General features: G+C 38.8%; 2 protein-coding genes across 2 annotated transcripts; both read left to right on the top strand.

Annotated features, from left to right (window-relative positions):
* Positions 1 to 19,869: 19,869 nt before the first annotated feature.
* Positions 19,870 to 20,826, top strand: LOC105738864 (olfactory receptor 51B4; the record flags this gene model as incomplete). The annotated part of the gene is made up of 1 exon (XM_030828712.1): positions 19,870 to 20,826. A coding segment is annotated over one exon (957 nt), but the record flags the coding sequence as incomplete, so codon positions are not given.
* A 17,350-nt stretch (positions 20,827 to 38,176) lies between these two features.
* Positions 38,177 to 51,718, top strand: LOC100582195 (hemoglobin subunit epsilon). The gene is made up of 4 exons (XM_003254826.2): positions 38,177 to 38,219; positions 49,917 to 50,274; positions 50,397 to 50,619; positions 51,479 to 51,718. Exons 2-4 carry the CDS (start codon positions 50,048 to 50,050, stop codon positions 51,605 to 51,607), a joined length of 579 nt encoding a protein of 192 aa, XP_003254874.1. The 5' UTR covers positions 38,177 to 38,219; positions 49,917 to 50,047; the 3' UTR covers positions 51,608 to 51,718.
* Positions 51,719 to 60,971: the final 9,253 nt, after the last annotated feature.

Genomic DNA, 60,971 nt, shown 5'->3' with positions numbered 1-60,971 from the left:
TATAACACTATCTCCCAGGAAACACTGCACATAAGTTTGTATTCATAAGAAGAGTAGAATTCAGAGTGGCCCAGTGGACTAACAAACTTCTTACAGCAGGTGAAGCCTGTAATTCAGCTTTTGATCATTCAAGACTGAAAGAATATAACTTATATAGAGAAGGACCTCATGACGAACAAATTTCATGGTGCCTATTAAGATAAATAAGTAGCGTGTAGTTATAGGAAATCTAAGGTGTAAAAGAATATACATTTTAAAAAGCCATTGCCAAATACCATCCTTTCTTTTTCAAATAATATAATTGTATAGTATAGGCTTGAAGGGATAATATACCATAAGAATATTTAATTTGAGTCAGGAAATAAAAGGCTAAGTGTGCATTCCTGTAGACAAAATAAATAAGCCAATCTTAGAAATGATTAGGAAGACATGGAAGAATCTTAGAGACACACTGAAAAAATATGTATGGTCTAATGAGTTGACAGATCACTTTTCCTCCCATATAAAATGAATTTATACTAGATAAGGGGCCGATGAACTTTATTCATCGCATTTCACCAGAGATGCAGATTTTTATAGGATAAATGAAAGGTGATGTATTTAAAGATACTAGATTATATGAGTATTAAATTGGGCAGCAAGGATTATTACAAATGATTAAGGAACCAGAGGTCTCCATGTCCAATTAAAGAATGTAAATCTGTTTTGATTTTATAGCCTAAATCCTTAGACACAGTCATTGTTATTAATAAACTCATAGACAAAATTTATTTTGTGGGAAATTTAGGAGTTTATGTCCCTAGATTTCAAGTACATGCCACCAGACTGACAGATGACGGTGATTAGTCACAAAGTGCCTCAAAAATAAATGAGATGGCCCTATGTTAGTCATGGTTCTCCAGAAAAATAGAATCAACAGGATTTACCCAACTTCAAATTATACTACAAGGTGACAGTAACTGAAACAGCATGGTACTGATACAAAAACAGACACACGGATTAATGGAACAGAATGGAGAACTCAGAAGTAAGACCGCACATCTAAAACAATCTGATCTTCAACAAATCTGGTAAAAACAAGTAATGGGGAAGGGATTCCCTATTTAATAAATTGTGCTGGGAGAACTGGCTAGCCATATGCAGAAAATTGAAACTGGACCCCTTCCTTACACCTTATACATAAATTAACTCAAGATGGATTAAAGATTTAAGTGTAAAACCCAAAACTATAAAAACTTTAGAAGAAAACCTAGGCAGTACCATTCAGGACATAGGCACAGGTAAAGATTTCATGACGAAAATGTCAAAAACAATTGCAACAAAAGCAAACACTGACAAATGGGATCTAATTAAACTAAAGAGGTCAGGCGTGGTGGCTCACGCCTGTAATTCCAGCACTTTGGGAGGCCAAGGTGGCTGGATCACTTGAGGTAGGGAGTATAAGAGCAGCCTGGCCAACATGGTGAAACTCCATCTCTACTAAAAATACAAAAAATTTGCTGGGTGTGGTGGTGCACACCTGTAACCCCAGCTACTCAGGAGGCTGAGGCAGGAGAATTGCTTGAACCCAGGAGGCAGAGGTTGCAGTGAGCTGAGATTTCACCACTGCACTCTAGCATGGGTGACAGAGCGAGACTTCATCTCAAAATAAAGAAAAACAAAATTAAATAAAGAGCTTCTAACCAGCAAAATAAACTATCATCAGAGCGAACAGGCAACCTACAGAATGGGAGAAAATTTCTGCAATCTATCCATCTGACAAAGGTCTAATATCCAGAATCTATGAGAAACTTAAACATATTTACAAAAAAAACCACACAAACAACCCCATTAAAAAGTGGGCAAAGAACATGAACAACACTTCTCAAAAGAAGACATTTATGTGGCCAAGAAATATATGAAAAAGTCTCATTATCACTGATCATTAGAGAAATGCAAATCAAAATCACAATGAAATACCGTCTCACGCCAGTCAGAATGGTGGTTATTAAAAAGTCGTCAAGAAACAACAGATGCTAGCAAGGTTGCAGAGAAATAGGAACAGTTTTACACTGTTGGTGTAAACTAGTTGAACCATTGTGGAAGACAGTGTGGCAATTCCTCAAAGATTTAAAACCAGAAATACCATTTGACCCCACAATCCCATCACTGGGTATATACCTAAAGGAGCATAAATAATTCTATTACTAAGATACATGCACATGTATGTCATTGTAGCACTATTTACAATAGCAAAGACATGGAATCAACCCAAATGCCCATCAATGGTAGACTGGATTTAAAAATGTGGTACATATAAACCATGAAATATTATCCAGCCATAAAAAGGAATGAGATCATGCCCTTTGCAGGGACATGGATGGAGATGAAAGCCATTATCTTCAGCAAACTAATGCAGGAACAGAAAACCAAACACCACGTGTTCTCACTTAGAAGTGGGAGCTGAACAATGAGAATGAGAACACATGGAAACAGTGAGGGGAACAACACACACTGGAGAGGGGGTGGGGTGTGGTGAGGGAGAGCATTAGAAAAAGTAGCTAATGCATGCTGGGCTTAACACCTAGGTGATGGGTTGATAGGTACAGCAAATCACCATCGCACACATTTACCTATGTAATAAGCCTGCACATCCTGCACATGTACCTACCTCAGAACTTAAAAATAAAAATTAAAAAAATTAGAATGTACATAAAATATGGAAATTAATAAATGTGATTCACTGCATTAAAAAAAAGTAATGGCAAAAACTGCAATTACTGTTGCACCCACCTAATATAAGGAATTAACAGATGTGATCATGGAGGAAGGCAAGTCCCAAGATATGAAGAGTGAGTCATCAAGTTGAAAACTCAAGAGAGCCCCGTAGTTTAGTCCCAGTCCAAGTCTGAAGGCCTGAGAACCAGGAGGATTGATGGTGTACTTGCAACCCAAAAGCCATCAGGCTTCAGACCTAGGAAGTTTTGATGTTTCGGTTCAATCTAAAGGCAGTAAAAAGGGTCTACGTTCCAGTTTGAAGGCCATGAATGAGGAAGAATTCTCTCTGATTTGGGGAAGGGTCAGACTTTTTGTTCTATTCAGGTTTTCAACTGATTGGATGAAGCCACCTATAATAGGAAGGACCATCTGCTTTACTTGGTCTACCAATTTAAATGTTAATCTCATCTAAAAACACCCTCACAAAAACACCTAGAATAATGTTTGACGAATATTTGGGCATCCCATGGCCCAGTCAAACTGGCATATAAAATTAACCATCAGAGCCTGTAGAGGATGATTTAAAGGATGGAATCTTCAGAGATGATTGTGAAATCCAGAAGGCTGACAGATGATAGACTCAAACTACACAGAAAAAAAAGAAGCTAGTATTGTCAGCACAGACTTCAACAAACAGCAAAAATCCTAGGATAGAGAACTTCCTGAATCCTTAGTGATATAAGCTTATAATACCCAAATGTTGCCTTTCTATATGCCATATGTAATTAGGGCAGCAGTTAGATATAGACTGTGACACTAGAGCTCAGACCTAGAGCCAAGGAATGGGAAGACCAGAAAAATATTTTCATTTTAAAATTTAGGTAATTTCTAATAATGTGGCTGCCTGAGTATTTTCAGAACAGATATTCTAATAAATATTGAGTTATATGATTTAGAAGGAGACAAGCACTCAGTGGATGACCCTTGTCAGGAAACACTGCATCAAAGAAGGCTTTTATTACAGGAGATGGTGGTCCTTCTCAGTCTGAGATTATGCTGCTGTGATATGATACTTCACTTCACAGGCAATAACAGCAGGAAATATGAAAAGAATGAACAAGGTCTTGGAAAATACATGAATGAGAGACACATAAATGGCTATTTAAGGAAATAGAAGATACTTTGGGTGCCCTGCCTACCTCCTCCCAGTGCCCCTAAGCTTGGTGACTTTGAGTGTTGGCTGATAATAGTTGTTCCCATTCTCTGGAGGCTTATCCTTCACCAACAAACAATGTCACTTCACATGAGATTTTATCCCAACTCTGGGGCAGTCTGCAGGAAATTACTTTATATCTGTCCTAGGATAAATGATGTTTCCAGGAATAGAGTCATATGGGGCAGAAGATTCGTGTACTGCCAGTGAGAGGGTCAATATACCTACTAATGAAACGGGAGGGCAGCCTGAAATTAAATCAATTATCTCAGGGTCTTACTACCTCTACCTCATTTTAAGTTCAAAGCATGGCTCCCCTAAATCAATCCAGACCTAAATTTTCACTTAGTACAAAGAGGACACACAAACTTTCAGACTTAAGCCATTTCCAGAGACTGACTCTTAATCGTGATTTCCTACTACTATTCAGCTTATACTTAGAAAGGTCTATGAGCAGAATGCAGTTCAGGAGGAACTTAACTGATGTGAAATGTCAGGCGCCAAAATGTGACCCGCATGGTTCACCACATTGCACTCATACTCATTTTAAAATCTCATAGCTGGGCTAAGTTCTAGGATAAATTTAGGATACATGACTGATGAGACAACAGAAATTCTCAGATCCTTATTTCTGTGACACACTATGAGTATTATTGTATTCAAGTACAAATTATCAGAGAAAGCCAGGGATGTGAAGAATACGTCCACCATGTCCCCTTTTTAACATTACTACAGGACACTTAATGGAAATAAGATTTTTAAACTTGATTTATATTGCTCCGGAAGCAGTAATTCTGATTCTTGGGGAAGACTTACCCAAGAGACAGAAAACAAGCTTACTGCTTGAAAGAACTTATCAGCAGTACTCATTTGTGAGTATATATAACAAATCTTATTTGAAACCAAGAAAAGATTAAGTGTGAGGGATTTATCAAGCATCATCTAAGTTGAGTGAGCTTATTGGCTACAGGGTTAAGGAATAACAAAAGTAGGCTTCACAGTATCTTCTTTTTGAGGTGGGGAATCAGACAAGGCAAAGGTCATTTGATAGCATGACTTCCATGTGCTGGATGAAGCTACAATTCTGTTTTCTTTTTGCAAAGAAAATATGGGGCTTTAGAACACAGTTCTGGAGCCCACTTCCTTCTCCAAAGGAGGCTTGAAAAAAAAATATCCCAGTAGCCTAATTACCCAGCATCAAGAGAGATATTGGGGAACACTTTTGAATGCAAATAAACTTACAAATTAACCCTGTTAGCAGTCTTCAGAAATACCACTTAAACTAATTTCTACACCAGAACTCAGCAATTACCTCTCCCCTTAATTTCTGATACCTCAGGTCAGGCTCTAGTGACTATGGGAGAATGGAATGAAGGTAATTGAGAATAAAATAAAGACCAATCTTCTTGGATTTCTCTTCCACCACATAGTTGTTGCAAGAGGGTAAACTTTAAATAATAACTACCTGATTATAAGTACTCATCATACCTCTTATTTTATATTCATTCCCTTATGGTAATGTCAAAATATTTTACATTATTCGTAAGATATATTGTGATCAGAACCTGCTACTACAGATTTATTTTCTCTCAAGCTTTTTTCATGTATTGTTCAAGAGATATTATACTTCCTTAATGTAGATTTTGAATAAAATTATTTATTGAATTTATAGTATTTAATCTTGCCCGAATACCAATGTACATTTTTAACATTTTAATTTGTTAACTTGTTTCTTTTTGTGTTTGTTCTTTTTGTCTGTATGCAATGATTGCACTACCCCACCAAATACTACTATACTACTAATATAGTAGCATTTAATTCTCAGCTTAAGTAACATTTCTTCTGAAAAATGTTCCCTGATACCAGAAATTTGTTTGATGTGTTTCTCATAGCACACTAATATTCATGTAGTAATGACAATGTTGTATAAATTCATGGTAAATATTTTCTAAGTGCCTCCTTGGGCTTTAAATTTTAATAAAAAGAACAAGTCCTAGATATTTCATTTTTTTGTGGCTGTCGTAAATGGGATTATGTTCTTGATTTCTTGATTTGACTCTCAGCCTGGGCCTTATTGGTGTATAGAAATGCTACTGATTTTTGTATGTGATTTTGTATCCTGAAACCTTGCTACAATTGTTTATCAGTTCTAGTGGCCTTTTGGCAGAATCTTTAGGATTTTCTAAATATAGAGTCATATCATCAGCAAAGAGAGGTAGTTTGGCTTATTTTCCTATTTTGATCCCTTTTATTTCTTTCTTGGTACCTTGGGATACCACAGTATCCCAAACAGCATGATATTGTTACAAAAATAGACACATAGACTAAGGAAACACAACTGAAAACTCAAAAATAAGTTTTTTTTTTTTTGATCAGATGGTTGTAAGCTACATAGTTACACCCATCTGATCTTCAACAAGGCTGACAAAAACAAGCAGTGGTAAAAGGATTACCTATTCAATAAACTGTTCTGGAATATACCTGGCTAGCCATATGCAGAAGAATGAAACTGGACCCCTACCTTTCACCATTTAGAAAAAGCAACTGAAAATGAATTCAAAACTTAAATGTAAGATCTCAAACTATAAAAAACCTCAAAGAAAATCCAGGAAATACCCTTCTCAACATTGACCTTGGCAACAAGTTTTTGGCTAAGTCCCCAAAAGCAATGGCAACAAAAAAATTCGCAAGTGGGACCTAATTAAACTAAAGAGCTTCTGGGCAACAAAACAAACTATCAACAGAGTGAATGGACAATCTACAGGATAAGAGAAAATATTCACAAACTATCCATCTGGAAAAGGTCTAATATTCAGAATCTATAAGGAATTTGAACAAATCAGCAAGGAAAAAGCAAACAATTACATTTAAAAATGGGCAAAGTGCATGAACAGACACTTCTCAAAAGAAGATATACAGGCAGCCAACAAATATATACAAAAATGATCATCATCACTAATGAGAGAAATGCAAATCAAAACCACAAGAGATACCATCTCACACCAATCAGAATAGCTATTGTTAAAAAGTCAAAAAACAGGTGTGCTTCTTGGTGGAGCCAAGATGGCCGAATAGGAACAGCTCCAGTCTACAGCTCCCAGCCTGAGTGACACAGAAGATGGGTGATTTCTGCATTTCCGTTTGAGGTACCGGGTTCATCTCACTAGGGAGTGACAAACAGTGGGTGCAGGACAGTCGATGCAGCACACTGTGCATGAGCTGAAGCAGGGCGAGGCATTGCCTGACTCGGGAAGCGCAAGGGGTCAGGGAGTTCCCTTTCCTAGTCAAAGAAAGGGGTAACAGATGGCACCTGGAAAATTGGGTCAGTCCCACCCTAATACTGCGCTTTTCCAACAGGCCTGGAAAATGGAACACCAGGAGATTGTGTCCCGCACCTGGCTCAGAGGGTCCTATGCCCACGGAGTCTGGTTGATTGCTAGCACAGCAGTCTGAGATCAAACTGCAAGGCGGCAGTGAGGCTGGGGGAGGGGCGCCCGCCATTGCCCAGGCTTGCTTAGGTAAATAAAGCAGCCAGGAAGCTCGAACTGGGTGGAGCCCACCACAGCTCAAGGAGGCCTGCCTGCCTCTGTAGGCTCCACCTCTGGGGGCAGGGCACAGACAAACAAAATTTAGCAGGAACCTCTGCAGACTTAAACGTCCCTGTCTGACTGACAGCTTTGAAGAGAGTAGTGGTTCTCCCAGCACGCAGCTGGAGATCTGAGAATGGGCAGACTGCCTCCTCAAGTGGGTCCCTGACCCCCGAGCAGCCTAACTGGGAGGCACCCCCCAGTAAGGACAGACTGACACCTCACTCGGCCGGGTACTACTCTGAGACAAAACTTCCAGAGGAACTATCAGACAGCTGAATTTGTGGTCTCATGAAAATCCGCTGTTCTGCAGCCACCACTGCTGACACCCAGCCAAACAGGGTCTGGAGTGGACCTCTAGTAAACTCCAACAGACCTGCAGCTGAGGGTCCCGTCTGGTAGAAGGAAAACTAACAAACAGAAAGGACATCCACATCAAAAACCCATCTGTACATCACCATCATCAAAGACCAAACGTAGATAAAATCACAAAGATGGGGAAAAAACAGAGCAGAAAAACTGGAAACTCTAAAAAGCAGAGCACCTCTCCTCCTCCAAAGGGACGCAGTTCCTCACCAGCAATGGAACAAAGCTGGATGAGGAATGACTTTGACGAGTTGAGAGAAGAAGGCTTCAGACGATCAAACTACTCCAAGCTACAGGATGAAATCCAAAACAACAGCAAAGAAGTTAAAGACTTTGAAAAAAAATTAGACGAATGGATAACTAGAATAACCAATGGAGAGAAGGGCTTAAAGGAGCTGATGGAGCTGAAAGCCAAGTTTCGAGAACTATGCGAAGATTGCAGAAGCCTCGGTAGCTGATGCGATCAACAACTGGAAGAAAGGGTATCACTGATGGAAGATGAAATGAATGAAATGAAGCGAGAAGGGAAGTTTAGAGAAAAAAGAATAAAAAGAAATGAACAAAGCCTCCAAGAAATTTGGGACTATGTGAAAAGACCAAACCTATGTTTGATTGGTGTACCTGAAAATGACGGGGAGAATGGAACCAAGTTGGAAAACACTCTGCAAGATATTATCCAGGAGAACCTCCCCAATCTAGCAAGGCAGGCCAACATTCAGATTCAGGAAATACAGAGAATGCCACAAAGATACTCCTCGGGAGGAGCAACTCCAAGACACATAATTGTCAGATTCACCAAAGTTGAAATGAAGGAAAAAATGTTAAGGGCAGCCAGAGAGAAAGGTTGGGTTACCCACCAAGGGAAGCCCATCAGACTAACAGCTGATCTCTCAGCAGAAACTCTACAAGCCAGAAGAGAGTGGGGGCCGATATTCAACATTCTTAAAGAAAAGAATTTTCAACCCAGAATTTCATATCCAGCCAAACTAAGCTTCATAAGTGAAGGAGAAATAGAATACTTTACAGACAAGCAAATGCTAAGTGATTTTGTCACCACCAGGCCTGCCCTAAAAGTGCTCCTGAAGGAAGCACTAAACATGGAAAGGAACAAACGGTACCAGCCCCTGCAAAAACATGCCAAATTATAAAGACCATTGAGGCTAGGAAGAAACTGCATCAACTAACGAGCAAAATAACCAACTAACATCATAATGACAGGATCAGATTCACACATAACAATATTAACTTTAAATGTAAATGGGCTAAATGCTCCAATTAAAAGACACAAACTGGCAAACTGGATAAGGAGTCAAGACCCATCAGTGTGCTGTATTCAGGAAACCCATCTCACATGTAGAGACACACATAGACTCAAAATAAAGGGATGGAGGAAGATCTATCAAGCAAATGGAAAACAAAAAAAGGCAGGGGTTGCAATCCTAGTCTCTGATAAAATAGATTTTAAACCAACAAAGATCAAAAGAGACAAGGCCATTACATAATGGTAAAGGGATCAATTCAACAAGAAGAGCTAACTATCCTAAATATATATGCACCCAACACAGGAGCACCCAGATTCATAAAGCAAGTCCTGAGTGACCTACAAAGGGACTTAAACTCCCACACAATAATAATGGGAGATTTTAACACCCCACTGTCAACATTAGACAGATCAATGAGACAGAAAGTTAACAAGGATATCCAGGAATTGAACTCAGCTCTGCACAAAGTGGACCTAATAGACATCTACAGAACTCTCCACCCCAAATTAACAGAATATACATTTCTTTCAGCACCATACCACACCTATTCCAAAATTGACCACATAGTTGGAAGTAAAGCTCTCCTCAGCAAATGTAAACGAACAGAAACTATAACAAACTGTCTCTCAGACCACAGTGCAATCAAACTAGAACTCAGGATTAAGAAACTCACTCAAAACCGCTCAACTACATGGAAACTGAACAACCTGCTCCTGAATGACTATTGGGTACATAATGAAATGAAGGCAGAAATAAAGATGTTCTTTGAAACCAATGAGAACAAAGACACAACATACCAGAATCTCTGGGACACATTCAAAGCAGTGTGTAGAGGGAAATTTATAGCACTAAGTGCCCACAAGAGAAAGCAGGAAAGATCCAAAATTGACACCCTAACATCACAATTAAAAGAACGAGAAAAGCAAGAGCAAACACATTCAAAAGCTAGAAGATGGCAAGAAATAACTAAAATCAGAGCAGAACTGAAGGAAATAGAGACACAAAAAACCCTTCAAAAAATTAATGAATCCAGGAGCTGGTTTTTTGAAAAGATCAACAAAACTGATAGACCACTAGCAAGACTAATAAAGAAGAAAAGAGAGAAGAATCAAATAGATGCAATAAAAAATGAAAAAGGGGATATCACCACCGATCCCACAGAAATACAAACTACCATCAGAGAATACTACAAACACCTCTATGCAAATAAACTAGAAAATCTACAAGAAATGGATAAATTCCTCGACACATACACCCTCCCAAGACTAAATCAGGAAGAAGTTGAATCTCTGAATAGACCAATAACAGGTTCTGAAATTGTGGCAATAATCAATAGCTTACCAACCAAAAAGCATCCAGGACCTGATGGATTCACAGCCGAATTCTACCAGAGGTACAAGGAGGAACTGGTACCATTCCTTCTGAAACTATTCCAATCGATAGAAAAAGAGGGAATCCTCCCTAACACATTTTATGAAGCCAGCATCATCCTGATACCAAAGCCTGGCAGAGACATAACCAAAAAAGAGAATTTCAGACCAATATCCTTGATGAACATTGATGCAAAAATCCCCAATAAAATACTGGCAAACCAAATCCAGCAGCACATCAAAAAGCTTATGCAACATGATCAAGTGGGCTTCATCCCTGGCATGCAAGGCTGGTTCAACATACACAAATCAATAAATGTAATCCAGCATATAAACAGAACCAAAGACAAAAACCACATGATTATCTCAATAGATGCAGAAAAGGCCTGTGACAAAATTCAACAACACTTCATGCTAAAAACTCTCAATAAATTAGGTATTGATGGGACATATCTCAAAATAATAAGAGCTATCTATGACAAACCCACAGCCAATATCATACTGAATGGGCAAAAACTGGAGGCATTCCCTTTGAAAACTGGCACAAGACAGGGATGCCCTCTCTCACCACTCCTATTCAACATAATGCTGGAAGTTCTGGCCAGGGCAATCAGGCAGGAGAAGGAAATAAAGGGTTTTCAATTAGGAAAAGAAGAAATCAAATTGTCCCTGTTTGCAGATGACATGATTGTATATCTAGAAAACCCCATCATCTCAGCCCAAAATCTCCTTAAGCTGATTAGCAACTTCAGCAAAGTCTCAGGATACAAAACCAATGTACAAAAATCACAAGCATTCTTGTACACCAATCACAGACGAACAGAGAGCCAAATCATGAGTGAACTCCCATTCACAATTGCTTCAAAGAGAATAAAATACCTAGGAATCCAACTTACAAGGGATATGAAGGACCTCTTCAAGGAGAACTACAAATCACTGCCCAATGAAATAAAAGAGGATACAAACAAATGGAAGAACATTCCATGCTCATGGGTTGGAAGAATCAATATCGTGAAAATGGCCATACTCCCCAAGGTAATTTATAGATTCAATGCCATCCCCATCAAGCTACCAATGACTTTCTTCACAGAGTTGGAAAAACTACTTTAAAGTTCATATGGAACCAGAAAAGAGCCCGCATCACCAAGTCAATCCTAAGCCAAAAGAACAAAGCTGGAGGCATCACGCTATCTGACTTCAAACTATACTACAAGGCTATGGTAACCAAATCAGCATGGTACTGGTACCACAACAGAGACATAGATCAATGGAACAGAACAGAGTCCTCAGAAATGATGCCGCATATCTACAACTACCTGATCTTTGACAAACCTGACAAAAACAAGAAATGGGGAAAGGATCCCCTATTCAATAATTGGTGCTGGGAAAACTGGCTAGCCATATGTAGAAAGCTGAAACTGGATCCCTTCCTTACACCTTATACAAAAATTAATTCAAGATGGATTAAAGACTTAAATGTTAGACCTAAAACCATAAAAACCCTAGAAGAAAACCTAGGCAATACCATTCAGGACATAGGCATGGGCAAGGACTTCATGTCTAAAATGCCAAAAGCAATGGCAACAAAAGCCAAAATTGACAAATGGGATCTAATTAAATTAAAGAGCTTCTGCACAGTGAAAGAAACTACTATCAGAGTGAACAAGCAACCTACAGAATGGGAGAAAATTTTTGCAACCTACTCATCTGACAAAGGGCTAATATCCAGAATCTACAATGAACTCAAACAAATTTATAAGAAAAAAACAAACAACCCCATCAAAAAGTGGGCAAAGGACATGAACAGACACTTCTCAAAAGAAGACATTTATGCAGCCAAAAAACACATGAAAAAATGCTCATCATCACTGGCCATCAGAGAAATGCAAATCAGAACCACAGTGAGATACCAGCATACATATGTTTATTGCGGCACTATTCACAATAGCAAAGACTTGGAACCAACCCAAATGTCCAACAACGATAGACTGGATTAAGAAAATGTGGCACATATACACCAAGGAATACTATGCAGTCATAAAAAAGGATGAGTTCATGTCCTTTGTAGGGACATGCATGAAACTTGAAATCATAATTCTCAGTAAACTATCGCAAGGACAAAAAACCAAACACCGCATGTTCTCACTCATAGGTAGGAATTGAACAATGAGAACTCATGGACACAGGAAGGGGAACATCACACTCTGGGGACTGTTTTTGGGTGGGGGCAGGGGGGAGGGATAGCATTAGGAGATATATCTAATGCTAAATGACAAGTTAATGGGTGCAGCACACCAACATGGTACATGTATACATATGTAACAAACCTGCACATTGTGCACATGTACCCTAAAACTTAAAGCATAAAAAAAAAATTGGAGACATAGAAGTACTAAACAATAAATAAAAGGAGATAGCATTGTTTGGCGTGTTTTAACTAGTAATCTTATTACAAACAAATATAAAAGTTGTTAAGGTCTACAATTTGGCTACAAAACCAATGGCGGCATTACATGAACAACATTCATTTACTTAACTAGTATTTACTGAGCACGCACTATATGTTAAGCTCCATTTTAAGCACTGAAAATGTCACTCACTTAAAATCTTTCAGTTTTGTTTACTGTGAGTACAATGATAATCGACTTTATGATATGGATATTTAAAAAGCTGTCACTTCTTAGCTACAAGTCTAGAATCACCAGGCTCTGCAAAATGAATTCTGGAATGCATTTATTGCTGTATGACCTAAAATCACGTTTTGGCAAAATCTTACCTGAACATATGAGTGGATATTTAGTTTTTTTCCCCTAAGTATAAACAAGTGATAGTTAACAGAGTGTAACTCGCTACAACTGTCACATATATTATGTAGAATATGCATTTTATCACTATTTTAAATCTGAAAGACTGAGTTTGACATGTCTTGAGATAAGAGTTTAGGGTAGAGTTGTGGATCTGCACAGTCTTAGACTACTTTAATAGAAACTCAGCACATAATCCAATGAAAAAAGAGATTTCAGAATGGGACGAATATGACAACACCTGGATCATTATATCCAATAAGGTGGAGCATCATAGGAAATATATCAGGATTAGGAATAATTACATGATAAACATTTAAGACTGTTGATATAGTTCACCCATCAGGAAAGAAGTCTTACGGTTTTTAATGCAGATATCTTTATACTTCTTGAAAAAAATTATGTATGAATGTAATGGCTAATATATGGTTATGTTTACTCTGGATATCAGACCTAAATATATGGAATAGAAATATTTTTCAGAGAAGTATATTTATCTTTTTCTCTCTCTCTGTGTGTGAATATATATATACACATGCATATGCATACATATATTGATAGTAAACAGCATATATACATATATTTATACTGAATAATTATATATATGAATGAGTTAGCTCAGGGTAGGGTAGTGAGTTTTGAATCAATAGAAAGAATAAATAAATGATGAATAATCGTCAAAACAAAATGGTTAGGTGGTGGCTCAAGGATTTTGTAAAGGGTTGGATTAGAGAATATAATACACAGTTTGAAAAGGGGCAATGTTCTTCAAATGTTAACATTTACAAAGACAAAGTGACTGGTCTTCCCACTCTTTAAGACCAATGGAACACTTGAGAGTGACTCATTTAGGTCATCCCTCATCTGAGGTTAGAGACACAATTTCTCTTAGAGACTGTCCTGCCAAAGAAAATAAAGGCCATAGGGACCAATCTCAATGGCCCAGATCTTTCCCTGGTGGGGGAGGAAAAGAGAATTATTTGGTACACTATTCCCAAATATCCTATGTGGAAATGAGCTAGAATTACCCCTTGGGAGTTGTTTCTTTAACAAATATATCTCTCATCAGAATTCAGAATAAATACTTAGGATATAGTAAACAACCAATATTCAGGTCATGCTCAGAAACTGTGTCCGGAATTGGTCGGTTCTTGGTCTCACTGACTGCAAGAATGAAGCCGTGGACCCTTGTGGTAAGTGTTACAGTTCTTAAAGACAGCGCTTCCCGAGTTTGTTCCTTCAGATGTTCAGACGGCTTTGAGGTTTTTTTTCTTCTGGTGAGTTCATGGTCTCGCTGGCCTCAAGAGTGAAAGTGCAGACCTTCGCAGGGAGTGTTACAGCTCATAAAGGCAGTGTGGACCCAAAGACTGAGCAGCAGCAACATTTATTGCAAAGAGAAAAAGAACAAAGCTTCCACAGAGAAGAATGGGACCTGAGCAGGTTGCCACTGCTGGCTCTGGCAGCCTGCTTTTATTCCCTTATCTGGCCCCACCCACATCCTGCTGATTGGTTCATTTTACAGAGAGCCGATTGGTCTGTTTTACAGAGAGCTGATTGGTCCATTTTGACAGGGTGCTGATTGGTGCGTTTACAATCCCTGAGCTAGACACAAAAGTTCTCCAACTCCCCACTAGATTAGCTAGACACAGAGCACTGATTGGTGCATTTACAAACCTTGAGCTAGACACAGGGTGCTGATTGGTGCCTTTACAAACCTTGAGCTAGACAGAGTGCTGATTGGTGTATTTACAATCCCTTAGCTAGACATAAAGATTCTCCAAGTCCCCACTAGATTAGCTAGACACAGAGCACTGACTGGTGCATTTACATACCTTGAGCTAGATACAGGGTGCTGATTGGTGTGTTTACAAACCTTGAGCTAGACACAGAGTGCAGATTGGTGTATTTACAATCCCTTAGCTAAGCATAAAGGTTCTCCAAGTCCCCACTAGACTCAGGAGTCCAGCTGGCTTCACCTAGTGGATCCTGCACTGCAGCCTCGGGGGAGCTGCCCGCCAGTCCCGCGTGTGCCCGCACTCTTCAGCCCTTGGGCGGTCAATGGGACCGGGTGCTGCAGAGCAGCGGGCGGCACTCGTCCGGTAGGCTGGCTGTGCAGGAGCCCACGGTGCAGGGGAGGCTTGGGCATGGCTGGCTGCAGGTCCCGAGCCCCGCCCTACGGGGAGGCAGCTGAGGCCCAGCGAGAATTCAAGTGCAGCGCTGGCTCCGCAGCTGCTGGCCCAGGTGCTAAGCCCCTCACTGCCTGGGGCTGGCAGCACTGGCCAGCTGCTCTGAGTGTGGGCCGCCAAGCCCACACCCACCAGAACTCTCACTGGCCTATGAGTGCCGGGCGTGGCCCCAGTTCCTGCCCGCGCCTCTCCCTCCACACCTCCCCACAAGCAGAGAGAGCTGGCTCTGGCCTCAGCTAGCCCAGAGAGGGGCTCCCACAGTGCAGCAGTGGGCTGAAGGGCTCCTCAAGCACAGCCAGAGTGGGTGCCGAGGCTGAGGAGGCGCCGACAGTGAGGGCTGCCAGCATGCTGTCACCTCTCAAAACTGCAAAGAGAAAACTGTGGCTCAGGTAAGAAAAGCCAAGGATTCAAATACAGCAAGCAAGTTTAACCATTTCCATTTGATGGACATTGGTTGAGAATATGAGCTTGGGTTTTGTGTTAGATAAACCTGTGTTTGAATTCCTTTATGACACATATTAGTTGTGTGATCTTAGGCTAATTCCTTAACTTGTCTAAGGCTCAATTTCCTCCCCATAACAATATAAATAAAATATCATCTTCACTTTCTTCTTTCTTACTCACTTTTCTTTTCTCTCTCTCTTTTTTTTTTTAAACAGATTTTTCTCTGTTGCCCAGGCTGGAGTGCAGTGGTGTGATCTCGGCTCACTGCAACCTCCTCCGCCAGGGTTCAGGGGATTCTCATGCCTCAGCCTCCAGAGTAGCTGGGATTATGGTCATGTGTCACCACACCTGGCTTATTTTTGTAATTTTAGCAACGATGGTGTTTTACCATGTTGGCCTGGCTGGTCTTGAACTCCTGAACTCAAGTGATCCACCCTCCTTGGCCTCCCAAAGTGCTGGGATTACAGGCATAAGCCACTGTGCCCAGCTGTTTTTTACTCACTTTTTGCCTCACAGTCACTAGGCATTCATTTCTGCCATTATATTGAAATGGTCAATATTACCAAAGACCTAGTTGCCCAAAACAATCAACATCTCTATCTTTATCTTAGTTGATAATTCTATATTTTTCACTATTAAACTACTGTAGTATCCACTCCTCTAACCTTCCCTTTTCATTGTTTTTTGTAAATACAGATCAACTTTGCTATCCTCTTATATCTCTGCCTGCTTCTTTGCCTATCTCCTTTGCGATCTTTCTTTTTACTGAGAGTAAAATTTTTCTTAGTTTCCCAGTGTTTCTTTCCAAACCTCTTTTTTTTTTTTTTTTTTTTTTTTTTTTTGACAGAGCCTTGCTCTGTTGCCCAGGCAGTAGTGCAGTGCTGTAATCTTGGCTCACTGCAACCTCCACCCTTCAGATTTTTTAAAGTAATGCTCCTGCCTCAGCCTCTGGAGTAGCTGGGATTACAGGCGCTCACCACCACACCCAGCTAATTTTTGTATTTTTAGTAGAGACAGTGTTTCACCATGTTGGCCAGGCTAGTCTCGAACTGCTGACCTCGTGATCCACCTGCCTCAGCCTTCCAAAGTGCTAGGATTACAGGCGTGAGCCACTGTGCCTGGCCACCTCTTCCATTTTAATTTGTACTTAAGGTAAGTATAAAAAAGTCACTTAAAAGCTGAAATTTTTCAGATATTCTGTCTTCCTCTCATGACTTCCCATTGTCAGTTGACTTTAAATATTTATTTTGATATGTTTATTAATTTCTTCTATAGGAGTACAATTTGGGGACAATACGTGGAGATGAAAAAGTGGATTCAGGGGACACTGATTGTACAGGGTGCTTGCAGATTATCTGGAGCTAAACGGAAGAGCTTTTTTTTTTTAACGTGATTTTAATATCCTCTTTTTGTCTTCTCGTTTTAGTTTATGTCTTTATAAATGGTTTCCTGAACAGTTCCTAAGCCTCTTGTCAGCATGGCAAGTTGAAGAAGCTCTGGATGATGGATCTATGTTACCTTCAGAAACTCTTGAGGACTCTGGGATAGTTGCTTACAAAGAATCAGTCCAAAGGCACTCAGAAAGGGGCAAGAGAATAGTGAGCTCCAGTCACGTTTGCATCCCTCAGGGAGCCTCTGTGCTTGTCTGAGAGTGATAAATTCCACTAAAGTTATGACTGTCACTATTGTCACGTATCACATTCTAGGAGACTCCCTAAACTATTGGGGCAACTATTCTCCCTGGAATATTTGGGTATGTGGACAGTTTCTGGTACTACCAAATTTGCCACAATTAAACGCCAGGGTAGCTGTTGCTACAGACTGCAGATATTAAATAGAGAGCTATCTTTAGGTCAATAAAATATACTTATAAATTGTATTAACTATTTCCCCAGTAATTACCACACAGTTTTAATAAAACCCTGTGCATCCAAATGTCCAAAACGCAGCTCAGGTTTTGAAAACATGACTATCGTTGAAGAATAATCAGGCCTCCTCCGGCTTCCTCCATCTGGTCCATTATCTGGGTGACAGTAGATCCAAATAAGTGGTTAGCTCTTATCCTGTACAGCAAATTTTGGCATTTATCCATTCTCTTATAAGGCAACTTTGGAAGGTTAAGAGGACTTATAATGATATACACATCACTCCTGTGGAGGTAGATAAGTTTTGCCAAGTTAAGCACTACACAGGCCATAATGCAGTGGATCAAGTTAGTTAGCAGTGTTTTTAGTATCCATATGAACATAGTATCTGCTACTGCAGTGCCTAGACTGACATTTTTGTTATCAACAGTGTACCCTGAAGTAGCAGCCCTTTCAAAAGTCCTTTCACCTTTCCTCTATCCATCTCTCTCCACCAATAATTGCTTATATTGGAGATGTTACTATGTGCCAAAATTCTGAAACATATAATTACTATTGTTTCTATGGTTTTTATAAAATAAAAAAGGTGCAAAGATTATTATCACTTCATTTTTACTGAATTACACTTCAAAGGTGTCAGTAGTAATATTTATAATATAGAATGATATTTTAAAAGATTCTGGATACATATAGAATCAATTGAATTTGGGAGAAACTGAGTGTCCCTTGTAGTTCTCTTTGTTTTCCTCATAAACCTGCTACAAAATTTTTTGGTATCACAACAACAAAAATCTTGACTTTGTAAAAGTGTAATTATAAATATAAATAAATATTAATTATAGAGTTCAAAGTTCCCTATGAAGATCCTTGTGAATTTTTCTCAGTAAGAGTCTTATAGATTCATAATGATTAGAAGGTCTATAAGATTGTCTCCATCAGCAACATAGTTGCCATATTTTCTCTCTGGGAGTGCTTATCTTTTCCCTAGAACTGGTTGTGTGAAGTTTATTAACTCAATTACCAACTTCCGATATTACTATTGCCCTTCAGATCAACATATTTACAAATCTATGACTCTAACCACTATTAGGCTTTTGTGGAGGCCCTCATTGTAGAAGTATGTCCTTAAAATATTTCCGTTATGAGCTTCCAACATGAGTCTCCTATTTTCATGTTTGTCCCTAATGTGCCAAAACTCAGACTTTTTGCAGCATAGGGAACTTGCTGAGTCCCCAAGTCCACTGAGTAATTACAGCTTTCTAAAATGAGTTTACTAACTTTACCCACTTGTTCAGGTTTTCAGATTTCTGTGGAAACTCACAATAGATGAATTATTTTCTTTCGTTTTATTTTATTTTATTTTTTATAGAGAGAGAGTCTGACTCTGTTGCCCAGGCTGGAGAGTAGTGCTGCAGTCATAGCTCCCTGCAGCCTCACAGTCCTGAGCTCAAGTGATGTGTGCCACTGTGCCCAGCTAATTTTTATCTTTTCTTTTCTTTTTTTTTTTTTTGGTGGAGGCAGGGTCTTGCTATGTTGTTCAGGCTGGGTTCTCTTCTTATTCACAGTCCACTTGAGATAGCAACATTGATCACAATATTTCTCAGTCATTTCTATTGAATAAGCATTTTCCTCAGTGGTTAATGCTAAAGACAGCTGTCCCGTTCGTTTCAAGAGAAAAAATTTGAACTGACCAACTTGGATAGTAACACAGTAAGGGTTACTGTGATAAATCATAGCAGGAGGAAGAAAAGAGTAAAGAGAATAAAAGGGAACAAAGGAGTCCTATTTGGGACTAACAGTCAAGGCTATGAGCACAGACATAAGATGAGTTTTGAAAAAATAAAGGTTGTATGCTTCACAGTGAATTGGAATTATTATTCTGACTATGATTATTGTTATTTGTTATTCTAGGGAAAGGCCTTGTGAATACAGGCTTACAATTAATTAAGTATGAGACAATCCAGAAAAATATTTAAGTTTTGAGGTAAAAAATGGCTTGATGATGTGCTACAAGAAGATTGTGAGAGAAAAAAGGAAACTGCATCTTTGGAGGTCATCACCCCTAAAAAATATCTTCTCCACCTGCAAAACCTACTGTGTGGTATAACAACAGTGCTGCCCCCTTCTTGCTGACTGGCTTCTTGGGCTCAGAGGCAGTTCACCACTGGATCTCTATTCCCTTCTTTGTCATCTACTTCTCCATCCTTTTTGGAAATGGCACACTTCTTGTCCTCATTTGGAATGACCACAGCCTCCATGAGCCCATGTACTACTTCCTGGCTATGCTGGCAGGCACGGACCTTGGGATGACACTCACTATGATGCCCACAGTCCTGGGTGTCCTGCTGCTAGACCAGAGGGAGATTGCCCATGCTGCCTGTTTCAACCAGTCCTTCTTCATTCATTCACTGGCCATTGTAGAATCAGGTATCTTCCTTGTTATGGCCTATGACCGTTTCACTGCCATCCACACACCACTGAGGTATAACTCCATTCTTACCAATTCCCGAGTGATGAACATAGGACTGGGGGTACTGATGAGAGGTTTTATGTCCATTTTGCCCATAATTCTTTCACTCTACTGTTACCCATATTGTGGTTCCCGTGTCCTCTTGCACACATTTTGCCTCCACCAAGATGTCATAAAACTCGCCTGTGATGATATCACGTTTAATCACATATATCCAATTATTTTGACTTCTTTGACTGTCTTTTTAGATGCTCTAATCATCATCTTTTCTTATATACTAATCCTCAAGACAGTGATGGGCATTGCATCTGGACAAGAGCAAGCTAAAGCTCTCAACACTTGTGTCTCCCATATTAGCTGTGTCCTAGTATTTCACATCACTGTGATGGGACTGTCATTCATTCACAGGTTTGGGAAACATGCACCTCATGTGGTCCCCATTACCATGAGCTATGTCCATTTTCTCTTTCCTCCATTCATGAATCCTGTCATTTATAGCATCAAGACCAAGCAGATTCAAAGAAGCATCGTTCACCTATTTTCTGGGCAGAGTAGGGCTTGAGCCCTTATTTCAGAATCTCAAGATCTCTAGGATTTCTGGGCCTCTCCCATTACTGAAAAGGAACCTTGGTTTTATATCCACACTTTTTTTTCCTCAGAGTTAGATTCAATTTTAATTATCACATGAAAAAGCTGATGTGAGCAAGAAATTTTTATACATATATGTGTATATATATATATATATATCACCTAATGAAGAGGGAATGCCAGGGATGCTGAAGAAAAAGAATACAGGAAGCAGAGGAGATATAAAAATCCAGGTTCTGTATCCAAAAGAAGAGTAACTATGATTTCAGAAATAGTCAAGATAAGTAGACTAAAGCAGCTTGGGTCAAATACAGTTCATCTAAAGGAAAATGTGCAGTTGGAGGTACATTTTATGTGTCTTATAAAGGTGAATTTGAATAATACATGATCATATTTTCATCTCCATACTTTGAATCTAATTACTCTGAAAAGGATTTTGCTTGATTAGTAAGCAAACTTGTGTGAGGCTAAACAGCAAATATCTAGAACTTCAGGAAGCTTCCTCAGGAAATGTAATTTCCCTTAGCAGATCGGCATATTTTACTATAAAAGGCATGTGATACAGACTAACAGCTAAATAGCACCAAACACATTTCTTATCATCTAGTGGAAGCCAGATATCCCAGCCCCGTTTTCCTTCTTCCCATTGTCTGCAGAACTAACTTAATACTTTCTCTTCTTTCCAGATTTCTATTTTGTCTCCTGATATTTTTCTTCTGAAAAAAATAACCAACTATAAATTTAGATATCACCACCCATTTCTATTTCCCCTCTTGCTTCTCACATAAAAAATCTCGAGACTTTTTCACTTCATGAAATAGTTTTGATAATTAATGCAAAAACTTGGCAAAGGTAATGTTATATTTTAGAAATGTTTCACTGATGGAATAGTTTCTTCCTTCAACCTTCTTCAAAGTGCTTGTAAGTCTTTATGCTGTTCATTGTGTCTGAACCGCAGTCTGCTACTTGCTATTAGTGTAACAGGGGATGACAATTTCTTCATCTACTGTTAGTTCTGCGCTAATATTTGCAGCTGATCTCCTTATAGGAAACTAATCTCAAAAGTTGCATTCATTCCTCTCTGAAGACTGCTGTTTCTTCCAATTTTTAAGTTCTCATTGAGCTTGCTTCTAATATTTTCTTTTCTAATTGAAAGTCCATGTTCAGAACCCAGTATATAATTATTCCATTCTAAATTCTCTCTGCTTCACTTAAGAAATCTTTCATATTTATTTTACATCTGGGCAGTGAGCACTCTGAAAATATTCCAGAGATTTGATAAGAAAATACTTACCGAAAACTAAAGCTAAATAATGCAGTATTTCTCCAAATTAGAAGGGCCATTTGGATGCAGGAAAAATCAAAACTAAAAAATGACTAATCCTGAAGGATTCAGTCATTGTGCGAATGGTTTATGAGAGTTCTTTGAAAGTAGGACGTGGGGGGTTTATTCATTGTCATTTTAGTTGTTATTCTCTGTGTAAAATTTATTTGTTTTTCCAAAGTTGGCATACAGAGTGTATTCTATTTAGAAACGTTGTTTTCTGGTTACCTTTTTTATTTGGTCTAAAATGCACATTGTGCTAACATACAAACTACATTTAGGAAAGCTGCATCTCTATTGACCACTGAAAGGATGTCTGTAAGAGTAAAAAACATAGTGGTATTAAAATTTTCAGGTGAATAAGGGTTTTTTGTAAAAATGGCAAATGTAATGTATTTGTCAGTAGGGGATTGCAATGCTGTTTTCTTGATTGTTATAAGAAGACAGCCTACAACAATGTGTAAATGTGTAATGCAAACTTAGGGGCAATGTGCTGAAAAATAAGGTATCATAGCGAAGTCTAAGAAACAGAGGTATCTAATTATAAATAAGAAGAAGTGGTAAGATCAAGTTGAGAGCTCAAGTTTACTCATATGTTAGCAAGGGATGACATAATATGATATTATAGCCTATTGATCTTTAAACAACCTGTATCAATAGTCAAAAATCAATTAAAAAGGATAAATTTTAAAAATCACTCATTTTCTTAAGTAAATGTACATTTATGGGTTTTAATTTTAATTATATTCATAACCTATATATTATATTTTACAACTTCTTAGTTTGAAAAACCTTTCAATTATTAAGTCAGCATCCACCTGCTGATCCAGTGGTATATAAGGACATTTACTGCACCATTGAAGTAAAATCAGTGTCCTTTCAAACAAGTGCAGCTTCCAGACAAGTCTCTTAGACCTCATGCTCAGTCTCACCCTGACTGAGAAGTTTGCCGTACTTGAGAAACTTGTGAAGCAGGCGTCGTGTCTATAAGCTGTCTTAGAGCTCTGCTCTGAGGAATTATCAAATCAGCATAGTTAATTCTCTGTCATACTGTGAGTTCAGCCAGGGCAGTAATTGTATTTCCCCCATCAGCATATTGTCTTCCCAAGGATAACTACCTGCCATTCTGTAAACCCTCAAATTTATTAATGCAGTCCTTTAAAAATACACAATATTACTTGTCTGGTGTGGCTAAAGCTTATTTATTTATTTATTTATTTATTTATTTATTTATTTATTTATTTTTATAGACATGATCTTGCTCTGTTGCCCAGGCTGGAGTGCAGTGGTGCCATCACAGCTCACTGCAGCCTTGAAATCCTGGGCTCAAGCAATCCTTCTGCCTCAGCTTTTTGAGTACCTAGGACTACAGGTTTATGCCACCACACCTGGCTAATGTTTTTATTTTTTGTAAATGTGGGATCATGTTATGTTGCCCAGGCTGCTCTCCATTTCCTAGCCTCAAGCAATGAGGCTCCCACCCTGGCCTCCTAATGGTAGGGACAGGAGGCAGAGAAATTTTAGGCAGAAAAGGGCGGAGTCCCTGGCGTGGGCCCTACCCTCAAGCCAGGAACATGGCCATTCCTGATATACATCTCTCAGCCAGAACTGTTTCACGTTCACATTTTAAGTGCCAGGTCTTTCTATCTTTTTAGCTGTCTTATTCATGCACTTTCTGGAAATCACTTCTATATTAACATGCCTATATTATATTTATCATTCCCTTCGTTTCTTTATTCTCTGTTTGTCTCATGAATATTCCCTCAGGAAACACCCTCCCATTCCATTCCCTTTATCCAGCTTCTTATTCATTCCTCTTGACGTACTGATTAGCCTTGACTCCTCTTATAGCTCACCCCAGCCTCTTGGCATTATTATCAAGTGTTATCACAGTTGAGCAGCTGGATCAAAAAGTATTGACCAATAAGGAACAGAAAATAAAACTTGCAAAGTAAATTATAATAGGGATAAGCATTGGTACTAAACCTGAAGTTAGTATTTTACTCCATACCTACAAGGAAGATATACAAGTATTTCTCTAAGGTAGTTTGAAAAGTCTAGATATAGAAACTGGATCCTCACATGAGTTGAGTATATAATTATAATAGAATAAAAGATCAATTATGTATTCAAGTTGCTAGTGTCTTAAGAAGTTCACATTTTTATCTAACTGATTATCACAAAAATACTTCGAGTTACTTTTCATTATAATTCCTGACTGCACATGAAGAGACTGACACTCAGGTGCCTTACTTAGGTAGGTTAAGTAATTTATCCAAAACCACACAATGTAGAACCTAAGCTGATTCGGCCATAGAAACACAATATGTGGTATAAATGAGGCAGAGGGATTTCTCTCCTTCCTATGCTGTCAGATGAATACTGAGATAGAATATTTAGTTCACCTATCACACATTAAATGGGACTTTACATTTCTGTCTGTTGAAGATTTGGGTGTGGGGATAACTCAAGGTATCATATACAAGGGATGCATGAAGGCAGGTGACTCTAACAGAAAGGGAAAGGATGTTGGCAAGGCTACGTTCATGAAAGTATATGTAAAATCCACATTAAGCTTCTTTCTGCATGCATTGGCAATGTTTATGAATAATGTGTATGTAAAAGTGTGTTTTATATTCAAAAGCGTTTCATGTGCCTAGGGGTGTCAAATACTTTGAGTTTGTAAGTGTATACTTCTCTATAATGTGTCTGAATATCTCTATTTACTTGGTTCTCAATAAGTAGGTATCATAGTGAATATCTGACAAATGTCTGAGGAACAATTTAGTGTTTACCTATTCACCAAAATTTTCTAAATGCCTAATCTGTATTATATGTAGAATTATCTGGCAAAATCTGTAATTCCTAATTTAAACAGCTGTGTAGCCTAGTTAGGGATAAAGGCATGCAAACCCATAATTTGTATAGGCCGAAATGAGCTATAGAAAAATGCAGTATATTTATCAGAAGTCTTTAGGGTCATGAAAAGGAATGGTCAACTGACACTGCCAGGGACTCATATGTAAGAGATAACTAATGTGAAGTGATTTTAAAGGATAAATTAGCAGAAGTTTTCTTTCCATATTCTCATCGTTACAATGATGGAAGAGATTAAAACAACAAATACATTTAGACAGCAATGTTTATCCTGGTTAGATGTTTTAATCTAAATCTATCTTGGAGTGTTAAAACGCATTTGTTCACCTACTTTAAAATATAAATTAAGGTGGGAACCTGTAGATATAAAAAGTTGGAGAAAAAAAGACAATAAAGATGACGAAGACCTATTAATCCTTGATAGAAAATGAGAAGAGATAAAACACTGGTTTACCTAAAGAAAATAAGATGGATAGATAGCAGCTCCTTATAAAAGTGATAATTTGAGGAAAAATAATAATCCATATTCTGAGTTTCTTCACATAAAATAATACAAATCTGCTGTGGTGAGTTACAAAGAGAGAGATTTTTTATCATTATATAAAAGATATTTTAAACAGTTATGCAACAAAGGAACAGACTATCTCATATATTCTCACTTATCACTATAAACATCTCAGAAAAATCTGCAAAATCATTTCATAGCATTTTAAATAGTTAGGAACAATGTAGAAAACTGAAACAGTTCTAAGTTTCCCGCAAACTTAGAGTCTCAAATATTGCATTACCTAACTTACCTGCAAATATTTTATACAAATTTGCACATGCTACTCTAGTCAAAAATATATGTACATTATGGGTATTTCCTGTGTGTTACTTGGTTCTATTTGCTTCTTTCAGAAATAGCCTCTATTTTTTATTTACCTGATAAAATCACATTCCTGTCCAAAGTCTTCTAAATACTTCCAGACTAACTACTTTTTAGTACGTCTAAGAAGAAAAGAGTTTTGTCTCTTATCCACCTCCGAGTCAAAAAGCAGCATGTCCATCAATTGGTATATAGTTCCCACAGCCCCACTTAGCTCTGGATCAGAGTTCTACTTGGCATTGTTTGCAACTATATGGACGTAAAATGCTTGGATTCTCTTGAAAAAATGTTTTTGCCATGATGCTCTCTGAAAGAGACTAACCTTCCTTCTCGCTTTGCAGAGAAAGACTTATGTGTAATCCTTGACAATGTAATCTCATTTATTTATTCCCATCTCTACCCATATGTGACCTTCATGTCTTTGCTCTAAGCCCCTACATCCTCAACATACACACTAGGATAGTATAAAAGTAATAGTAATAATAGTGGTAATAGTAATAACAATACAATGATCATGGCTTATACTATACACAAGACACTGTTGATATATTATTTCATTTAGTATTCACACTAACTCTGTGCCTCAAGTACTATTGTAATACCCTTTAAGAGGAGGAAACTGAGGCACAGGGCCCTAAAGTAATATTCCAAGACGAAGTGGCTACTAATTGACAGAGGGCATAATTCAACTCATGATATTTGGCTCTAGAATACCTGCTCTGAATCATTATACAATAATAACTCGTGAGGAAACATTTTTAAAAGCCTAAGTTATTTGCTCTGAAATAAGATATAATTTGGGGTGAGAAAGCTTAGATTCCACAAAGTATTACAGAATTTGGTAGTCTTTTGGCACTCCAGGTCTTATTTTTACTGCTTAAACATAATAAAAATATGGTTCACTATGCCTTTGATTTTACAATAATATTCCTGTTATTCTTGGAAGCATAGGGTGTGGGATTATGCTAATTACTAGTGACTAGTATGTCAGAAACAATATGAGTCACTAAATCAATATACTACTCAATTTCCAACAGCCCTCGCAATTAACTTGGCCATGTGACTGGTTGTGACTAAAATAATGTGGAGATAATAATGTGTTACTCCCCAAGGCAGAGTGCCCTTCTATCATTCTCTTTCCCTTCCTCTATGTGGCAGAAAGTAAAAGATTCTGAAATAATAAAGTCAATCACAGGAAGGTACCTGGATTCCTGGCCCACTGCTTGGAGGAGAGCACTCAGGACCATCAACATCTGACTGTGACGTAGCAATAAACAAACCCACGTTTCATATGAAACTGCTGAAAATTAATGGCACAACTCATGTTTCTGATGTTGCACATTTGTCTTTATTTGTGGCTTGTTTTGCTTCCACATTAATCCACTCAAGGCCTACATTCTGCTATAATGCCATTTCAAGCTCTTACCTTACAGGCTCAGAAAAATGAATCTGAATTCTTGACCTCCAAAAGTGATAAAGATATTTTTAGTTCAGGCTCCAAAATTTTCTCATTTTCACAGGTTTTCCTTGATTGATCATTATTCATGATTTGCAAGGAATCATTCAATGTTTTCTAAGTCCATTACTGCATTCTGAGACATATGACATTTTAACCATGTTCCAGATTTTTGAATGAAAAGAGTAGATTTTAAATGTTTTCACCACAAAAAATTAGTATGTGAAGTGGTGGATTTGTTAATTAGCCTTAACCATTTAATATTGTAAACATATACCAAAGCATCATGTTTTACTCCATGAATTCACGCAATTATTATTTGTCAATTTAAAATAAACTAATAAAAAATAACAAAGGCATTAGCCTCTGCATTGCCTTTGCCAGTCATGCTCACAGTGACTAACACAAACAACTTTCTATTTCATCCTTACAAACATCCCTAGCTTTGATGCCTCTTTGCCTAGATCTCTATCCCCTCGTGTTTTCTCTACGTTATTTCTATGGGTATCATCACCATCCTGGACAACATCACGATAGATATCCCTCACCAAGCCAATGTTCCTCCCTATGTTGGCTCAAATGTACTTGGACTTTCCCTTCACCACCCTTTCCACAGTCAAAAAGATATTGCAGTTTAATGCCTCAGAGTTCAACTTTTAAGCTTCTGACAAGTTATTCTTCCTCTTTAGGTTCTCCTTTATGGAATCTTCTATACTGATGGCCATGTCCTTTAACTACTATGTAGATATCTGCTACTACCTGTATTATGCCTCTACCTTTATTAGCAGTTATCTGTACTGTTGGCATGACAATCATTTGTTAATATGACTTGCCTTTCCTTTTTCTGCTATTCTTGATCAAATGGCTCCTCTTTTCTTGCTCCTATCATGTCTCTCATTTCTCCTGCCTCCACTTGGACATGCTTCATGTAGTCTGTGCTTATGTCTGGATTAAAAATTGGTATGGACTTATCCTAATGTTGTTCATCATAATATGGGTTATATGGTCCATTATTATTTCCTATGCATTGATCTGGAGAAGGCTTCAATCCCTTTACTCTTTGTGGAAAATATCTGTAAACCTTCTGGTTCACTCTGCTGTAGCAATTTCAATTTAGGCTAGTAAGCACATGGATGCCTTCTTCTCTAATTTTTCCCAGAGTCTGTTGTTCATAGAATAACCTGAGTGATTACTGATGAAAGAGTGAGAATGTTATTGGTAGTCACAATGACAAAAAACTACAGTCAATGACAAAAAACACAATGACAAAAATAACTACAGTCAAAATGTTTTTATTTTTATTAGTGGATTATATTCCCTGACATATATCTGGCGGGACTCTTTAGAGAAGTAGCTGAAGCTGCTGTTATGACCACTATAGGGAAGAAGATACCTGTGGAGCTAACGGTCCAAGATTGCTTGCGGAGCCACAAGCAAAGAAAGTGTTAAGGAGCCCTTTTGATTGAAGGTGGGTGCCCCCACCTTACAGGGACAGGACATCTGGATACTCCTCCCAGTTTCTCCAGTTTCCCTTTTCCTAGTATATCTCCTGATAAAATGTCTATACTCACTTCCCCATTTCTAATAATAAAGCAGAGGCTAGTTAGTAAGACATCACCTTGCATTTTGAAAATGCCATAGACTTTCCAAATGATTTCACATATTGGTCTTTCTTTATTCCAAGAGTCCAGAAATGGCAACATTACCTTTGATTCAACGTAATGGAAAGAGCTCTTTCAAGAGACAGAGAAAAGAATAATTTAATTTGTTTCCCCACACCTCCTTCCCTGTCTCTTACCCTGTCTTGCTTCCTTCCACTCTCCCCATTTCTCTCTCTCATTTCTCAGAAATATATTTTGAAAGGATTCACAGCAGACAGCTAAGGCTGGTTTTTTCTAAGTAGAGAAGTGATATTGAGAAGGTAGGGTTGCATGAGCCCTTTCAGTTTTTAAGTTTATATGCATCTGTATTGTTAGAATGTTTTATAATATAAATAAAATTATTTCTCAGTTATATACTAGCTATGTAATCAGTGGATATTTCCTTAAGTATTACAAGCTATACTTAACTCACTTGGAAAACTCAAATAAATACCTGCTTCATAGTTATTAATAAGGATTAAGTGAGATAATGCACATAAGATTCCTATTAGTAACAGATAAATACACATACACACACACATTGAAAGGGCTCTTACTTTGTGCTAAGAACTATAATAAGTTCATTGATGCATTATATCATTAAGTTCTAATTTCAACACTAGAAGGCAGGTATTATCTAAATTTCATACTGGATACCTCCAGACTCATAAAGATAATTAAATTGTCTGTTGTCATATATTTATTCGAAAGGGTAAACTCAAACTGTGGGCTGTCTAATTTTATATATCACCCTACTAAACATGACCCTATTATGATATTTTATAAAATTATTCTTTAGTTATTATGGGGATGTTGAAAGACAGAGAGGATGGGGTGCTATCCCCCAAAACAGCCTCACAATTAAGCTAAGCAGCTAAGAGTCTTGCAGGGTAGTGTAGGGACCACAGGGTTAGGGGGGCAGTAGAATTATACTCCTGCTTTAGTTTAATTTCAAATGATCCATACACACACAGCCCTGAGCACTTACATATTATACTATGCTCTATACTTTTTGCTTAAATGTATAAATAAGTGGATGAAAGGATAGATAGATAGACAGATAGCTATGAAGAAAGCATTTATCTATCATCTATCTCCCTACCTTGTTCAAAATGCTCCTGTCCAGACCAAAGTACCTTGCCTTCACTTAAGTCATCAATTCCTAGGTTATATTCTTATGTCAAAGAAAGTCAAAAGTTGTGAAAAACAATTTCTGACCCACAACTCATGCTTTGTAGATGACTAGATCAAAAAATTTCAGCCATATGTTAACAGTGAGTGAACAGGAAATCTCCTCTTTTCCCTACATCTGAGATCCCAGCGTCTAAGACCTTGAATTCTCACTCTTGACGCAACAGACCTTGGAAGTATACAGGAGAGCTGAACTTGGTCAACAAAGGAGAAAAGTTATGTTGGCCTCCAAAGGCACAGCTCAAACTTTCCAAACCTTCTCTAATCTTGAAGGTAAACAAGGGTCTCATTTCTTTGATAACTTCAGGGAAAGTAGACAAGGACTTGCCTGGTGCTTTTGGTAGGGGAACTTGCACTTTCCCCTTTTCTGGAGGAAATATTTATCCCCAGGTAATTCCCTTTTTGCACCAGTAGTTCTTTGAAGAGACTTCCACCTGGGAACACTTAAGTAGCAACTTCAGGGCCTTGAACTGCACACTTTCAATCCGGTCCCCACAGTTGAAAAGACCTAAGCTGGTGCCTGATTTAAGCCCTTTTTGGTCATAGAACATTGAATTCTAATCTCCCTCTCAACCCTACAGTCACCCATTTGGTACATTAAAGATGTGTTGTCTACTGTCTAGTATCCCTCAGGTAGTGTCAGGAATTAGTCGTTTAAATAGTCTGCAAGCCAGGAGTGGTGGCTCATGTCTGTAATTCCAGCACTTGAGAGGTAGAGGTGGGAGGACTGCTTGAGGTCAGGAGTTTCATATCATCCTGGACAACATAGCAAGACCTCGTCTCTACTTAAAAAAAAAAATAAGCCAGGCATGGTGATGCACACCTGTAGTCCCAGCTACTCAGGAGGCTGAATTGGGAGGATCGCTTGAGCTCAGGAGGTCAAGGCTGCAGTGAGACATGATCTTGCCACTGTACTCCAGCCTGGACGGCTGAGTGAAACCTTGCCTCACAAAGCAAAATACAAAAACAAACTGCAATGCACTTCCTTGATGCTCTACCATGTAGGTCTGGGTACTTTGTACACATTATCTCATTGCTGTTCATAATTGTTAGATTAATTTTGTAATATTGATACTATTCCTAGAAAGCTAAGGCCTCAAGAGGATAACTTTTATTTTCTGGACTTGTAATAGCTTTCTCTTTTATTCACCATATTGTAGCTTTCTTAGAGTAGTAACAATATAAAGTTACTATGAATTTACGCAAACACAACAAACACAACGACCTATATAGAAATTGATGTGAAATTGTCTATTGTCAATTTATGGGAAAACAAGTATGTACTTTTTCTACTAAGCCATTGAAACAGGAATAACAGAACAAGATTGAAAGAATACATTTTCCGAAATTCCTTGAGTATTATATAAAGACAAGCACGTGGACCTGAGAGGAGGGTTATTGTCCATGACTGGTGTGTGGAGACAAATGCGGGTTTACAATAGATGGGACGGCATCTAATGCAATGACTTTGCCATCACTTTTAGAGAGCTCTTGGGGGCCCCAGTACACAAGAGGGGACGCAGGGTATATGTAGATATCTCATATTATTATTTTTCTTAGTGCGATAATAAGAATAGTCATGACCTGAGTTTATAGACGATGAGCCCTTTTCTCTCTCCCACTCAGCAGCTATGAGATGGCTTGCCCTGCCCCTGTACTAGGCTGACTCACTGCAAGGCCCAGCAATGGGCAGGGCTCTGTCAGGGCTTTGATAGCACTATCAGCAGAGCCAGGGCTGAGAAGGGGTGGACTCCAGAGACTATCCCTCTCATCCCCGAGCAGGGTTTGCTTATTTATGCATTTAAATGATATATTTATTTTAAAAGAAATAACAGGAGACTGCCTAGCCCTGGCTGTGACATGGAAACTATGTAGAATATTTTAGGTTCCATTTTTTCCCTTCTCTCAGTTAGAGGAAAAGGGGCTCATTGCACATACACTAGACAAAAAGTCAGGAGCTTTGAATCCAAGCCTGATCATTTCCATGACAAATTACCTCACACTGAGAAAGCCCCCACCCTTCTCTGAGCCTCAGTTTCCCTTTTTATAAGTAGGAGTCTGGAGTAAATGATTTCCAATGGCTCTCATTTCAATACGAAATTTCTGTTGATTAAATGCATGAGCTCCCATAATTCCAAGACTGAGAAGGAAATTGAACCTGAGACTCCTTGACTGGCAAGATGTCCCCAGAGGCTCTCATTCAGCAATAAAATTCTCATCTTCAACCAGGTCCACTATCAGATGTGCATGCACTAGTTCACGTGTGTAAAAAAGAGGATGCTTCTTTCCTTTGTATTCTCACATACCTTTAGGAAAGAACTTAGCACCCTTCCCACACAGCCATCCCAATAACTCATTTCAGTGATTCAACCCTTGGCTTTCTAAAAGTCTTGGGCAGTATAGAGCAGAGATTAAGAGTACAGATGCTGGAGCCAGACCACCTGAGTGGTGACTCAGTTTCTCTCAGTAGTTGTATGACTCAGTTTCTTCATCTGTAAAATGGAGGGTTTTTTGTTTGTTTGTTTTTGAGAAAGGGTCTCACTCTGTCACCCAAATTGGAGTGCAGTGGCAAAATCTCGGCTCACTGCAACTTCCACCTCCCAGGCTCAAGCAGTTCTCCCACTTCAACATCCTGAGTAGCTGGAACCACAGGTACACACCACCATACCTGGCTAATTTTTTGTATTTTTAGTAGAGATGGGGTTTCACATGTTACACAGGCTGGTCTCAGACTCCTGAGCTCAAGCAGTCTGCCCACCTCAGCCTTCCAAAGTAGTGGGATTATAAGCATGATTACAGGAGTTTTAACAGGCTCATAAGATTGTTCTGCGGCCCGAGTGAGTTAATACATGCAAAGAGTTTAAAGCAGTGCCTTATAAATGCTAACTACTCTAGAAATGTTTGCTAGTATTTTTTGTTTAACTGCAATCATTCTTGCTGAAGGTGAAAATTAGTGTTCTGTACTTTATGCCCATTCATCTTTAGCAGTAATAATAAAAATAACTGACATTTATTGAAGGCTATCAGAGACTATAATTAGTGCTTTGCATAATTTATCACATTTAATACTCTTGGATTCTTTCAGGTAGATACTATTATTATCATCATTTTACTACAGTTAAAAAAACTACCTCTCAACTTGCTCAAGCATACACTCTCTCTCACACACACAAACATAAACTACTAGCAAATAGTAGAATTGAGATTTGGTCCTAAGTATCTCTTTGCTCGCCATCCAATAAATATTTATTGACATGTACTTCTTGGCAGTCTGTATGCTGGATGCTGGGGATACAAAGATGTTTAAATTTAAGCTCCAGTCTCTGCTTCCAAAGGCCTCCCAGGCCGTTATCCATTCAGAAAGCATTTTTTGCTCTCTGCATTCCACTGTTTTTCCTAAATGACTAAAAAATTACACCTTATTCCTCTGTGGCCTGCTCTGGGATGATAATCTGACTTTCCTAACCTGAGCATAACATCCCTGACATCAGGAAAGACTACACCATGAGGAGAAGGGGTGGTGGTTTTGATTGCTGTCTTCAGTTAGATGGTTAACTTTGTGAAGTTGAAAACTGTGGCTCTCTGGTTGACTGGTAGAGTTCTGGCACTTGTCACTATGCCTATTATTTGTGTTTAACAAATGCATGAATGCTTCATAATATGGGAATATTATCTTCTGGAATAGGGAATCAAGTTATATTATGTAACCCAGGATTAGAAGATTCTTCTGTATGTAAGAATTTCATAAACATTAAGCTGTCTAGCAAAAGCAAGGGCTTGGAAAATCTGTGAGCTCCTCACCATATAGAAAGCTTTTAACCCATCACTGAATAAATCCCCATAGGGGATTTCTACCCTAAGCAAAAGGCTGGTCTTGATTAATTCCCAAACTCATATAGCTCTGAGAATGTCTATGCTATTACGTTTTCTTGTCTGCTACCCCATCATATGCACAACAATAAATGCAGGCCTAGGCATGACTGAAGGCTCTCTCATAATTCTTGGTTGCATGAATCAGATTATCAACCGAAATGTTGAGACAAACTATGGGGAAGCAGGGTATGAAAGAGCTCTGAATGAAATGGAAACCACAATGCTTCCTCCCCATTCAGGGCTCCAGCAGGTAGAAATCTGGGGCTTTGTGAAGCCTGGCTTAAAACCAGAAGCCCCATTGGATAAGAATAGGAAAGAACCTAGAGCCTACGCTGAGCAGGTTTCCTTCATGTGACAGGGAGCCTCCTGCTCCGAACTTCCAGGGATCCTCTCTTAAGTGTTTCCTGCTGGAATCTCCTCACTTCTATCTGGAAATGGTTTCTCCACAGTCCAGCCCTGGCTAGTTGAAAGAGTTACCCACGTGGAGACCCTCCTAGCATACACAGACTAGTGCTCAGATTCCTACTTTCAGCGTTGGACAACCTGGATCCACTTGCCCAATGTTCTTCCTTAGTTCCTACCTTTGACCTTGATCCTCCCTTATCTTCCTGAACCCTGCTGAGATGATAGATGTGGGGAGAATGGCTTCTTTGAGAAACATCTTCTTCATTAGTGGCCTGCCCCTCATTCCCACTTTAATATCCAGAATCACTATAAGAAGAATATAATAAGAGGAATCACTCTTACTATAGGTAAGGGAAAATTAAGAGGCATACGTGATGGGATGAGTAAGAGAGGTGAGGGAAGGATTAATGGATGATAAAATCTACTACTATTTGTTGAGACCTTTTATAGTCTAAAGTCTAATCAATTTAGTTATTGTTTTCCATCCTCATACTAACTCCATAAATAAATACTATTATTGTCTTTACTTTGCCATGACAAGACTGAGCTCAGAAGAGTCAAGCATTTGCCTAAGGTCAGATATGTCAGAGGCAGTGCCAGACCTATGTGAGACTCTGCAGCTACTGCTCATGGGCCCTGTGCTGCACTGATGAGGAGGATCAGATGGATGGGGCAATGAAGCAAAGGAATCATTCTGTGGATAAAGGAGACAGCCATGAAGAAGTCTATGACTGTAAATTTGGGAGCAGGGGTCTCTAAGGACTTGGATTTCAAGGAATTTTGACTCAGCAAACCCAAGACCCTCATGGTGACTTTGGGAGCTGGTGTGCCAGATGTGTCTATCAGAGGTTCCAGGGAGGGTGGGGTCAGGGCTGGCCACCAGCTATCAGGGCCCAGATGGGTTACAGGCTGGCAGGCTCAGATAGGTGGTTAGGTCAGGTTTGTGGTGCTGGGTGGAGTCCATGACTCCCAGGAGCCAGGAGAGATAGACCATGAGTATAGGGCAGACATGGGAAAGGTGGGGGAGGCACAGCACAGCAGCATTTTTCATCCTACTACTACATGGGACTGCTCCCCTATCCCCCCAGCTAGGGCAAGTGCCTTGACCCCTTTGTTTTCAGGCTCATCATCTATAAAGTAAGAGTAATGATTGTGTCTATCTCATAGGGTTATTATGAGGATCAAAGGAGATGCACACTCTCTGGACCAGTGGCCTAACAATTCAGGATAGAGCTATGGGCTTCCTACGTATGGGTCAGTGGTCTCAACACAGCAGGCAAGTTCCAGAAGATAGCATCAACCACTGTTAGAGATATACTGCCAGTCTCTGAGCCTGATGTTAATTCAGCAATGGGCTGGGACCCTCCTCCAGTAGAACCATCTAACTAGATGCTGCAGTCAAAGTCGAAGCTTAGCTTTCATTAAAGATTAAGCTCCTAAGCAGGGCACAGATGAAATTGTCTAACAGCAACTTTGCCATCTAAAAAAATCTGACTTCACTGGAAACATGGAAGCCCAAGATTCTGAACATGAGAAATTTTTAGGAATCTGCACAGGAGTTGAGAGGGAAACAAGGTGGTGAAGGGACTAGAAACCACATGAGAAACACGAGGAAATAATGTAGATTTAGGCTGGAGGTAAATGAAAGAGAGATGGAAGTTAATACTTACTGAAATCTTTCTATATGTCAGGTGCCATTTTATGATATTTAATAATCTCATTACATATGGTAATTCTGTGAGGTATGTATTATTGAACATACTGTAATTAATACTAATGATGAGTAATACCTCTTGAGTACTTAGTATACGCTAGAATCAAATTTAAGTTTATTATATGAGGCCGGGCACAGTGGCTCATGCCTGTAATCCCAGCACTTTGGGAGGCCAAGGCAATTGGATCAACTGAGGTCAGGGGTTCCAGACCAGCCTGGCCAACATGGTGAAACCCTTTCTTTACTAAAAAATACAAAAAATTAGCCAGGTGTGGTGGGCATCTATAATCCCAGCTACTCAGGAGGCTGAGGCAGGAGAATCACTTGAACCCATGAGGCGGAGGTTGCAGTGAGCTAAGATTGCACCACTGCACTCCAGCCTAGGCGACAGAGTGAGACTCCACCTCAAAAAAAAAAAAAAGTTTATTATATGAATTAACTTAGTTTTACTCACACCAATACTCAGAAGTAGATTATTACCTCATTTATTGATGAGGAGCCCAATGTACTTGTAGTGTAAATCAACTTATTGAAAGCACAAGCTAATAAGTAGACAATTAGTGATTAGAAGTCAGATGGTCTGAGCTCTCCTACTGTCTACATTACATGAGCTCTCATTAACTGGGGACTCAAAGATCAAAGACATGAAATAATCTGTCCAAGCTTACAGAGCCACCAAGTAGTGAGGCTAAGATGTAGGCCCAGTTCTGCTACCTCTGAAGACAGTGTTTTTTCCACAGCAAAACACCAACTCAGATATTGTGGACGCGAGAAGTTAAAAGTAGATATTCCTGCCCTGTGGCCCTTGCTTCTTACTTTTACTTTTTGGTGATTGGAAGTTGTGGTTCAAGCCACAGTTGCAGACCATACTTCCTCAACCATAATTGCATCTCTTCAGGAAAGTTTGAGGGAGAAAGAGGTAAAGAAAAATTTAGAAACAAGTTAAGAATAAAGAGATTATTTCTTGGGTTACAGAGATTGTCATATGACAAATTATAAGCAGACACTTGAGAAAACTGAAGGCCCATGCCTGCCCAAATTACCCTTTGACCCCTTGGTCAAGCTGCAACTTTGGTTAAAGGGAGTGTTTATGTGTTATAGTGTTCATTTACTCTTCTGATCTAACCCATTGGCTCTGTCTTCATCCTGCAGTGACCTCACTGCCTCAGAAACATACATATATTTGTCTAGTTTAAGTTTGTGTGAAATTCTAACTAGGGTCAAGAACTGAGGGCCCTAAACTATGCTAGGAATAGTGCTGTGGTGCTGTGATAGGTATACAAAAAATGAGAAGAAACTGCAAATTCTCTGCATCTCCCTTTGCAGGGTCTGACAACAAAGTTTCACCAAATTTTACCAGTGCAAGCCATTTCTCCATATGCTAACTACTTTAAAATCATTTTGGGCTTCACATTGTCTTTCTCATCTGTAAAAATAATGGAAGAACTCATTCCTACAGAACTCCCTATGTCATCAGTGATGGGCTAGAGTTCCTCTTTCTCAAAAATTAGCCATTATTGTATTTCCTTCTAAGCCAAAGCTGAGAGGTCTTGTATTGCCCAGTGACATGCACACTGGTCAAAAGTCGGCTAAGTAGAAGGGTACTTTCACAGGAACAGAGAGCAAAAGAGGTGGGTGAATGAGAGGGTAAGAGAGAAAAGACAGATGAGAAGTTACAACATGATGGCTTCTTGTCTAAATATCTCCTAGGGAATTATTGTGGGAGGTCTGAATAGTGTAAAATAAGCTGAATCTGCTGCCAACATTTACAGTCAAGAAATACCTCTGAATAACTGTACTTCCAATTATTCTTTAAGGTAGCATGCAACTGTAATAGTTGCATGTATATTTTTATCATAATACTGTAACAGAAAACACTTACTGAATATATACTGTGTCCATAGTTCTTTACACAGTAAACTAATCTCATCCTCATAATTCTATTAGCTAATACATGTTATCATCCTATATTTCAGAGACTTCAAGAAGTTAAGCAAATTGCTCAAGATCATCTAAGAAGTAGGTGGTATTTCTGGGCTCATTGGGCCCCTCCTAATCTCTCATGGCGACATGGCTGGCTAAAGTGTTGATTGCCATAATTCATCAGGGATGGGCTCATACTCATTGCAGATCTTACCTGGCATCCTCTTTTCTTATGTGATCTGTCTGACCCTAGTAGACTTATGAAATTTCTGATGTAGAAGAGAAGAGAAAGAAGAGAGGAGAAATTTCTGATGTAGAAGAGAGGTAAAAGAGCTGATTGTCATGAGTGATGAAGGTGCCTCCTCGTCTGGGTACCAGTGGGGCCTCTAGGACTAAGTCACTCTGTCTCACTATGTCTTAGCCAGTTCCTTATACCTTGCCCTGATGGGAGATAGAGAATGGGTATTGTCCATCAAAAAAATAAATTTTCATCTCTCAAGGTCCAACTTATGTTTTCTTAATTTTTAAAAAATCTTCTTGACCATTCTCCACTCTCTAAAATAATCCATAGTGAGAGAAACATTCTTTTCCTCCATCCCATAAATACCTCTGTTAAATATGGAAAATCTGGGCATGGTGACTCACACCTGTAATCCCAGCACTTTGGGAGGCTGAGGTGGGTAGACTGCTTGGAGCTCAGGAGTTCAAGACCATCTTGGACAACACGGTGATACCCTGTCTCTACAAAAAGTACAAAAATTAGCCTGGCATGGTGGCGTGCACCTGTAATCCCAGCTATTCAGGTGGCTGAGGCAGGAGAATTGCTTGAACCCGGTAGGCGGAGGTTGCAGTGAGCTGAGATCGTGCCACTGCACTCCAGCCTGGGTGACAGAGCAGGTTATAATTAACTATTATTTTTTACTCGGACTCTTGTGGGGAATAAGATACATGTTTTATTCTTATTTATGATTCAAGCACTGAAAATAGTGTTTAGCATCCAGCAGGTGCTTCAAAACCATTTGCTGAATGATTACTCTACTTTTTACAAGCCCAGCTCCCTCTATCCCTTCCAGCCTCCTCATCTCTGATTAAATAAGCTTCAGTTTTTCCTTAGTTCCTGTTACATTTCTGTGTGTCTCCATTAGTGACCTCCCATAGTCCAAGCATGAGCAGTTCTGGCCAGGCCCCGGCCGGGGTCAATGCCCTGCGCCCTGCCTTCTGGTTCTGTGTAACCTTCTAAGCAAACCTTCTGGCTCCAGCACAGCAATGCTGCATCATGATGAGTCATGCTGAGGCTTAGGGTGTGTGCCCAGATGTTCTCAGCCTAGAGTGATGACTCCTATCTGGGTCCCCAGCAGGATGCTTATAGGGCAGATGGTAAAAAAAAGGAGAAGTTGACCACCTGACTAAAACTCCACCTCAAACGGCATCATAAAGAAAATGGATGCCTGAGACAGAATGTGACATATTCTAGAATATATTATTTCCTGAATATATATATACACATATACATATATATATATATTTGTTGTTGTTATCAATTGCCATAGAATGATTAGTTATTGTGAATCAAATATTTCTCTTGCAGGTGGCCTCTATACCTAGAAGCGGCAGAATCAGGCTTTATTAATACATGTGTATAGATTTTTAGGATCTATACACATGTATTAATATGAAACAAGAATATGGAAGAGGAAGGCATGAAAAGAGGAAAAGAACAAACCTTGTTTGCCATTTTAAGGTACTCCTGGACAGCTAGGTGACAAAAGGCCTGTGCTGTTAGAGGACACATGCTCACATACAGGGTCAGATCTGACTGGGGGTGCTACTGGGATGCTCTTGTCTTAAGGATACATTTCAGGCCAGTCTTGGTGCATTGGGAAGATGTAGGCAACTCTGCTCCTAAGAGGAAAGAAACATTCCTCCAGGAGAGCTAAAAGGGTTCACCTGTGTGGGTCACTGTGAAGGACTATAAGAGGATGAAAAGCAATGACAGACAGAGATAATGCTTGTGGGGAGAAAAAACAGGAGGTCAAGGGGATAGAGAAGGCTTCCAGAAGAATGGCTTTGAAGCTGGCTTCTGTAGGAGTTCACGGTGGCAAAGATGTTTCAGAAATGTGACATGACTTAAGGAACTATACAAAAAGGAACAAATTTTAAGAGAGGCAGATAAATTAGTTCAACAGACCCGCGAGGAATTTTCAGATGAATGTTATGTCTCCACTGAGCTTCTCGAGGTCAGCAACTGTGAGGGTTTTGCAGGCCCAGGACCCATTACAGGAGGTCACATGTACTTGACATTGTTTTTTGTATTCGTTTGTGAATGAATGACCTCTTATCGGTCTACTTGGTTTCGCTGTGAATGAATGACCTCTTGTCAGTCTACTTGGTTTCGCTAAGAGCACAGAGAGAAGATTTAGTGATGCTATGTAAAAACTTCCTTTTTGGTTCAAGTATATGTTTGTGATAGAAATGAAGACAGGCTACATGATGCATGTCTAACATAAACACAAACATTAAGAAAGGAAATCAACCTGAAGAGTATTTATACAGACAACAAAATACAGAGAGTGAGTTAAATGTGTAATAACTGTGGCACAGGCTGGAATACGAGCCATTTAAATCACAAATTAATTAGAAAAAAAAACAGTGGGGAAAAAATTCCATGGATGGGTCCAGAAAGACTAGCATTGTTTAGGTTGAGTGGCAGTGTTTAAAGGGTGATTTCAGACTAAACTTGAAATATGTGGCTAAATAACTAGAATACTCTTCATTTTTTCCTAGCATGAGTAGCAGATATAGCTTGATGGCCCCATGCTTGGTTTAACATCCTTGCTGTTCCTGACATGAAATCCTTAATTTTTGACAAAGGGGCTATTCATTTTCATTTTATATTGGGCCTAGAAATTATGTAGATGGTCCTGAGGAAAAGTTTATACCTTGTCTATTTCTCTAACATAGTTGTCAGCACAATGCCTAGGCTATAGGAAGTACTCAAAGCTTGTTAAATTGAATTCTATCCTTCTTATTCCATTCTACACATGGAGGAATAACTCATCAGGGATGGAGGCACACCTCTAAGGAAGGCAGGTGTTGCTCTGCAGTGTGATTGGGTACTTGCAGGAAGAAGGGTGGGGTGGGGGTGGCTAAACTTCCATTCCTAGTGTGGAGGTCACAGCCTAAACATCAAATTCCTTGAGGTGCGGTGGCTCACACCTGTAATCACAGCACTTTGGGAGGCCAAGGTGGGCAGATCACTTGAGGTCAGGAGTTCGAGACCAGCCCAGCCAACATAGTGAAACCTGGTTTCTGCTAAAAAATATAAAAATTAGCTGGAGGGGGTGGTGGGAGCCTGTAATCCAGCTACTCGGGAGGCTGAGGCAGGAGAATCGCTTGAACCAGGGAGGTGGAGTTTGCATTCAGCAGAGATCATACCATTGCACTCCAGCCTCCAGAGCAAGATTCTGTCTCAAGAAAAACAAAAACAAACAAACAAACAAAAAACACATCAAATTCCCTGACTGAATAGAATTCTGTCTGATTGTTCTCTGACTTATCTTACTATTTTCCCTCCTTAAAGAAACAGTGAACTTCCTTCAGCTAGAGGGGCCTGGCTCATAAGCCTCTGGTCAGCATCCAGGAAATACTTGTTGATGTCACTTTGGCTAAAGGTATGATGTGTAGACAAGCTCCAGAGATGGTTTCTCATTTCCCTATCCACCCATCCAGCTTTCCAACTTTAAAGCCAATTCTGAGGTAGAGACTGTGATGAACAAAGACCTTGACAAAATTCAACCCAAAGACTCACTTTGCCTAGCTTCAAAATCCTTACTCTGACACATACTCACACTCAGAAATTAGCACGCACTAGAGTGTGCATGAGTGCAACACACATACACACACCAATTCCATATTCTCTGTCAGAAAATCCTGTTGGTTTTTCCTTAAAGGATGTTTTCAGGGGCTGACCCCTTGCCTTCACCTCCAATGCTACCACTCTGGTCTAAGTCACTGTCACCACCACCTAAATTATAGCTGTTGACTCATAACAATCTTCCTGCTTCTACCACTGCCCCACTACAGTTTCTTCCCAATATAGCATCCAAATTAATCTTTTCAAAATGTAAGTCATATATGGTCACCTCTTTGTTCAAAGTCTTCTGATAGTTTCCTATATCATTTATAATAAAACCAAATCTACAATTCTCTATAATTGTTCATGCATATATTGTGTTTATTACAGATACATATATATAGCTCTCATATAAATAAATATATATATGTGTGTGTGTGTGTGTGTGTGTATTTTTTCTTACAACTCTATGATGTAGGTAATTTTATAATTTAGGACTTCTATGATCTCATCTTTTACTCTCCCCTTCACCTAATCTAATCCTACATTGGCCTTATTGATATTCCTTGAAAATTCTAAGCATCTTACATCTTTAGGGTATTTACATTTGCCATTCCCTATGCCTTAAATATTTAATCATAGTTTCATACAAATAGGTTCCTCATCATCTATGGGTACTCTCTCAGGTGTTAACTTTATAGTGAGGACTTTCCTGCCATGCTACTTAAAGTAGCGATACCCTTTCACCCCGTCCTAATCACACTCTGGCCTTCATTTCAGTTTTTTTTTCCTCCATAGCACCTAACCTCATTGGCATATAACATGTTTCATTTGCTTATTTAGTGTCAAGCTCTTTCCACTATCAAGTCCATGAAAACAGGAACTTTATTCTTCTATTCTGTTTTTGTGCTGTATTCTTAGCAATTTTACAATTTTGAATGAATGAATGAGCAGCCAAACACATATACAACTGTAAGTAAAAGGATATATGCTGACATATCCACTGCTATGCACACACAAACTGGAAGTGCTAAGCCTGCATAGAGCTAGTTAGCCCTTAGCAGGCAGAGCCTTGATGGGATTACTGAGTTCTAGAATTGGACTCATTTGTTTTGTTGGCCGAGATTTGCTCTTGAAAACTTGTTCTGACCAAAATAAAAGGCTCAAAAGATGACTATCGAAACCAGGGTGTTTATTTACACTGAAATTTATAACTGGAGCACTCATGTTTATGTAAGCAATTAATTGTTTCCTTTCATCAGTCAGGTAAAAGTAAAGAAAAACTGTGCCAAAGCAGGTAGCCTAATGCAATCATGCCACTAAAGTAAACATTATTTCATAGGTGTCAGATATGGCTTATTCATCCATCTTCATGGGAAGGATGGCCTAGGCCTGGACATTAGTGTTATGTGAGGTTCAAAACACCTCTAGACTATAGGGCAACAGAGCTCCTTTTTTTTTTTCTGTGCTTTCCTGGCTGGCCAAATCTCTAATGATAAACATTCTTCTATTTATACATGAGAATATCCTATAAGATTATAGTTAAGAATTCTGGGAACCATTCCGTCTCTTATAGCTAAACTTGAGCCTCTTTTATGATCACTGTTTTTTTTATATACTTTAAATTCTGGGGTACATGTGCAGAACATACAGTTTTGTTACATAGGTATACATGTGCCATGGTGGTTTGCTGCACCTATCAACCCGTCATCTACATTGGGTATTTCTCCTAATGCTATCCCTCCCCCATCCCCCACGCCCCCACAGGCCCCAGTGTGTGATGTTCCCCTCCCTGTGTCCATGGATCACTTTTTTTTTTTTTAATCTCAGTTAAATTTTTGGAATGCAATTTATTTTCCTGGTATCCTAGGACTTGCAAGTTATCTGGTCCCTTTAGCCCTCACGTTTTGATGATAGTCACATATTTGTAAACACAACACACACACACACATATAACATATATATACATATACACACATAACATATTTATCAGGCATTTCTGAGCAACTAGTCATGCAGGACTCTCAAATACTAACCTATAGCTTTTTCCATTTATCTACTTGTGTAGAAACCAAGCATGGGGACTGAGAAGGCAATAGCAGGAGCATTCTGACTCTCACTGCCTTTAGCTAGGCCCCTCCCTCATCACAGCTCAGCATAGTCCTGAGCTCTTATCTATATCCACACACAGTTTCTGATGCTGCCCAGCTATCACCATCCCAAGTCTAAAGAAAAAAAAATGGGTTTGCCCATGTCTGTTGATTAAAAAAACAAAACAAAATAAAATAAGCCCCTAAACTCCCAGAAAACATGACTAAACCAGCAAGAAGAAGAAGAAAAAACAATAGGTATATGAGGAGACTGGTGACACTGGGGTCTGAATGAGGCTTGAGTACAGGAAAGAGCTCTAGCAGCATAGTGGTTTAGAGGAGATGTTTCTTTACTTCACGGATGCCTCAGCCTCAATAAGCTTGGGGTTGCAGAAGTTTACTTTCAGAACAAACTGCTGTGGGGCTAGAATTATCGATGGCTAAAAGAAGCCTGGGGGAGGGAAAAATCATTCAGCATCCTCACCCTTAGTGACACAAAGCAAAGGGGGCCTGGTTTTCCACATTTCCTCATGATGGATGATCTTGTTAAAGAAGGTGGTCTAACGAAATCATTGCTTCTTCCATTTAAGCCTTGCTCACTTGCCAATCCTCAGTTTTAACCTTCTCCAGAGAAATACACATTTTTTATTCAGGAAACATACTATGTTATAGTTTCAATACTAAATAATCAAAGTACTGAAGATAGCATGCATAGGCAAGAAAAAGTCCTTGGCTTTATGTTGCTGTTGTTTCAGAATTTAAAAAAGATCACCAAGTCAAGGACTTCTCAGTTCTAGCACCAGAGGTGGAATCTTAGCATATAATCAGAGGTTTTTCAAAATTTCTAGACATAGGATTCAAAGCCCTGCACTTAAAATAGTCTCATTTGAATTAACTCTTTATATAAATTGAAAGCACATTCTGAACTACTTCAGAGTACTGTTTTATTTCTATGTTCTTAGTTCGTAAATACATTAGGCAATGCAATTTAATTAAAAAAACCCAAGAATTTCTTAGAATTTTAATCATGAAAATAAATGAAGACAGCTTTACTTACTCAAGGTCCCAAAAGGTCAAAGAAACCAGGAAAGTAAAGCTATATTTCAGAGGAAAATGGTATATTTATATGTTTTCTAAGTTGACAGACTCAAGTTTTAACCTTCAGTGCCCATGATGTAGGAAAGTGTGGCATAACTGGCTGATTCTGGCTTTCTACTCCTTTTTCCCATTAAAGATCCCTCCTGCTTAATTAACATTCACAAGTAACTCTAGTTGTACTTTAGGTACAGTGGCTCCCGAGGTCAGTCACACAATAGGATGTCCGTGCTCCAAGTTGCCAGGGAGAGAGATTACTCTTGAGAATGAGCCTCAGCCCTGGCTCAAACTCACCTGCAAACTTTGTGAGAGATGAGGCAGAGGTACACTATGAAAGCAACAGTTAGAAGCTAAATGACGAGAACACATGGACACATAGAGGGAAACAACACACACTGGGGCCTATCAGAGGGTGGAGGGTGAGAGGAGAGGATCAGGAAAAATGACTAATGGATACTAAGCATAATACCTGAATGATGAGATCATCTATACAACAAACCCCCTTGACACTCATTTATCTATGTAACAAACCTGCACATCCTGTACATGTACCCCTGAACTTAAAATAAAAGTTAAAAAAAAAGAAAGCAACAGTTTGAACACTTGTTATGGTCTATTCTCTCATTCTTTACAATCACACTAGAAAATAGCCACAGGCTTCCTGCAAGGCAGCCACAGAATTTATGACTCGTGGTATCTAAGTCATTCCTGGCTAATGTAAAATCTAACACAAAATCTAGTAGAATCATTTGCTTACATCTATTTCTGTTTTGAGAATATAAATTTAGATGCATAATGGAAGCAGAATAATTTAAAATCTGGCTAATTTAGAATCCTAAGCAGCTCTTTTCCCATCAGTGGTTTACAAGCCTTGTTTATAATTTGCCTATTTTAAAATTAAAAATGAAGTAAGTTATTTGTGGTAAAGAATATTCATTAAAGTATTTATTTCTTAGATAATACCATGAAAAACATTCAGTGAAGTGAAGGGCCTACTTTACCTAACAAGAATCTAATTTATATAATTTTTCATACTAATAGCGTCTAAGAACAGTACAATATTTGACTCTTCAGGTTAAACATGTCACAAATTAGCCAGAAAGATTTAAGAAAATATTGGATGTTTCCTTGTTTAAATTAGGCATCTTACAGTTTTTAGAATCCTGCATAGAACTTATGAAATTACAAATGCTAAAGCAAACCCAAAGAGGCAGGAATTAATCTTCATCAAATTTGGGTGTTTCTTTCTAAAAGTCCTTTATACTTAAATGTCTTAAGACATACACAGATTTTATTTTACTAATTTTAATTATATAGACAATAAATGAATATTCTTACTGATTACTTTTTCTGACTGTCTAATCTTTCTGATCTATCCTGGATGGCCATAACACTTATCTCTCCAAACTTTGGGCTTTTAATATAGGAAAGAAAGGCAATAATCCATTTTTCATGGTATCTCATATGATAAACAAATAAAATGCTTAAAAATGAGCAGGTGAAGCAATTTATCTTGAACCAACAAGCATCGAAGCAATAATGAGACTGCCTGCAGCCTACCTGACTTCTGAGTCAGGATTTATAAGCCTTGTTACTGAGACACAAACCTGGGCCTTTCAATGCTATAACCTTTCTTGAAGCTCCTCCCTACCACCTTCAGCCATAAGGAAGCATGGAATGGGCCAGATCCCTGGATGCAAGCCAGGTCTGGAACCATAGGCAGTAAGGAGAGAAGAAAATGTGGGCCCTGCAACTGGCTCTGAGGGAGCAGGAGAGGATCAACCCCATACTCTGCATCTAAGAGAAGACTGGTGTCCACACTCTGAATGGGAAGAATGATGGGATTACCCATAGGGTTTGTTTTAGGGAGAAACCTGTTCTCCAAACTCTTGGCCTTGAGATACCTGGTCCTTATTCCTTGGACTTTGGCAATGTCTGACCGTCACATTCAAGTTCTGAGGAAGGGCCACTGCCTTCATACTGTGGCTCTGTAGCAAATTCCCCCTGAAAACCCAGAGCTGTATCTTAACTGGTTAAAAAAAATTGTATTATCTCAAGGACTGTTCTTCTCTGAGTAGCCAAGCTCAGCTTGGTTCAAGCTACAAGCATGCTTTTTGTCTAGTCATTGTTCTTTTACTTGAGTGGATCAAATATGTTCTCTCCAAACCTAGGATCCTGTCTTCCTAGGCTATATATTTTGTCCCAGGAAGTCTTAATCTGGGGTCCACAGAACACTAGGGGGCTGGTGAAGTTTATAGAAAAAAAATCTGTATTTTTACTTACAAGTAACTGAAATTTAGCATTTTCTTCTACTTTGAATGCAAAGAACAAACTAGAATGATATCATCAGTACCTATTGCATAGTTATAAAGGGAAACCACAGATATTTTCATACTACACCATAGGTATTGCAGATATTTTTGTTTTTGTTTGTTTTTGTTTTTGTTTGAGATGGAGTTTCGCTCTTATTGCCCAGGATGGAGTGCAGTGGCATGATTTCGGCTCACTGCAACCTCCCCTTCCTGCATTCAAGCGATTCTCCTGCCTCGGCCTCCTGAGTAGCTGGGATTACAGGCACCTGCCACTATGCCAGTCTAATTTTTGTATTTTTAGTAGAGACGAGGTTTTGCCATGTTGGCCAGTCTGGTCTTGAACTCCTGACCTCAGATGATCTGCCCACCTTGTCCTCCTGAAGTGCTGGGATTATAGGTGTGAGCCACCACGCCCGGCCCATTGCAGGTATTTTCAATTCACATTTATCTGCATCACTACTTGGATCTTAAGGTAGCTGTAGACCCAATCCTAGATCTAATGCTTTCATAAAGAAGCAAATATAATAAATACTATGCCACAAATGTAATGTTTGATGTTTGATAATGATATTTCAGTGTAATTAAACTTAGCAATCCTATGTATATTATTTTATGCAATAAAAACATATGTTTTAGCACTTACAGTCTGCCAAACTAGCCTGTGACACAAAAAAAGTTTAGGAATTCCTGGTTTTGTCTGTGTTAGCCAATGGTTAGAATATATGCCCAGAAAGATACCCTTGGTTAACAGCTAAAAGAAAATGGAGTAGAAATTCAGTGGCCTGGAATAATAACAATTTGGGCAGTCATTAAGTCAGGTGAAGACTTCTGGAATCATGGGAGAAAAGCAAGGGAGACATTCTTACTTGCCACAAGTTTTTTTTTTTTTAATCACAAACATAAGAAAACATAATAAATAACAAGGCCAGGTTATAGAAGAGAGAAATGCTCTTAGTAAACTTGGTATATGGAATCCCCAAAGGCACTTGACTTGGGAGACAGAAGCCATACTGCTGAGTGAAAAAGACGAAGAACCTCTAGGGCCTGAAAATGCAGGAAATTGTAGGAACAGAAATTCCCAGATCTGGTGGGGCAAGGGGAGCTATAGGAGAAAGAAATGATAGAAATGGATGGAGAGGGAGGCAGTGGTGGGCAGATCACGAGGTCAAGAGATCAAGACCATCTTGGCCAACATGGTGAAATCCCATCTCTACTAAAAATACAAAAATTAGCTGGGCGTGGTGGCATGTGCCTGTAGTCCCAGCTACTCGGGAGCCTGAGGCAGGAGAATCATTTGAACTCGGGAGGCGAAGGTTGCAGTGAGCTGAGATCGTGCCATTGCACTCCAGTCTGGCAACAGGGTGAGATTCCGTCTCAAAAAAAAAAAAAAAGAAAAAGAAAAAAGAAAAAAGAAATGGACGTAGAACAAGCCAGAAGGAGGAACTGGGCTGGGACAATGAGATTATGGTGATGTAAGGGACTTTTATAGAATTAACAATGCTGGAATTTGTGGAACTCTGCTATTATTCCCCCAATCATTACTTCTGTCACATTGATAGTTAAATAACTTCTGTAACTTTATTCCTTGACTCTAAAATATGAGGATAATGACAATGGTATTATAAGGGCAGATTAAGTGATATAGCATAGGCAATATTCTTCAGGCACATGGATCGAATTGAATACACTGTAAATCCCAACTTCCAGTTTCAGCTCTACCAGGTAAAGAGCTAGCAAGTCATCACAATGGGGACATAAAAAAAAAAAGGACACTAGAGGAATAATATACCCTGACTCCTAGCCTAATTAATATATCGATTCACTTTTTTCTGTTTGATGACAAATTCTGGCTTTAAATAATTTTAGGATTTTAGGCTTCTCAGCTCCCTTCCCAGTGAGAAGTATAAGCAGGACAGACAGGCAAGCAAGAAGAGCACCCCAGGCAATACTCACAAAGTAGCCAATGTCCCCTGTGGTCATAGAGAAATGAAGAGAGGATTTCCTGGAAGCACTGGATGTAATCTTTTCTGTCTGTCCTCTCTAGGGAATCACCCCAAGGTATTGTACTTTGGGATTAAGGCTTTAGTCCCACTGTGGACTACTTGCTATTCTGTTCCGTTTCTAGAAGGAACTATGTATGGTTTTTGTCTCCCTAGAGAAGCTAAGGTACAGAAGTTTTGATTACAATGCACTCCTTAAGAGAGCTAGAACAGGGTGAGATTCTGTTTTAACAGGCTTATTTTCTTTTTCTTGGCTCTGTTTTTGTCACTGTCACCACCTTTAAGGCAAACATTAAATGCGTTTTGGCTGAAACTTTTTTTCCTATTTTGAGATTTGCTCCTCTATATGAGGCTTTCTTGGAAAAGGAGAATGGGAGAGATGGATATCATTTTGGAAGATGATGAAGAGGGTAAAAAAGGACAAATGGAAATTTGTGTTGCAGATAGATGAGGAGCCAACAAAAAAGGGCCTCAGGATCCAGCACACATTATCACAAACTTAGTGTCCATCCATCACTGCTGACCCTCTCCGGACCTGACTCCACCCCTGAGGGACACAGGTCAGCCTTGACCAATGACTTTTAAGTACCACGGAGAACAGGGGGCCAGAACTTCAGCAGTAAAGAATAAAAGGCCACACAGAGAGGCAGCAGCACATATCTGCTTCCGACACAGCTGCAATCACCAGCAAGCTCTCAGGTCTGGCATCATGGTGCATTTTACTGCTGAGGAGAAGGCTGCTGTCACTAGCCTGTGGAACAAGATGAATGTGGAAGAGGCTGGAGGTGAAGCCTTGGGCAGGTAAGCATTGGTTCTCAATGCATGGGAATGAAGGGTGAATATTACCCTAGCAAGTTGATTGGGAAAGTCCTCAAGATTTTTTGCATCTCTAATTTTGTATCTGATATGGTGTCATTTCATAGGCTCCTCGTTGTTTACCCCTGGACCCAGAGATTTTTTGACAGCTTTGGAAACCTGTCGTCTCCCTCTGCCATCCTGGGCAACCCCAAGGTCAAGGCCCATGGCAAGAAGGTGCTGACTTCCTTTGGAGATGCTATTAAAAACATGGACAACCTCAAGACCACCTTTGCTAAGCTGAGTGAGCTGCACTGTGACAAGCTGCATGTGGATCCTGAGAACTTCAAGGTGAGTTCAGGCGCGGGTGATGTGATTTTTTGGCTTTATATTTTGACATTAGTTGAAGCTTAGAATCTTATTGGAAAGACCAACAAAGATCTCAGAAATCATGAGTCGAGCTTGATGTTAGAACAGCAGACTTCTAGTGAGCATAACCAAAACTAACTTGATTCAGAACTAGTGACAGTAAGGGACTACTAACAGCCTGAATTGGCTTAGCTTTTCAGGAAATCTTGCCAGAACTTGATGTGTTTATCCCGGAGAATTGTGTTATAGAATTGTAGACTTGTGAAAGAAGAATGAAATTTGGCTTTTGGTAGATGAAAGTCCATTTCAAGGAAATAGAAATGCCTTATTTTATGTGGGTCATGATAATTGAGGTTTAGAAAGCGATTTTTGCCAAAAAAAAAACTAAAAGATTTTCTCAAGAAAAATAAGACACATTTTCTAAAATATGTTAAATTTCCCATCAGTATTGTGACCAAGTGAAGGCTTGTTTCTGAATTTGTTAGGGATTTTAAACTCCCGCTGAGAACTCTTGCAGTACTCACATTCTACATTTACAGAAATTAGACAACTGATTAAAGAAAAACAGGGAGAGAGGGAGCCCAATAATACTGGTAAAATGGGGAGGGGGGTGAGGATGTAGGTAGGTAGAATGTTGAATGTAGGGCTCATAAAATAAAATTGAACCTAAGCTTATCTGAAGTTTTTGGGTAGGCACAAACCTTGGAACAGTTTGAGGTCAGGGTTGTCAAGGAATGTAGGTATAAAGCCGTTATTGTTTGTTTGTTTGTATTTTCATCAAGTTGTTTTCGGAAACTTCTACTCAACATGCCTATGTGTTATTTTGTCTTTTGCCTAACAGCTCCTGGGTAACGTGATGGTGATTATTCTGGCTACTCACTTTGGCAAGGAGTTCACTCCTGAAGTGCAGGCTGCCTGGCAGAAGCTGGTGTCTGCTGTCGCCATTGCCCTGGCCCATAAGTACCACTGAGTTACCTTCCAATTTGTTCCTGTGACCCTGACACCCTCCTTCTGCACATGGGGACTGGGCTTGGCCTTGAGAGAAAGCCTTCTGTTTAATAAAGTACATTTTCTTCAGTAATCAAAAACTGCAATTTTATCTTCTCCATCTTTTAGTCTTGTGTTAAAGGAAAAAGTGTTCATGGGCTGAGGGATGGAGAGAAACATAGGAAGAACTAAGAGCTTCCTTAAGAAATGTATGGGGGCTTGTAAAATTAATGTGGATGTTATTGGAGAATTCCAGTATTCCAAGGAGGATGATATGATGGAGAAAGATCTTTATCGGGGTGGGAAAATGGTTAGTTAAGTGGACAGAGACTCTGGCAGTTTTTACTGCACAGGGGAAAGAAGGAGGTGTTAGTGGTACCCAAGAAAGCAGATTTGTGGTACATGTCACTTTTCATTAAAAACAAAAACAAAACAAAACAAAACAAAACTTCATAGATATCCAAGATGTAGGCTAGAATTACTATTTTAATTTACTCTTATTTACATTTTGAAGTAGCTAGCTTGTCACGTTTTATGAAATTGATTTGGAGATAAGAAGATGAGTTGAGTGCGTATCAACAATAGCCTGCTCTTTCCATGAAGGATTCCATTATATTTCATGGGTTAGCTGAGGCTAAGACACACGATATCATTGTGCATTATCTTCTGATAGAATGTAACAGGCACTAAAATAAAGTTAGAGTTAGGACCTAAGTGGGAACGTTTTTGGAGAGTGTGATGAAAACTTTCTGTAGGAGATAGAATACTAATAAAGGCTTAAATTCTAAAACCAGCAAACTAGGGCTTCATGACTTGCATGAAACTGGCTCTCTGGAAGTAGAAGGGAGAGTAAGACATATGTAGAGGACTAGGAAAGACCAGAGAGTACAGGGCCTGGCTACAAAAATACAAGCTTTTACTATACTATTGCAATACTAAACGATAAGCATTAGGATGTTAAGTGACTCAGGAAATAAGATTTTGGGAAAAAGTAATCTGCTGATGTGCACAAAATGGATTCAAGTTTGCAGATAAAATAAAATATGGATGATGATTCAAGGGGACAGAAAAAATGGTTCAAACCCAAGAGGAGCAGTGAGTCTGTGGAATTTGAAGGATGGACAAAGGTGGAGTGAGAAAGACATAGTATTCGATTGACTGTGGGGTATGAGAAGGAAGAAGGAGGCAATAAATGACTGAAAGCTCCCAGACTGGTGAAGACAACAGGAGGAAACCATGCACTGACCTGGGGACTCTCATGTGTGAAGGGTAGAGGGATATTAACTGATTCACTTTTGAGGAAGTGCTAGATTGCTCAGGGAGTTTTGACCTTCAGGTCTTGTGTCTTTCATATCAAGGGACCTTTGCATTTTCCAAGTTAGAGTGCCATATTTTGGCAAATATAACTTTATTAGTAATTTTATTGCACCCCCACATTGATCAGACTTTTTCCTGTGAATTACTTTTGAATTTGGCTGTATATATCCAGAATATGGAAGAGAGACAAATAATTATTGTAGTTGCAGGCTATCAACAACACTGGTCTCTCTGAGCCTTATAACCTTTTACTATGCCCATAAATAGAGTAAACAGGGATTATTTATGGCAGTAAATATTTTCACCTAGTCAGTCAGTCAACAAATGAGGGCAATGTGCATTTTTTGATACATATTTCTATATATTTATGGGGTACATGTGATACTTACATGCATAGAACGTGTAATGATTAAGTCTAGATATTTAGGATATCCATTGCTTTGAGCATTTTTCATTTCTATGTGTTGAGAAAATTTCAAATCCTCATTTCTAGCCATTTTGAAATATATAATAAATAGTAGTTAACTATAGTCACCCTACTCAAATATCAAACACTGTGGCTTAATCCTTCTATCTAACTGTGTTTGTACCTATTAACCAACATCTCTTAAATCCCCTCCCATACACACTCACACTTTTTCCAGCCTCTGATAACTATCATTCTACTCTCTACCACCATGAGACCCACTTTTTTAGCTCCCACAGATGAATAAAGACATGTGATATTTGACTTTCTGTGTCTGGCTTATTTTATTATCTATCTCTTTGTCATACCAAGAGTTTGTTTTTGTTCTGCTTCAGAGCTTTCAATTAACATAATGACCTCTGGTTCCATCCATGTTGCTACAAATGACAAGATTTCATTCTTTTTCATGGCAAAATGGTACTGTGCAAAGATATCAATTTTTTTATCCGTTCATCTGTTGATAGACACTTAGGTTGATCCCAAACCTTAACTATTGTGAATAGTGCTGCAATAAACATGAGTGTAATGTGTCCATTGGATATACCGATTTCCTTTTTTTTGGATAAATATCCACTAGTGAGATTGCTGGATTATATGATAGTTCTATTTTTAGTTTATTGAGAACTGTTTTCCATAACGGCTGTACTATTTTACATTCCCTTCAACAGTGTGTAAGAAAGAGTTCCCTTTTCTCCATATCCTTACAAGGATCTGTTATTTTTTGTCTTTTTGTTAATAGCCATTTTAACTAGGGTAAGAAGATATCTCATTGTAGTTTTGATTTGCATTTCCCTGATCATTAGTGATGCTGAGAATTTTTTCATATGTTTGTTGGTCATTTGTATATCTTTTTCTGAGAATTGTCTATTTATGTCCTTAGCCAACTTTTTATTGGGATTGTTATTTTCTTGATAATTTATTTGCATTCATTTTAGAGCCTGTATATTATTCTTTTGTCAGATGCATAGATTGTGAAGATTTTCTCCCACTCTGTGGGTTGTCTGTTTATTCTGCAGACTCTTCCTTTTACCATGCGAAAGCTCTTTAGTTTAATTTAGTCCCAGGTATTTATCTTTGTTTTTAATGTGTTTGCATTTGTGTTCTTGGTCATGAAATCCTTGCCTAAGCCAATGTGTAGAAGGGTTTTTCCGACGTTATCTTCTAGAATTTTTATAGTTTCAGGGCTTAAATTTAAGTCCTTGATCCATCTTGAGTTGATTTTTATATAAGGTGAGAGACGAAGATCCAGTTTCATTCTCCTACATGTAGCTTGCCAGCTATCCCTGCACCACTTGTTGAATAGGGTGCCCTTTCCCCACTTGATGTGTTTGTTTGCTTTGTCAAAGATCAGTTGGCTGTTAAGTATTTATTTCTGGGTTCTCCCTTCTGTTCCATTGGTCTATGTGCCTATTTGTATACCAGCATCATGCTGTTTTGGTGACAATGGCCTTATTGTATAGTTTGGAATGAGGTAATGTAACACCTTCAGATTTGCTCTTTTTGTTTAGTCTTGCTTTGTTTATGTGGGCTCTTTTTTGGTTCCATAAGAATTTTAGGATTGTTTTTTCTAGTTCTGTGAAGAATAATGGTGGTATTTTGAAGGGAATTGCAATGAATTTGTAGGTCGCTTTTGGCATTATGGTCATGTTCACAATATTGATTCTACCCATCTATGAGAATGGCATGTGTTTCCATTTGTTTGTGTCTTATATGATTACTTTCAGCAGAGTTTTGTAGTTTTCCTTGTAGATGTTTTTCACCTCCTTGGTTATGTATATATTCCTAAGTTTTTGTTTTGTTTTTTTTTTTTGCAGCTGTTGTAAAAGGGGTTGAGTTCTTGATTTTATTCTCAGCTTGGTCATTGCTGGTATGTAAGAGAGCAACTGATTTGTGTACATTAATTTTGTATCCAAAAACTGCTGAATTATGTTATCAGTTCTAGGAGGTTTTGGAGGAGTCTTTAGAGTTTTCTAGATACACAATCATATCATCAGCAAACAGTGACTGTTTGACTTCCTCTTTAACAATTTGGATGCACTTTATTTCTTTCTCTTGTCCAATTGCTCTTGCTAGGATTTCCAGTAATATGTTAAAGAGAAGTGGTGAGAGTGGGTATCCTTGTCTCATTCCAGTTCTCAGACGGAATGCTTTTGACTTTTTCCCATTCAATATAATGTTGGCTGTGTGTTTACCGTAGCTGGCTTTTGTTACATTGACGTATGTCCTTTGTAAACCAATTTTGCTGAGAGTTTTAGTCATAAAGGGATGTTGAATTTTGTTGAATGCAGTTTCTGTGGCTATTGAGATAATCATGTGATTTTTGTTTCAAATTCTGTTTATGTTGTATATCACACTTATTGACTTGCATATGTTGCACCATCTCTGCATCCCTCATATGAAACCCACTTGATCATGGGTTTTGATATGTTGTCAGATGCTATTAGCTAGTATTTTGTCAAGGATGTTAGCATCTATGTTCATTAGGGATATTGATCCGTAGTGCAATAGGATTGGTATCAATTCTTCTTTGAATGTCTGGTAGAATTCAGCTGTGAATCTCTCTGGTCCTGGACTTTTTTGTTGTTGGTAAATTTTTATTGTCATTTCAATCTTGCTGCTTATTACTGGTCTGTTCAGGGTATCTAATTCTTCCTGATTTAAGCTAGAGCCCTGTATCTCTCCAGGAATTCATCCATCTCCTTTAGGTTTTCTAGTTTATGCATGTAAAGGTGTTCATAGTAGCCTTGAATAATCTTTTGTATTTCTGTGGTATCAGTAGTAGTATCTCCCGTTTCATTTCTAATTGAGCTTATTTGGACTTCTCTCCTCTTTTCTTGGTTAATCTTGCTAATGGTCTATCAGTTTTATTTATCTTTTCAAAGAACCAGCTTTTTACTTCATTTAGATTTTGTATTTTTTTGTAGTTGTTTTAATTTCATTTAGTTCTCCTCTTATCTTGGTTATTCCCTTTCTTTTGCTGGGTTTTGGTTCTGTTTGTTTTTGTTTCTTTAGTTCCTTGAGGTGTAAACTTATATTGCCTGTGCTCTTTCAGAGTCTTTGACATCGACATTTAGGGCTATGAACTTTCCTTTTAGCACCACCTTTGCTGTATCCTAGAGGTTTCGATAGGTTGTGTCACTGTTGTCGGTCAGTTCAAATAATTTTGTTGTTCTTATTATACTTTAAGTTCTGGGATACATGTGCAGAATGTGCAGGTTTGTTACATAGGTATAGATGTGCCATGGTGGTTTGCTGCATTCATCAACCTGTCATCTACATTAGGTATTTCTTTTAATGCTATCCCTCTCCTAGCCCCCCACCCCTTGACAGGCCATGGTGTGTGATGTTCCCCTCCCTGTATCCATGTGTTTTCATTGTTCAGCTCCCACTTATGAGTGAGAATATGTGGTGTTTGGTTTTCCTGTTCCTGTGTTAGTTTGCTCAGAATGATGGTTTCCAGCTTCATCCATGTCCCTGCAAAGACATGAACTCATCCTTTTTTATGGCTGTATAGTATTCCATGGTGCATATGTGCCACATTTTCTTTATCCATTCTATCATTGATGGCCATTTGGGTTGGTTCCAAGTCTTTGGTATTGTGAATAGTGCTGCAATAAACATATGTGTGCATGTGTCTTTATAGTAGAATGATTTATAATTCTTTGGTATATACCCAGTAATGGGATTGCTGGGTCAAACAGTATTTCTGGTTCTAGGTCCTTGAGGAATTGCCACACTGTCTTCCACAATGGTTGAACTAATTTACACACCCATCAACAGTGTAAAATTGTTCCTATTCCTCCACATCCTCTCCAGCACCTTTTGTTTCCTGACTTTTTAATGATTGCCATTCTATCTGGCATGAGATGGTATCTCACTGTGGTTTTGATTTGCATTTCTCTAATGACCAGTGATGGTGAACTTTTTTTCATGTGTTTGTTGGCCACATAAATGACTTCCTTAGAGAAGCATCTGTTCATATCATTCGTCCACTTTTTGATGGGGTTGTTAGTTTTCTTCTTGTAAATTTGTTGAAGTTCTTTGTAGATTTTGGATGTTAGCTCTTTGTCAGACAGATAGATTGCAAAAATTTTCTCCCATTCTGTAGGTTGCCTGTTCACTCTGATGATAGTTTCTTCTGCTGTGCAGAAGCTCTTTAGTTTAATTAGATCCCATTTGTCAATTTTGGCCTTTGTTGTCATTGCTTTTGATGTTTTAGTCATGAAGTCTTTGCCCACGCCTATGTCCTGAATGGTATTGCCTAGGTTATCTTCTAGGATTTTTATGGTTTTAGGTTTCACATTTAAGTCTTTAATCCACCTTGAGTTAATTTTTGTATGAGGTGTAAGGAAGGGGTCCGGTTTCAGTTTTATGCACATTGCTAGCCAGTGTTCCCAACACCTTTTATTAAATAGGGAATTCTTTCCCCATTGCTTGTTTTTGTGATGTTTGTCAAAGATCAGGTGGTTGTAGATGTGTGGCATTATTTCTGAGGCTTCTGTTCTCTTCCATTGGTCTCTGTATCTGTTTTGGTACCAGTACCATGCTGTTTTTGTTACTGTAGCCTTGTAGTATTGTTTGAAGTCAGGTAGCATCATGCCTCCAGCTTTGTTCATTTTGTTTAGGATTGTCTTGGCTATATGGGCTCTTTTTTGATTCCATATGAAATTTAAAGTAGTTTTTTCTAATTCTTTGAAAAAAGTCAGTGGTAGCTTGATGGGGATAGCATTGAATCTATAAATTACTGTGGGCAGTATGGCCATTTTAAAGATATTGATTCTTCCTATCTATGAGCATGGAATGTTTTTCCATTTGTTTGTGTCCTCTCTTATTTCCTTGAGCAGTGGTTTGTAGCTCTCCTTGAAGAGTTTCTTCACATCCCTTATAAGTTGTATTTCTAGGTGTTTTATTCTCTTTGCAGCAATTGTGAATGGGAGTTCACTCATGATTTGGCTATTATTGGTGTATAGGAATGCTTGTGAGTTTTGCACATTGATTTTGTATCTCCAGACTTTGCTGAAGCTGTTTATCAGCTTAAGATTTTCAGCTGAGATGACAGGGTCTTCTAAATATACAATCATGTCATCTGCAAACAGAGACAATTTGACTTCCTCTCTTCCTATTTGAATACGCTTTATTTCTTTCTCTTGCCTGATTGCCCTAGCCAGAACTTCCAATACTATATTGAATAGGAGTGGCGAGAGGGCATCCTTGTCTTGTGCCAGTTTTCAAAGCAAATAATTTTTAAATTTCCATCTTGATTTCATTGTTGACCCAATTATCATTCAGGAGCAGGTTATTTAATTTCCCTGTATTTGCATGGTTTTGAAGGTCCCTTTTGTAGTTGATTTCCACTTTTATTCTACTGTGGTCTAAGAGAGTGCTTGATATAATTTCAATTTTTAAAAATTTATTGAGGCTTGTTTTGTGGCATATCATATGACCTACCTTGGAGAAAGTTCCATGTGCTGATGAATAGAATGTGTATTCTGCAATTGTTGTGTAGAATGTCCTGTAAATATCTGTTAAGTCCATTTGTTCCAGGGTATAGTTTAAATCCATTGTTTCTTTGTAGACTTTCTTTTTTTTTTTGAGACGGAGTCTCGCTGTGTCACCCAGGCTGGAGTGCAGTGGCGCAATCTCGGCTCACTGCAAGCTCTGCCTCCCAGGTTCACGCCATTCTCCTGCCTCAGCCTCTCCGAGTAGCTGGGACTACAGGCGCCCACCACCACGCCTGGCTAATTTTTTTTTTTGTATTTTTAGTAGAGATGGGGTTTCACTGTGGTCTCGATCTCCTGACCTCGTGATCTGCCCGCCTCGGCCTCCCAAAGTGCTGGGATTACAAGCATGAGCCACCGCACCTGGCCCCTTTGTAGACTTTCTGTCTTGATGAACTGCCTAGTGAAGTCAGTGCAGTATTGAAGTCCCCCACTATTATTGTGTTGCTGTCTATCTCATTTCTTAGGTCTAGTAGTAATTGTTTTATAAATTTGGGATCTCCAGTATTAGATGCATATATATTAAGAACTGTAATATTCTCCCATTGGACAAGGCCTTTTATCATTATATGATGCCCTCTTTGTCTTTTTAAACTGCTGTTTCTTTAAAGTTTGCTTTGTCTGATGTAAGAATAGCTGCTCCTGCTCGCTTTTGGTGTCCATTTGTGTGGAATGTCATTTTCCACCCCTTTACCTTAAGTTTATGTGAGTCCTTATGTGTTAGGTGAGTCTCTTGAAGGCGGCAGATAATTGGTTGGTGAATTCTTATTCATTCTGCCATTCTGTGTCTTTTAAGTGGAGCATTTAGTCCATTTACATTCAACATCAGTATTGAGGTGTGAGGTACTATTCCATTCTTCATGTTATTTGTTGCCCGTGTACTTTTTTATCTGTATTTTTATTGTATATGTCCTATGGGATTTATGCTTTAAAGAGGTTCTGTTTTGATTGGCTTCCAGGGTTTATTTCAAGATTTAGAGCTCCTTTTATCAGTTCTTGTTGTGTTGGCTTGGTAGTGCCAAATTCTCTTAGCATTTGTTTTTCTGAAAAACACTGTATATTTTCTTCATTTATGAAGCTTAGTTTCACTGGATACAAAATTCTTGGCTGATAATTGTTTTGCCCTGTTTGCAGATGACATGATTGTATATCTAGAAAACCCCATTGTCTCAGCCCAAAATCTCCTTAAGCTGATTAGCAACTTCAGCAAAGTCTCAGGATACAAAATCAATGTACAAAAATTACAAGCATTCTTGTACACCAATAACAGACAAACAGAGAGCCAAATCATGAGTGAACTCCCATTCACAATTGATTCAAAGAGAATAAAATACCTAGGAATCCAACTTACAAGGGACGTGAAGGACCTCTTCAAGGAGAACTACAAACCACTGCTCAATGAAATAAAAGAGGATACAAACAAATGGAAGAACATTCCATGCTCATGGGTTGGAAGAATCAATATCGTGAAAATGGCCATACTGCCCAAGGTAATTTATAGATTCAATGCCATCCCCATCAAGCTACCAATGACTTTCTTCACAGAATTGGAAAAAACTACTTTAAAGTTCATATGGAACCAAAAAAGAGCCTGCATCGCCAAGTCAATCCTAAGCCAAAAGAACAAAGCTGGAGGCATCACGCTACCTGACTTCAAACTATACTACAAGGCTATGGTAACCAAAACAGCATGGTACTGGTACCAAAACAGAGACATAGATCAATGGAACAGAACAGAGCCCTCAGAAATAATGCCGCATATCTACAACTATCTGATCTTTGACAAACCTGACAAAAACAAGCAATGGGAAAAGGATTCCCTATTTAATAAATGGTGCTGGGAAAACTGGCTAGCCATACGTAGAAAGCTGAAACTGGATCCCTTCCTTACACCTTATACAAAAATTAATTCAAGATGGATTAAAGAATTAAATGTTAGACCTAAAACCATAAAAACCCTAGAAGAAAACCTAGGCAATACTATTCAGGACATAGGCATGGGCAAGGACTTCATGTCTAAAACACCAAAAGCAATGGCAACAAAAGCCAAAATTGACAAATGGGAT

This window comes from Nomascus leucogenys, chromosome 15 (assembly GCF_006542625.1).
Source record: "Nomascus leucogenys isolate Asia chromosome 15, Asia_NLE_v1, whole genome shotgun sequence".
In the NCBI taxonomy this organism is placed as follows: domain Eukaryota; kingdom Metazoa; phylum Chordata; class Mammalia; order Primates; family Hylobatidae; genus Nomascus; species Nomascus leucogenys.
Note: the sequence above shows the minus strand (reverse complement) of the source record. Positions and strands in the feature narration are given on the sequence as shown.

Excerpts from the sequence above, each read along its gene's own strand:
- LOC100582195 (XM_003254826.2), top strand. The coding sequence starts at position 50,048 with ATGACTTTTAAGTACCACGGAGAACAGGGGGCCAGAACTTCAGCAGTA. Across the intron at positions 50,275-50,396 it reads GGAGGTGAAGCCTTGGGCAG|GCTCCTCGTTGTTTACCCCT; the intron begins GTAAGCATTGGT and ends GTCATTTCATAG. Across the intron at positions 50,620-51,478 it reads TGGATCCTGAGAACTTCAAG|CTCCTGGGTAACGTGATGGT; the intron begins GTGAGTTCAGGC and ends TTTGCCTAACAG.